At 39.3% G+C, this 72089-nt stretch overlaps 2 protein-coding genes and 1 pseudogene across 2 annotated transcripts; 1 reads left to right on the top strand and 2 right to left on the bottom strand.

Annotated features, from left to right (window-relative positions):
• Window positions 1–32730: 32730 nt before the first annotated feature.
• On the bottom strand, window positions 32731–32829 carry LOC142167722 (small nucleolar RNA R71; annotated as a pseudogene).
• A 736-nt stretch (window positions 32830–33565) lies between these two features.
• Window positions 33566–34324, top strand: LOC142167002 (uncharacterized). The gene is made up of 2 exons (XM_075227151.1): window positions 33566–33946; window positions 34127–34324. The coding sequence occupies exons 1-2, from the start codon at window positions 33566–33568 to the stop codon at window positions 34322–34324; spliced, it is 579 nt and encodes a 192-aa protein (XP_075083252.1).
• Window positions 34325–40794: 6470 nt separating this feature from the next.
• LOC107766578 (S-type anion channel SLAH4-like) lies at window positions 40795–44339 on the bottom strand. The gene is made up of 2 exons (XM_016585377.2): window positions 43334–44339; window positions 40795–41383 (listed from the first exon to the last, which is right to left on the bottom strand). The coding sequence occupies exons 1-2, from the start codon at window positions 44312–44314 to the stop codon at window positions 41102–41104; spliced, it is 1263 nt and encodes a 420-aa protein (XP_016440863.2). The 5' UTR covers window positions 44315–44339; the 3' UTR covers window positions 40795–41101.
• Between the last annotated feature and the right edge of the window lie 27750 nt (window positions 44340–72089).

Here is a 72089-nt window from a genome sequence, read left to right on the forward strand (position 1 = left end):
CTTAGAAATTATCTTTAGCTTGTTGTTATACTAAGTGAAACTAGTCATCTACAAAATTGTGGAAGACAACCTTCTCTTACAATTTGGTTAAATTATATTGATAGTATTGTAAAAAAATTTTGAACCTAAGGTCTATCAGTCTCTCTACCTCACACAACATAGGGATAAGGTTTGCGTACATCTCACGCTCCTCATACTTTACTTGTGAGATCATATTGGATATGTTATTATTGAATTACTGTAAAATTTATTTACGATATTAATATAAAATAAATTATATTTTTCACATTCTTTTTAGTTGTGTAATTAGTAAAAATATTGTCTCATTGGTTTTCAACCCACCACAAAGATGTAAAAACATGAAGAAACTTGGCGGCATATGACCTCGAATAACGAATGAGGAGAGGTTGAATAACGTCATAGATTCTATTCTATGGTACCTCGTAGAAAAGAGTTCTCAAAAACAGAGTTAAAATAACAATCAAATCCAAAAACTTTAATATTGTTATAAAATAAAGACAGCAAACACAAGTATAGACAGAAACTGATATATTATTCAAAATTCGAACTTATTTATATAATGAACTGAAATCTCCTCTATTTATAGAAGAAAGCAAGATGTTGTGTAAGTTGCTTCTGCAAGTTACTACTGTACCAAATATAGATAATCTTCTACCGGGGGTAATGTTTATCCATAACGAAGTACCAAAAGGATAAACTCATTGTACCAGATATAGATAATCTTCTATTGGGGTAATGTTTATCCATAACGGGGTACCGAAAGGATAAACTCATTGTACTATATATAGATAATCTTCTATCGGGTGTGATGTTGCTGCTTGTAAGCTGCTGCTCTAAACTGTTGTGCCAGATATAGATAATCTTCTATCATGGGTAATATTTATCCATAACGGAGTACCGAAAGGATAAGTTTCTTCAGGAGGCTTATTTTCAATAGAGTACTAAATAGATAAACATATTTACGGCGGAGTCTCATATGGATAAACTTCTTCAGGAAGCTTATTTACAACGGAGTACTAAATAAACATCCATAATATAATATATTTATAACACTCCCTTTCGGATATTCATTAAATGATAATGTGCCTCATTAAAACCTTACTAGGAAAAAACCCGTGGAAAAAAAATTCTGGTGAAGGAAAAAGAGTACACATATTTAGTAATACGCATAACTAGTTGTCTCATTAAAAAACCTTATAAGGAAAACTCTGTGGAAAAAACCTTAGTAAGGGAAAAAAAGTATAGCGCGTATTTTACTCCCCTGATAAAAACTTTGTTTCAAATATTTGAGTCTCCGCATTCCAATAAATTTGCCGGATTGTTACTTGAACGGATTTGTTGCACATCAATGTCACCATTTTTCTAAAGATCATGTGTGTAGAATAATTTTGGTGAAAGGTGTTTCATTCTATCTCCTTTTATAAATCTTCCCTTTAATTGGAATATGCATGCATCATTGTCTTCGTATAAAATTATGAATTTTTTATCACATTCCAAATCACATTTTTCTTGAATAAAATGAATCATTGATTTCAACCATACGCATTCCCTACTTGCTTCATGAATAGTTATTATCTCAGCATGATTTGAAGAAGTAGCAACAATAGATTGCTTTTTGGAGCGCCATGATATGACAGTACCTCCACATGTAAACACGTACTCGGTTTGAGATCGAGCTTTATGTGGATCAGATAAATAACATGCATCTGCATAACCAACAAGATCTGCACTACCTTTGTTAGAATAAAATAAACCCTTATCAAATGTTCCCTTTAAATATCACAATATATGCTTAATCCCATTCCAATGTCTCCGTATAGGAGAAGAGTTATATCTTGCTAGTAAATAAATAGAAAATGTTATGTCAGGCCTTGTAGCATTAGCAAGATACATAAGTGCACCAACTGCACTAAGATAAGGTATTTCGGGACCAAGGAGTTCCTCATCCTCTTCTGGAGGTCGGAACAAATACTTATTCACTTCAAGTGACCGAACAACCAGTGGTGAACTCAATGGGTGTGCTTTGTCCATGTAAAAGCATTTTAAGACCCTTTTGGTATAGGCAGATTGATGGATAAAGACCACGTCTGCTAAATGTTCAATTTGCATACCAAAATAAAGTTTTGTCTTTCCAAGATCTTTCATCTCAAATTCTTTCTTAAGATATTCAATTGCCTTTTGGAGTTCTTCTAGAGTTTCAATAAGATTTATGTCATCAACATAAACAGCAAGTATAACAAATTCAGATGCTATTTTCTTTATAAAAATACATGGACAAATAACATCATTTATATAACCATCTTTCAGCAAATATTCACTAAGGCGATTATACCACATACGCCCAAATTACTTTAAACCGTACAAAAAATATCTTTGTAATCTGATTGAATACGTTTCTCGAGATTTTAAATTTGTTTCAGGCATTTTAAATCCTTCAGGGATTTTCATATAAATTTCATTATCAAGTGAACCGTACAGATAAACTGTAACTACATCCATTAGATGTATTTCAAGCTTTTCATGTAGTGCTAAACTGATGAGATATAAAAATGTTATGGCATCCATAACAGGCAAATATGTTTTATCAAAATCGACTCCAGGTCGTTGTGAGAATCCTTGTACTACAAGGCGAGCTTTGTATCTTTTAATTTTATTTTTATCATTTTTTTTCGTACAAAAACCCATTTATGACCAACTGGTTTTATACCTGCAGGTGTTTGGGCTACTAGTCCAAAGACCTATCTTTTAGCAAGTGCGTTCAATTCTGATTGAATTGCCTCTTGCCATTTTGGCCAATCAGATCTTTGTCGACATTCTTCGATAGATCAGGGTTTAAGATCCTCATTATCTTGCATAATTTTATTTGCAACATCATATGCAAAAATATTATCCACCACTATTTCAGATCGATTTAAATTAATCCTTTCACCAGTAAAACTTATTAAAAGCTTCTCACTCACTTAAGTCTCGGGTTCATTAATTTCTTCAGGAATCTCAGAACTAATTAGATCTTGGGTCTCTTCAGGAGATCCCTTCGTAGTATCATTATTATTTGCTGATTTTCTTTTTTGAGGATTTCGATCCTTAGAACACAAAGGCCTACCACGCTTCAAGTGTGTTTTAGGTTCACTAGCTCTCATGCTAGTAGATGGTCCTGTTGGGACATCAATTTGGATAGGCACATTCTCTGCATGGATATGTGACTTAGTTGTCCTTTTCAAATCAGTAAACGTGTCTGGCATTTGATTTGCTATATTTTATAAATGAATGATCTTCTGGGCCTGCTGATTATATATAGGGGCACGTGGGTCAAAATGAGATAATGATGAAATTTTTCATACAATTTTTCTTTTGATTTTTTTTTCTCTCCCCCTAATTATGGAAAATTTGTTTCATCAAACCGACAATCTGCAAATCGAGCAGTAAATAAATCTCGCGTTAATGGTTCAAGATAGCGAATAATAGAAGTTGATTCAAACCCAACATATATTCTTAACCTTCTCTGTGGGCCCATCTTACTGCGTTGTGGTGGTGCTACTGGCACATATACAGCATATCCGAAAATTCGTATATGGATAATATCTGGTTCATGACCAAAACCTAATTGTGACAGAGAATATTTATTATATTGTGTAGGTCTGAGACGGATAAGTGATGCTGCATGCAAGATAGAATGCCCCCAAATAGTAGTGGGCAATTTTGTTTTCATAAGTAGTGGTCTTGCTATCAATTGCAGACGTTTAATAAATGACTCTGCAAGGCCATTTTGAGTATGAACATAAGCTACAAGATATTCAATTTTTATCCCAACTGATAGACAATAATCATCAAAAGCTTGAGATGAGAATTCTCCAGCATTATCAAGGAGAATAACCTTTATCGGATAATCTGGGAATTGTGCCCTTAATCGAATTATTTGGGCTAATAGCTTTGCAAACGCCCCTGTATCGAATTATTTGGGATAATAGCTTTGCAAACACGAGGTTTAGGCCTTCATGGCCTTTTACAATGCTGAATTTAAGAAAATGTCTTTTTTAGATCTCTTATGTATAAAAGAAAGATCTCTTATGTGTAAAAATAAATCTCTCATGTATAAAAAAAGAGATGGGGTCATAAAACTAAATACAAGTTTGTAATGGGCCATAAAACCAATTGACCCTTCAAACACCAGATTGCGAGATGATAGTAGACACACATAAGACCATCTTGAAGATGCATCTATTAGGACCATGAAATATCTAAACAGCCCACTTGTTGGGTGAATAGGTCCACATATATCCCCATGTATATGTTCTAAAAAGGCAGGGGATTCAATGCCAACCTTCATTGGTGATGGTCTAGTGATCATTTTGCCTTGATAACAAGTATCACAAGAAACTTCATTATTTGTAAGAATCTTCAGGTTCTTTAATGGATGTCCGCTCGAATTTTCAGTGATTCGTCTCATTATTATTGATCCAGGATGGCCCAAACGACCATGCCAAAGCACAAAATTTTTGAATCAGTAAACTTCTGGTTTACGATAGAGTGTGCTTCAACTTGTGATGACCCAAATAGTCATCTTATATTTTAGAACTTGAATTTGCGCTCTTAAGCCTTAAAAATCTCATTTTTATCCTCCTCGATTTGCGTGCGCAGTCCGGCATGTTTCCGAAAAACTTTTATGTTGAAAATTGATGAAAATAAGAATTTTTACCTTAAAAGATAATTTTAGTTGACTTCGGTCAACATTTTTGGTAAACGGGCTCGGATCCATGTTTTGACGGTCTCGATGGGTTCGTATTGAATTATAGGACCTGGGCGTATGCCCAGAATCGAATTCGGAGGTCCCTAGCTTGAGTTATGAATTTTTGATGAAAATTAAAAGTTTGAAAATTAATTATTTTTAATAATTGGTTGGTGTTTGGACTTGTTGATATCGGGTCCGTATTTTGGTTTCGGGGCCCGGTATAGGTCCAATATAATATTTAAGACTTTTCTGTGAAATTTGGTGAGAAACGGAGTTGATTTGATGTGATTCAGACGTCCAGTTGAGAAGTTAGAAATTTTAAAGTGTTCTTGAGAATTTCATTTGATTTGGTGCTAAATTCGTAGTTCTAGGTGTTATTTTGGCGATTTGATCACGCGAGTAAGTTTGTATGATGTTTTAAGACTTGTGTGTATATTTGGTTTAGAGCCCCGAGGGCTCGGGTGAGTTTCGGATAGGCCACAGGATGTTTTGGACATTGGAAAATCTGATTTTCTGCAGATTCTGGTGTTCTGGCATGTCCTTCTTCGCGTTCATGAAGGTCTTCTCGCGAACGCGAAGAGTAAACTAATGAGGCCAGAATTTTCTTCTTCGCGAATGCGAAGCGATGGGGGCATTACCCTTCGCGAACGCGTAGTGTTAGGCACTGGGGGAGGGGGGAATCAGCCTTTCCTTCATCGCGAACACGAGCAATGTCTCGCGAACGCGAAGGCCGGGGGTAGCCTACACGAACGCGAACACTGTCTTGCAAACGCGGCAGTGGCCTCGCGAACGTGATGCATACTGTCGCCCAGCACTTAAAACAGAATCCAACATGGGATTAAGCCATTTTTTCCACTTCTCACAAAACAAACGGGCTAGAGGCAATTTTCAAGATTTATTTTCTTCCCCAAAGTGTTGGTAAGTGATTCTAAACCATTTTCTTTTAATTATCCATTACATTTTATGAATTATCAACCTAAAATCTAGAGTTTTTATGGTAGAATTAGGGATTAGGGTAGAAACTAGGGATTTCGAAAATTTGGGGATTTAGACCTCAATTTGAGGTCAGATTCCAAAACCAATTACATATTCGGGCTCGGGGGTGAATGAGTAAATGGATTTTGGTCCGAACCTCGGATTTTGACCAAGCGGGCTAGGGGTCGATGTTTTTCGACATTTGGAGGAAAATTTGGAAAATTTAATTTATGCAATATAATTGATTCCTTTAGCAATATTTGATATTATTGAGTCATTTTTTGAATAGATACGAGTGGTTTGGAGGTGAATTCTAGAGGAAAAGCTGTGATTGAGAATTAAGTGGCCTTCGGAGCGAGGTAAGTGTTGTGTCTAACCTTAACTTGAGGGAATTAGGAACCGTAGACTATTTGCTATGTGAAATTCATTTGAGCGGCGTATATGGGAGGTGACGAGTACTTATACGCTGCCAATTTACCTATTTTCCATGTTTCTTCCGTTTTTCTTATATTGTCTCTTTCCTATGCCTAATTGCTACGTGTTTATACTGGTGTTGTTAAATTGATCGTTCTTATCATGTTTATGGATTTTCTAGTGATAATTGAGAATTTATTTTAAAGTTGAGATTGATATTGTGGAACCAAATATTGAAGTAAGGCTTGTACTTGTTATGCTATCTTCATGTTGTTATTTATGTATTGCATTATGGTAAGGGAGAGTGTTAATGCACGAAGGGTGATGTCGTGCCATATTGTGAGTGTTAATGCACGAAGGGTGATGTCGTGCCATATTGTGAGTGTTAATGTATGAAGGGTGATGATGTGTCATATTGTGAGTGTTAATGCACGAAGGGTGATGTCGTGCCATATTGTGAGTGTTAATGCACGAAAAGTGATGCCGTGCCATATTATGAGAGTTAATGCACGAAGGATAATGCCTTGCCATTTCTATTGATTTTATGGTGAGATTGAGAGTAAAAGCACTAAGGGTGATGCCGTGCATTTTTTCTTTACTGTATTCATGTTCCTGTTGATTCATAATATGTTGGTTGCTCCAGTTATCATTCTCTTGTGGTTCTTTATCTCGTATTTCCCCCAACATGTTTCCTCTCCCGATATCTCGTATCTAATTCTTCATTACTATTATTTGTATATACATTGTTAAACTGTACATGTTGATTTGTAGGTGCCTTGCCTTAGCCTTGTCACTACTTCGTCGAGGTTAGGCTCGACACTTACCAGTACATGGGGTCGGTTATACTGATACTTCACTCTACACTTTCTATGTAGATTTTGGTACCGGCTCGGGTTGATCGAGATTTTGCTATTGGACCGCTATCCGGAGACTCAAGGTAGATCTGTCGGCGTTCACAGACCTTGAATTCCCTGTCTATCTTTTCTATTCTACTGTTTCTTTCATTCATACAGTTGTATTTCTTTCAGACTATTACTGTAGTAAATTCTAGAATGGTCGTGAATTATGACTCCAGATCCGGGTGGTAGTAATTGATACAGTCTTTATATTATTCCGCATTTATTATATTTTATCTTAGCTAATTATTGTTATTTACTGAATGGAAATAAGGATTTGGTTTAATGATTCTCTAATATTGGCTTGCCTAGCAAGTGAAATGTTAGGCGCCATCACGGTCCCGACGGTGGGGATTCCGGGTTATGACAAGTTGATATCATAGCACTAGGTTGCCTAGGTCTCACGATTCACGAGCAAGCTTAGAAGAGTCTGGAGGATCGGTGCGGAGATGTGTGTGCTTATCTTTCAGAGGCTATGAAGTTTAGGAACAAACTTCACTTCTATTCTCCTCTGTCGTGCGATGTTGTTTTCTCAATACTGATTGAACTCTTCTACTCTTGTTCTCTCGCAGATGGCGAAAACACGTACCGCTTTCTCAGCTGAGCAGCAGCCAGAGCCTCCAGTGGCAGCTCCTAAGAGGGGCAGAGGTCGAGGTCGAGGCCGTTCCATAGGCCGAGGTAGAGGCAGGGCTCAGCCCAGAGCCCGAGCAGCAGCCCCGGTAGTGGAGCCTCAGATAGATCTTGACGAGGAGGTTCCAGCCCAGGATGTTCTTGCCGGACCAGCTCAGGTTCCTGAGGGGTTCATTGCCACCCCAGTACTTCAGGATGCTTTGGTCCGTTTGGTGGGTCTTATGGAGAGTGTGGCCCAGACTGGCGCATTTCCCATGGCACCAGCAGTCTCTCAGGATGGAGGAGGAGCCCAGACTCCTACTACTCCCGCTCCGGAGCATATAGCTCCCTAGTATCAGGCTCCAACAGCTCAGCCTGTCGGAGTAGTTCAGCCGGTTGTTGTGGCATAGGTCGGAGATGGGCCAGCTATGTCTTCTGAGGCTTTGTGGAGGATTGGACAGGTTTATCAAGCTCTTTCCTGTTCACTTCAGTGGTGCTCCTTCAGAGGATCCCCAGGAGTATCTTGACAGCTGTCACGAGGTTCTACGGAACATGGGTATAGTGGAGACCAATGGGGTCGATTTTGCTGCATTTCAGATGACTGGTTCCGCCAAGAAATGGTGGAGAGATTATTTGTTGACCATACCAGCTGGGTCGCCTGCTCTTACTTGGGACTAGTTCTCTCAGCTCTTCATAGAGAAGTTTCTGCCTATCACATTGAGAGAGGAGTGTCGCCGTCAGTTTGAGCGTCTCCAGCAGGGCAGTATGACTGTTACTTAGTATGAGACCCGTTTTGTGGATTTGGCCCGTCATGCTATTCTTCTGCTTCCCATCGAGAGAGAGAGAGAGAGAGAGAGAGAGAGAGAGAGGGTGAGGAGGTTTATTTATGGACTTGCTCAACCTATCAGATTGCAGATGGCTAAGGAGACTGGGAGTGAGATTTCTTTTCAGGAGGTTGCTAATGTCGCAAAACGAGTCGAGATGGTTCTTACTCAGGGAGGTCAGGGGGTCTGACAAGAGACCTCATTATTCCGGTGAGTTCAGAGGTGCCTCATCTAGAGGCAGGGGTACTTTTGGTAGAGGCCATCCTCCCAGGCCATTTCATTCAGCACTCCAGGCATCCCACGGTGCCTCAGGTGGTCGTGGCCCTCACATGAATTATTCCGACCAGCTAGCCTACAATGCACCACCAGCTCCTGTTAGTGCACCTCCACTCCAAAGTTATCAGGGTGGTCATTCAGGTCGACAAGGTCAGTTTCAGGGTCAACAGTCACAACAACCGAGGTTATGTTATACTTGTGGTGATCCGAGGCACATTGCTAGATTTTTCCCTCAAGCAACGGGCAGCTCACAGCATCAGAGTTCTCGTACCATATTTCCGGCACTAGTTGCTGCACCACGTGCTCAGCCAGCTAGAGGCAGGGGTCAGGCAGCCAGAGGTAGAGGCCAGACTATTAGAGGTGGAGGTCAGGCCGTTAGAGTTGGAGACCAGCCGGCTAGAGGTCGTCTCAGGGACGTAGTTCAGGGTGGTGGGGCCCAGACCCGATGTTATGCTTTGCTAGCCAGGCCTGAGGCTGAGTCATCTGATGTTGTTGTCACAGGTACTATTTCAGTTTGCAGTAGAGATACTTCAGTTCTATTTGATCCGGGGTCTACTTACTTTTATGTGTTATCCTATTTTGCTTCATATTTGGTTTTGCCCCGTGATTCTTTGAGTGCTCTTGTGTATGTGTCCACACCAGTAGGAAATGTTATTGTTGTAAATCGTGTTTATCATTCATGTGTGGTCACCATTGGGAGTCTTGAGACTCGTATAGATCTTCTATTCCTCGATATGGTTGATTTTGATATCATATTGGGTATGGATTGGATGTCACTGTATCATGCTATATTAGATTGTCACGCCAAAACGGTGACCTTAGCCTTGCAGGGGTTGCCTCGATTAGAGTGGAGAGGGATTCTTGGCTATTCTACCAGTAGGGTTATCTCTTATGTGAAGGCTCAGCATATGGTTGAGAAGGGGTGTCTAGCTTATTTGGCTTATGTCCGCGATTCTAACGCGGGGGTTCCTTCCATGGATTCAGTGCCAGTTGTTCGTGAGTTTTCAAATGTGTTTCCTGCAAACCTTTCGGGGATGCCACCCGACAGGGACATTGATTTCTGCATTAATTTGGCTCCGGGCACTCAGCCCATTTCCATTCCACCATACCGCATGGCCCTGCCAGAGTTGAAAGAATTGAAGGAACAATTACAAGATTTGCTTGATAAGGGCTTCATTAGACCTAGTGTCTCGCCCTGGGGTGCACCTGTGTTGTTTGTGAAGAAGAAAGATGGATCGATGAGGATATGTATAGATTATCGGCAGTTGAACAAAGTCACCATCAAGAACAAGTACCCATTTCCGAGGATTGATGATTTATTTAATCATCTTTAGGGTGCCCAGGTGTTTTCAAAGATTGATTTGAGATCTGGCTACCATCAGTTGAGGATTAGGGCATCCGATGTCCCTAAGACAGCTTTTCGGACTCGGTATGGGCATTATGAGTTTCTAGTTATGTCATTTGGATTGACAAATGTCCCAGCAGCATTTATGGATTTGATGAACCGGGTGTTCAAGCCCTACTTGGATTCCTTTGTGATTGTGTTTATTGATGATATCTTAGTCTACTCCCACAGCCAAGAGGAGCATGAGCAGCACCTTCGGATCATTCTTCAGACTCTGAGAGAGTTATATGCTAAGTTCTCAAAATGCGAGTTTTGGTTGAGTTCAGTTGCTTTCTTGGGTCACGTTGTATTAGCAGAGGGTATTAAGATGGATCCTAAGAAGATTGAGGCCGTTCAGAACTGGCTTAGACCCACATCATCTACAGAGATCCGTATTTTCCTGGGTTTAGCGGGCTATTACCGTCGATTTGTGGAGGGGTTTTCATCCATATCAGCCCAATTGACCAGGTTGACCCAGAAGGGTGCCCCATTCAGGTGGTCAGACGAGTGTGAGGCAAGCTTCCAGAAGCTCAAGACACCTTTGACTACAGCACCAGTATTGTTGTTACCCATAGGTTCAGGATCTTATACAATGTATTTTGACGCATCTCGTATTGGTCTGGGTGCGGTATTGATGCAGGGTGGCAAGCTTATTGCATATGCTTCACGGAAGCTGAAGGTTCACAAGAAGAATTACCATGTTCATGATCTAGAACTGGTAGCCATTGTTCATGCGCTGAAGATTTGGAGGCACTATCTTTACGGCGTGCCATGTGAGGTATTCACAGATCATCGGAGCTTGCAGTATTTGTTCAAGCAAAAGGAATTCAATTTGAGGCAGAGAAGGTGGTTGGAGCTATTGAAAGACTATGATATCACCATATTGTATCATCCCGGGAAGGCCAGTGTGGTGGCCGCTGATTTGAGTAGAACGTCAGCTAGTATGGGTAGCCTTGCTTATATTCCAGTTGGTGAGAGACTGCTTACATTGGATGTTCAGGCCCATGTCAATCAATTCGTAAGGTTGGATGTTTCTAAACCCAGCGGTGTTCTAGCTTGTACAGTTGCTCGGTCTTCTTTGTTTGAGTGTATCAGAGATCGGTAGTATGACGATCCTCATTTGCTTGTCCTTAAAGACACAGTGCGACACGGTGGTGCCAAGCAGATTACTATTGGAGATGACAGAGTTTTGAGGATGCAGGGTCGTATTTGTGTGCCTAATGTGGATAGACTTCAGAGTTGATTCTTGAGGAGGCCCACAGTTTCCGGTATTCTATTCATCCGGGCGCCGCCAAGATATATTAGGATTTGCGGCAGCATTATTGGTAGAGGAGGATGAAGAAAGACATAGTTGCATATGTATCTCGGTATCTAAATTGCCAGTAGGTAAAGTGTGAGCATCAGAGACCTGGTGGTTTGCTTCAGAAGATAGAGATTCCTAAGTGGAAGTGGGAGCGTATCACTATGGATTTCGTTGTTGGACTCCCACAGACTCAGAGGAAGTTCGATGCAGTTTGGGTCATTATGGACAGGCTGACCAAGTCAGCTCACGCGGGTTGAGTTGAGCACAGCGTTTCATCCTCAGACGGACTGACAGTCCGAGTGCACTATTCAGATCTTGGAGGATATGCTCCGCGCTTGTGTTACAGACTTAGGAGGATCGTGGGATCAGTTCTTTCCCCTTGCAGAGTTTGCCTACAACAACTACCAGTCGAGCATTCAGATAACTCCCTTTGAGGCATTATATGGTAGGCGGTGCCGGTCGCCAGTTGGGTAGTTCGAGCCAGGAGAGGCTCGGTTGTTGGGCACAGACTTAGTACAGGATGCCTTGGATAAGGTCAAGATTATTCAGGATCGACTTCGCACAGCTCAGTCCAGGCAGAAGAGTTATGCAGACCGCAGAGTTCGTGATGTTGCATTCATGGTCGGGGAGAGAGTGTTACTTCAGGTATCACCAATGAAGGGTGTAATGAGGTTCGGAAAGAAGGGCAAGTTGAGCCTTAAGTATATCAGACCTTTTGAGATTCTGGACAGAGTGGGAGAGGTGGCTTACAGGCTTGCGTTGCCACCTAGTTTAGTAGTTGTTCATCCGGTATTCCATGTGTCCATGCTTTGAAAGTATCACGGCGATCTTTCCCATGTGGTAGATTTCAACTCTGTCTTGTTGGATAAGGATTTGACTTACGAGGAGGAGCCGGTGGCTATTCTAGCCCGGCAAGTTCGCCAGTTGAGATCAAAGAGTTACTCTTCAGTTCGAGTGCAGTGGAGAGGTCATCCTGTTGAGGCAGCTACTTGGGAGTCCGAGTTCGATATGCGGAGTAGATATCCACACCCTTTCACTAGCTCAGGTACTTTTCTATGTCCGTTCGAGGACGAACGGTTGTTTTAGAGGTGGAGAATGTGATGACTCAAAAGGTCATCTTATATTTTAGAACTCGAATCTGCGCTCTTAAACCTTAAAAATCTCATTTTTACCCTCCTTGATTTGCATGTGCAGTCCGGGCATGTTTCCAAAAAACTTTTATGTTGAAAATTGATGAAAATAAGAATTTTTACCTTAAAAGTTTATTTTAGTTGACTTCGGTCAATATTTTTGATAAACGGGCCCGGATCCGTATTTTGATGGTCCCGTGGGTCCGTATTGAATTATGGGACCTGGGCGTATTCCCGGAATCAAATTCGGAGGTCCCTAGCTCGAGTTATGAATTTTTGATGAAAATTAAAAGTCTGAAAATTAATTATTTTTAAGAATTGGTTGGTGTTTGGCCTTATTGATACAGGGTCCGTATTTTGGTTCCGGAGCCCGGTATAGGTCCAATATAATATTTAAGACTTGTCTGTGAAATTTGGTGAGAAACAGAGTTGATTTGACATGATTCGGACGTCCAGTTGAGAAGTTAGAAATTTTAAAGTGTTCTTGAGAATTTCATTTGATTTGGTGCTAAATTCGTAGTTCTAGGTGTTATTTTGGCGATTTGATTGCGCGAGTAAGTTTGTATGATATTTTTAGACTTGTGTGCATGTTTGGTTTGAAGCCCCGAGGGCTTGGGTGAGTTTCGGATAGGCCACGGGATATTTTGGACTTTGGAAAATCTGGTTTTCTGCAGATTCTGGTGTTCTGGCATGTCCTTCTTCGCGTTCGCGAAGATCCTCTCGCGAACGCAAAGAGTAAACTGATGAGGCTGAAATTTTCTTCTTCGCGAACGCGAAGCGATGAGGGCATTACCCTTCGCGAACGCGACAAGCTCATCACGAACGCGTAGTGTTAGGCACTGGGGGGGAGGGGGGTCAGCCTTTCCTTCATCGCGAACGCGAGCAATGTCTCGCGAATGCGAAGCCCTGGGGGGGTAGCCTACGCGAATACAAACACTGTCTCACGAACGCGAAGGCTTGGCAGCCAATGCTCTTCGCGAACGCGATGCACACTGTCGCCCAACACTTAAAATAGAATCCAACATGGGATTAAACCATTTTTTCCACTTTTCACAAAACAAACGGGCTAAAGGCGATTTTCAAGATTTATTTTCTTCCCCAAAGTGTTGGTAAGTGATTTTAAACCATTTTATTTCAATTACCTATTACATTTTATGAATTATCAACCTAAAATCTAGAGTTTTCATGGTAGAATTAGGGGTTAGGGTAGAAACTAGGGATTTTGAAAATTTGGGAATTTAGACCTCAATTTGAGGTCGGATTTCAAAATCAATTACATATTCGGGCTCAGGAGTGAATGGGTAAATGGATTTTGGTCCGAACCTCGGGTTTTGACCAAGTGGGCCTGGGGTCCATTTTTTTTGACTTTTTGGAGGAAAATTTGGGAAATTTAATTTATGCAATATAATTGATTCCTTTAGCAATATTTGATATTATTGAGTCATTTTTTGAATAGATACGAGTGGTTTGAAGGCGAATTCTTGAGAAAAAGCTGTGATTGAGAATTAAGTGGCATTCAGAGCGAGGTAATTGTTGTGTCTAACCCTAACTTGAGGGAATTAGGAACATTAGACTATTTGGTATGTGAAATTCATGTGAGAGGCATATATGTGAGGTGACGAGTATTTATGTGCTGCCAATTTACTTATTTTTCATGTTTCTTCCGTTTTTCTTATATTGTCTCTTTCCTATGCCTAATTGCTACGTGTTTATACTGATGTTGTTAATTGATCATTCTTATCATGTTTACGGATTTTCTGGTGATAATTGAGAATTTATTTCAAAGTTGAGATTGATATTGTGGAACCAAATGTTGAAGTAAGGCTTGTACTTGTTATTCTATCTCCCTGTTGTTATTTATGTATTGTATTATGGTAAGGGAAAGTATTAATGTACGAAGGTTGATGCCGTGCCATATTGTGAGTGTTAATGCACGAAGGGTGAAGACGTGCCATGTTATGAGAGTTAATGCACGAAGGGTGATGCCGCGCCGTTTCTATTGATTTTATGGGGAGATTGAGAGTAAAAGAACGAAGGGTGATGCCGTGCATTTTTTCTTTGCTGTATTCGTGTTCCTGTTGATTCATAATATGTTGGTTGTTCCAGTTATCATTCTGTTGTAGTTCTTCATTACTGTTTTTTGTATATACATTGTTAAACTGTACAGGTTGATTTGTAGGTGCCTTGCCTTATCCTCACCACTACTTCGTCTAGGTTAGGCTCGACACTTACCAGTACATGGGGTCGGTTGTACTGATACTGCACCCTGCACTTTCTATGCAGATTTTGGTAACGGCTCGGTTTGATCGAGATTTTGCTATTGGACCGCTATCCGGAGACTCAAGGTAGATCTGTCGGCGTTCACAGACCTTGAATTCCCCGTCTATCTTTTCTGTTCTACTGTTTCTTTCATTTATACGGTTGTATTTTTTTCAGACTATTACTTATAGTAAATTCTAAAATGCTCGTGAATTGTGACTCCAGATCCGGATGGTAGTAATTTATACAGTCTTTATATTATTTCGTACTTATTATATTTTATCTTAGCTAATTATTGTTATTTACTTAATGGAAATAAGGATTTGATTTAACGATTCTCTAACGTTGGCTTGCCTAGCAAGTGAAATGTTAGGCGCCATCACGGTTGCGACAGTAGGGATTCCGGGTCGTGGCACAACTGTACTAATCTTTGAATAGTAGAAGCTAGAAGATAAAGTCGGTAACATTTCTACAATGTACTTCTGGCGAGAAACATTCTTTGTAATACAAAGATATTTCATATTCATTTCATCTATCGTCTCAATATGATACCCATTTCTGCGGATATCTATAAAACTCAACAAGTTTCTTCGGGACTTGGAGGAGAATAATGCATTGTCTATTATAAGTTTTGTTCCCTTAGACAGAAATATAGTGGCTCTTCCAGAGCCTTCAATCAAACTTATATTACTAGAAATTGTTGAAACATTTGCTTTTTCCTTATGCAAATAAGAAAAGTATTTCTGATCTTTTAATATGACATGAGTTGTTCCACTATCAATTACACAAATATCTTCATGATTGGTCTTTGATCCAAATATAATTTGAAGATTATCCATATTCTTCAAAATAACATAGACAAAATAAATATGATAGTAAACATCATTGTCAAAGCATAACTTTTATTTATGTACAACAATTACATAATCATAGTATCTACTACAAACAATAAAAATTAAAATATTTACATTTCTACAGATTCATCACCGATCACATGACTTGTTTCTCCTTCCGGGAGTGCAAAGTAATCAGCTACATCCAAATGCATGAAGTTTAAATTATCTTCAGAAATAAAATTTGCTTCAACATTTTTCTATCTTCTTCAGGGAGGCTTGATACAGCTCAACCAGGTGCTTTGACGTACGACATGTATGTGACCAATGCCCTTTTCCTCCACATCTATAGCATGCATTTTCTGCCTTTGCTGTTTGCACCGCTTCATGCTTTTGTTCCTTCCTTTTCTACTACTGGTGGTGAGGAGGGTTCTTTGGTGCATTATTATTACCGTGATTAGTATTTTTTTCCCCGACCACGACCATGAACAAGTCTGGGGCCACGTCCTCTTCCACGGTTATCTTGGTGGAAGTTCGTCTCATTCACTTCACGGAATGGACAAGAACCAGTAGGTCGGGTTTCATAATTTTTCATTAATAGCCCATTATGTTGCTCGACTACAAGAAGATGTGAGATAAGTTCAGAATACTTTTTGAATCCCATCTCTCGATATTGTTGCTGTAGGAGCATATTTTAGGCATGAAAAGTGGTGAAAGTTTTCTCCAACATATCATAATCAGTAATATTATCACCACATAATTTCAATTGAAAAATAATTCTGAACATAGCAGAATTATACTCACTGATAGATTTAAAATCTTGTAGCCTTATATGAGTCCAATCATAACGTGCATGTGGAAGAACGATCATTTTTAGGTGGTTATATCTATCTTTCAAATTATTCTACAGTATGACTGGATCTTTAGTGAGATATTTCATTTTCAAGTCTTCATCAAGGTGATGGCGTAGGAATATCATTGTTTTGGCACAGTCTTGGTTTGATGCTTGATTTTTGTCCTTGATGGTGTCTGCCAGACCCATCGCATCAAGATGAATTTCAGCATCAAGCACCCAAGACATTTAGCTTTTGCCTGATATATCCAGGGCTATAAATTCAAGTTTAGAAAGATTTGACATTATTCAAAAAAAGAAAGTTCGTACCTCTGTTACTTTTAAAGTATTTGCTCGAGATGGCAGAGTCTCATGTTGATAACGTGTTATAAAATAAAGACTGTAAAGTAAAGACAAGTGTAGAGAGAAACTAATATATATTTCAAACTTCAAACTTATGTACATAATGAACTGAAATCTCCTCTATTTATAGAAGAAAACAAGCTGCTTCTGCAAGCTGTTGTGTAAGCTGCTACTGTACCAGATATAGATAATCTTCTAGCGGGGGTAATGTTTATCCATAACGGAGTACCAGAAGGATAAACTCATTGTACCTGATATAGATAATCTTCTACCGGGGGTAATATTTATCCATAACAGTGTACCGAAAGGATAAGCTCATTATACCAGATATAGATAATCTTTTACCGGATGTAATATTTATTCATAACGGGGTACTGAAAGGATAAGCTCATTGTACCAGATATAGATAATCTTCTACCGGGGGTGATGTTTATCCATAACGGGATACCGAAAGAATAAGTTTCTTTAGGAGGCTTATTTCCAATAGAGTACTAAATAGATAAATATATTTACGGCGGAGTTTCATATAGATAAGCTTCTTAAGGAAGCTTATTTACAACGAAGATGAACATCCATAATATAATATATTTGTAATAAATATGATGGGTTACGCGCTAAATGTGCAATACTAATATCTATGAAAGCATAAATTGGCCCCAGTGAACGATATTAATTAAATGCTTGGTGGATATCATCGTTTTCATAATATATTAGGACTTAGGAGTAATAACGACCTTTTTAATGACCTTTTTGGGTTACGCGGTCATGATAGGTTAATTTTCAAACTAAACCCAATTACCTTATTTGTATAGTGTATAATTTAATCCATGCACAAGGCATTTGTTATATGAAAAGGGGTTAGGTGTAAATGACCTCGACCACTACTACTAAACAAAACAAAATTGGGAATCTATGGCGAAACGCTAGAACTATTCTAATGACAAACCAACTACTAAACATGGACATTTAATAAAACTGGTCTCACAATAAAATTACTCAGATTGACTATGAAAGCATCGCAATGACGATTAGATAACTAAAAGGGACAGAACACAAACCAACGGTTTAACAATAATCCCTAAAAAGTTATACTACTAAAGCCTAGAACTGTATCTACTACAAGGAATTTGGAAATATTAACGTTGTTCATTCTCACAAGTCTTTTCAGGTAGCCATGAAAAGACCAGTCTCATATTCTTTTGCAACCTATTTTGGTATTAGATTCATTTGGTTTAGGAGATTTTGCCTGAACCCATGTGGTCTCTATTGACTAGTGGATCATTGTTTCCTTCTTATTCTTTTTTTCCTGAATTAATAACGTAAAGTTTCAAGATGTGCAACTCTTTTGTAAAACGAGTACATGTCTCGTCGTAAATTCTTGTTACCAAAATTTTGATTAAATCATGAAATTGCTTACTATCATAACTCATAATATTGTTAGATAAGTTATCAAAAGGTCAAAAAGAAAAAGAAAATTTCTAATCCAATTTCATACAACCGTTTACTTCCCTAACATAATGCATGTTTCTATTAAGTTTGAGTTTAATTTCTGCGCATTAACATCTTAAATTTTTTTATACTATTAGGCCAACTAAAATATAATTATATGTAAGTCAAAAAGTGAGATTAGTAATATAAAAAATTAGACAAATTACTTGTACAACAAATAATATTATTGACAATGCATAATAAATTTTATATTATTAATGTATATAAATTTAACGACATGTGTTTATGTTTTTACCCTCTGGCTAATGCTAGGCCTTGTGTTTTTGTGAATCAAAGAGGGACAACTGCATTGAGCAATGAGTCATGTTTTTGTGAATCAAAGAGGAAGAACTAATTACTTTGTATAAATAGAAGCAGACCTTGACTTTTTACTAATTTGTGTTAACGAGAGAACAAAAATTGACTAACCATTCAAAACTTGTATTCTCTCCGTCCAAGTTTATTTGTCTACGGTACTAAAAATAAATGACCATTTTTACTTATTAAGTTCGAAAAATCAGTAAATAATTTATTATTTTATATTTATTTTACCCTTCTTATTAAATATATATAGAGTAGTACTTATTTCCAATATATTTTTCAACATATATTTAATAGGGGTGATATATTAAAATTATCATGTTATTTATTATTTTTTAAGGGTATGGCAAATCAATAGTAGACAAGTAAATTGGGAGGGAAGGAGTAACATGTAATGTTGGATCATAATTCATAACTATTAGGGACTTTTTTGCATGTATATATACAAGATTTTAAACTTATTTACCCGATTTTGTCTAAGTTTTCATATTTACAGGAAGTAACAAAAGTTTTTTTACAAAATATATACAAATTCGGTCAAAATCTTATAATTTATCTACAACTTAAAATACACATTTTTTGTACAGAATCTGGTCAAAAACTACAATTTACATACAATTTATATACAAGTTATATACAATTATATAAGTTCTAGATATTTTATATATTGTTTCTACACTCGACATACAAAAGATATATAATTTGTTTATGTCTTCTTTTTCGAGTTTCAAACTGAAATTTCAACCAAAACCACCTCGAATCTTCCCCAAATTGTCTCAAAATTGAGATATAAACTCCAACGAATATTCCCAATCATTCGCAACAATACACAATCCAAGCAAAAAATAATTTCATAAAATTTGATTTTCGAATTCAAACTTCGACGCTTTTTAATAGCTATCAATGGAGTTTTTAATCGATTAACATAGTTTCCAATTCAATCTAGTCGCTTCTAATTAATACTATTTTGTCTATTGGTTAAAAAAAGCTAAAAGAACGACAACTAAAATAATTCTTCTCATCAGAGTTAATTTTTTTCTTATTTACTCCCTCGTTTTCATAGTATATGAAGCAAGAACTTTGCTAGGTACTAATCTTCTCTCTCTTTTTCACTTAACATTAGTATCATTTCTTCAGTTAATCCACATGAAGATATTAATATAAGAGTACTGATAGAGAATGTGTGTGTGTGTGTGTGTGTGAGAGAGAGAGAGAGACAGAGAGAGAGATCAAAGAGAGAGAGCGAAGAGGGAATTCCCTACTCAATTCTTAATATAAAGGGATACTCATTAATACTAATTTGTATATAATTGATAAATTGTATATCAACTTGTAATTAAGTTAAAACCTAAACAGTGAGGGTAAATAAGTTTCTAATATAGTATATATAGGTTAAAATCCCTAACTATTATTATGCTCGTTTTATGTGATTTTTCCATTTGCCAATCTAGCTCGTTTACCACTCCTGCTTTTGGCATAAAATAGCAAATGATAGGAGGCAAAATTTTGAATTGATTTAAATGTACTTTAAAACAATATTATGAATAATAAAGAATCATGATAGTTATAAAGCGGCTGAACAATGCCTTCATTTCTACTAGTAGAAAACAAAATAGGTAAATTAACTTAAATAGCTGCCCACTCAATTATTTAAACTAAAAATATATACCAACTAGGAAAAAGTAAATACTGAATCCAACTAGCTATTTGTGTATAGATCCCAATATACTTAAGCACTAATTCAATTGAAGAACTTTCTTCATCTTGTCCTCTCAATAAATCATAGTAATTACTTAAGCCCAAGCACTTCCTAAACTTGCTTATAACAGCTTAATAGGGGGTTAGATTGGTCTTTCCAACATACTATATGCATACTCCACTATGCAATTTCGAGGCCTATTTTCTCCTTTTCTTTTTTTGAAGAAATATTTTCCTTAGCTAAATTAAAATTTTCCTTCTCTTCAAAGTTCGGCAATTTATTTGCACAATGCTCTTCTCACCTTGTTGTGTTTATTAACTGCTCTAGTAAATTAGTGAAGAGATCTATTTGATTCTAAGCCTGAATTTAAAATCTTATTCGGATACCTCAATTGAATTAAGAGAATTTAATAATACATATTCATCAGTTGGTTAGTCAACAAGATGAGAAATTGAACATAGGAGAATACTATTTAAATCCAATCCATGTGGATATGATACTATCTTTAACTAGCGAGCACAATTTAAGTGTGTGTTTTTCGTTCGTCAAATTTTGGCGTCGTTGCCGGGGATTGGCAATTAATAGTGTTGGAAATAGTTTGTAGTGCTAATTCAGGAATTTATTTTTATTTTTGTTCTTCACGGGTTTCTCCTCCGTGTGCAGGCAACAGGTTAAGTCCGTGGTGTATGCCACAATCTTTTTGTAGAGAAGTAATATACTACAAACCGGAATTGAAAAACACCTGCGGCAACTGAGAAAGGAGAAAGAGTTTACCGTAAGGTTCTTGGGACAACCTTCAACCCAAAAACACATGGCTAATAACGATAACAATGAGGTAAAGGCAGCTACAAGGATAGCAGTTGAGGCAGCCCATAGAGCTACTGAGGAAACTGTTGAAGATAATAGGGGTCGAAGATTTAATCTAAATCGCCCCTTGATTGAAGACCAGTTCGAGAATGCGCTACCAAGGCCTGGTAAAGCATTGGGTGACTATGCCAGACCAGTCTACAATTAAGGATTGTCAAGTGTTAGAACACCTCCAATTGCAGTCAATAATTTCGAGTTGAAGCAAGGTTGGCTTCAAATCATTCAAAGCAGCTGCATTTTCAGAGGGAAGATTGTAATGACCCGGCCGGTCATTTAAGAGGTGTAGCCTCGTTCCCCTATTTACTACCCATTTTGTACTTTACAACTGTTATGTGACTTAATAGGGTAGTCAGTTCGGGTCCGGAAAGATTTCAAAATTAATTGAGATACTTAGTCTCAAGGTTGAAAGTTTAAGTTGAAAAAGTTGACCGGATGTTGACTCATGTGAAAATGACCGCGGAATAGAATTTTGATGATTACAATAGCTCTTTATGGTAATTTTAGACTTAGGAGCGTGTCCGGATAATTATTTGGAAGTCTGTAGTTAAATTAGGCTTAAAATGGCTAAAATAGAAATTTAAGTTTGGAAGTTTGAACGGGGAGTTGACTTTTTCATATCGGGGTCAGATTTAGATTCTGAAAATTTTAATAGGTCTCTTGTGTCATTTATGACTTGTGTGCAAAATTTGAGGTCAATGGGACTTGATTTAATAGGTTTCGGTATCAAATGTAAAAGTTGAACATTCCTAAGTTTCTTTAAGCTTGAATTGGGGTATGATTCATGGTTTTAGCATTGTTTGATATGTTTAAAGTTTCGACTAAGTTCGTATAATATTTTAGTACTTGTTGGTGTATTTGGCTGCGGGTGAGTTTCGGATGATTAACGGAAAGAATTTTAGATTTGGAACCTTGTTGGAAATTTTCTAGTGCAGTATTTAGTTTCCTTCATCGCGTTCGCGAAGAGGGACTGGAGGCAGAAAAAATTTTACTCTTCGCGTTCGCGAAGAGGGCACCGCATTCACGAAGGGTAATAGGTAGTGATCATCGCGAACGCGTGGGCGTGCTCGCATTCGCGTAAAAGGGAGAGTCGTGGCTGGGCACCAGACGATAAGGCTTCGCGTTTGTGAAGGACAAGTTTGGCAAAGCATCGCGTTCACGAAGAGTAATTTTGGGCAACACAATTTTGTTCTTCGCAAATGCGAGGCAAGGGCCGCGTTCGCCAAAAAGATACCACCGGACAGAAAGTTTAAGTTGTGAAATTTTCCATTTTTACCGATTTGGAGCTCGAGGAGAGGCGATTCTCTGGAGATTTTCAAGTAAAACATTAGGGTAAGTGTTCGTAACTCAATTTTGGTTAAAGTACCCAAATCTATGGTAGTTTTTAATATTTAATTGGTGGATTAAGTTGAAAACATTGTGAAAATCCCTAAGTTTAGATTGAAGATTTGAGGGTCGAGTTGATGTCGGAATTTAGTAATTTTGGTGTGGTTGGACTCGTGTAATTTTTTTGGGTTTCAATACGTGGTCCCCACAGGTGATTTTTGAGTTAAATTTCGGATTTTGTTGGAAAATTAGTATTTTCATATGGAATAAATTCCAATAATTTGTATTGATTGAATCGAATTAATTGTGACTAGATACGAGGCTTTCTGAGGCCAATTCACGAGGCAAAAGCATAGCAGAGTAAAGAATTAACTAGTTCTAGGTAAGTGACTTGTCTAACCTTGTGTGGGAGAAATTCCCCCTAGGATTGCACCTCATATGATAATTGTGATGTGTTGAAAGTCATGTATGTGAGGTGACGAGTGTGTACACGGGATAAATGTGGAAAACTCTACTTTTAAATTGTGTAGATCTCTGTTATACATTAATTAAATTATTTTATCCGGTTATATTCATCATCATTGATCTATTTTTATATTTTAAATTTGCCTGACATTTTTTCTGCTAATTGCTTTACCTGTTTAGTTAAAACTTTGTTTCTTTTATTTTGTGCTCATTATTTGAAAGTTGAGTTTCTTAATTGAATTATTATTAATATGAAGTATTTGACATTTAAAAATTTGGTATTGAGGCAAGGTGTTAAATTTGTGAAATATTATTTTGTTGAGTTATTCACTTCCGATTATGTTGTGAGATTTTGTATTCATTGTGATTGAGCCGTGAGCTCCTTATTGTAGAAATAATGTTGCTATTGATTTATTTTGACAAGTTGAAATATTTGTGCACTTGAGGTGCAAATTGTGATATATAGCGAGATATTGATACGCATGTGGTGGTATAAGGTCTGGGTGTTGAAACGCATGCGGTGAGATAAGGGTGGCTTGATACGCGTGGCTAGTAGGGGAACTATTAGAAGTCATGCGGTGTGATAAGGGTGGCTAAAACGCGGGATGCTATTTCGGAAGAAATATTTTCTTTAAAATTAAATGTGAAGGCTACCGCAGTAATATAAGAAAATGAGATATTGTGAATTTATTTATGATTTGGGACTACAAAGCGGTACCTCGGGAGTGCCCTTGTTGATATTTCTTTATGGCTGCATTTGCCTTTGGTTATTTTGTGATTTTTCTTAAAGTTATAAATTATTGTTTTCCTTCCACAAGGTATTATTTGCCCTTATTCTATGTAGTTAAATTGTGACACACTACATACTTGATTCATTCCCATTGTCATTTTATTATTATTATTATATTGTTAAACTTTTCACCTTGTCTTTTATTATTTCCAGTAGGGCCTGACCTGACCTCGTCACTACTCTACCGAGGTTAGGCTTGGCACTTACACGGTACCGCTGTGGTGTACTCGTACTATGCTTTTGCATATCGTTTTGTGCAGATCCAAGTACTTCCTATCAGACCAGGCATCAGTGAACTAGCCATACGCGGAGACTTCAAGGTGTATCTGCCAGCGTCCGAAAACCTCGGAGTCCCCTTCTATCCTTATTATATTATTTTCCTTAATCTCTTTAGACTCTGATGTATAGACACACTCAGAATAAATTCTTAGAAGCTTGTGACTTATTTCTACCTAGTTTTGGGAGTTATAATTTGTTTAATTTGCAGTACTTATTTATTTTAGCTATTAAGGATTGGATTTCAGATTTATATTTAGTTATTCCGCAAATTGTTAGGCTTACCTAGTCTTAGAGACTAGGTGCCATTACGACATCTTACGAATGGAATTTGGGGTCGTGACAAAGTGGTATCAGAGTTCTAGGTTCATAGGTGTTATGAGTCACAAGCTGGTTTAGTAGAGTCTCGTGGATCGGTACGGAGACGTATGTACTTATCTTCGGGGGGATATGGAACTGTTAGGAAAATGGTCACTTCTTTGATTCCTTATCGTGCACATTTGTTGACTTCGAAATTCTAAACAATTGTTTTTCTATTCTCTCACAGATGGTGAGGACACACTCAACTGGATCCGATGATCAGACACCCTTGCCCTCTGTGGGAGCCGCAAAAGGCCGGGGCCGGGGTAGAGGTCGAGCCAGAGGATGAGGAAGACCACGTGGTGCAGCCAGAGCACCTGCACGAGCTGCTACAGAGGAGCCACAAGTAGCTCTAGTTGGAGAACAGGCACCTGAGACGTCTGTTACTACCCCTGCACTTCAGGAGACTCTTGCCCAAGTTTTGAGCATGTTTGGCACTCTAGCTCAGGCAGGGTTGATTCCACTTGCTCCTGCCACATCTCAGGCGGGGGGAGCAGCACAGACTCCCACCGCCCCTACCCTAGAGCCACATGCCCAGGTTGACCATACCCTAGAGGTTATGCCAGTGCAGCCAGTTGTCCCAATTCGGCACGAGGCTAGGGTAACAATTTCAGAGGGGGAGCAGCTCAGGCTCGAGAGGTACAAGAAGTACCACCTCCCACTTTCAGAGGTTTGGTTTCAGAGGATGCTCAGGGTTTTCTTGAGGAATGTCACTGTATCCTCCGTACTATAGGTATTGTGGATTCTAGTGGGATTTCTTTCACGGCATTCCAGCTTAGAGGAGCAGCCTACCAGTGGTGGCGGGCATACGAGTTGTATAGTGTGGCTGAGGCAGCTTCATTCACTTGAACTCAATTTTCAGATATGTTCTTGAAGGAATATGTTCCTTAGAGCCTCAGAGATACATGGCGCGCAGAGTTTGAATAGTTGCGCCAGGGTTCTATGACAATGTCAAAGTATGCGATCTGATTCATTGATTTCTCTAGACATGCACCAGCCTTGGTTGCTACTGTTCGAGAGCGGGTTCATCGATTTATTGAGGGGCCCCACCCTAGTTTCAGATTCAGTATGGACCGAGAGCTGGAGATGGACATCGCATACCAACATGTAATGTCAATTGCTAGGAGATTGGAGGGTATGCGGATTCGGGAGAGAGAAGAGAGGGAATCTAAGAGACCCGAGATTATGGCAAATATAACAGTTCACGTGCCCCAACTGCAGCCCGTCATGGTAGAGGCTATGTGAGTCGTACTATACATTCAGCACTTCCAGCTTCAAACAGTATTCCGACTACTCCAAGACCTCAGGTTCCATATTATGCACCGCCAGTGTCTATTGTACCTCATGTACGGGGTGCTTTCAGCGGGCAGTCCAGTCGATCAAGCCCTAGCTAGTCCAAGCAGCCACGTCCTCCGAGGTCTTGTTTTGAGTGTGGTGACACTCGTCATATAATGAGGAATTGCCCCAGATTTAGGAGGAGTGCACCTCCACAAATATCACAGGCCCCTCAGGCTTCTCAAGCCATAACTACTGCACAAGTTGCTACTCCACCTGCACAGTGAGCTAGAGGTGGAGGTCGGACAGGTAGAGGTCTCCCTAGAGGGGGAGGCCAGGCCAGATATTATGCCCTTCCTGCTAGGACGGAGGCAGTTGCATCCGATTCTGTTATCACATGTATTGTTCCGGTCTGTCATAGAGATGCATCAGTCTTATTTGATCTAGGCTCCACTTATTCTTATGTGTCCTCTTATTTTGCCTCATATTTAGGCGTATCCCGTGATTCTTTGAATTCTTTGGTTTATGTATCTACACCCGTGGGTGAATCTATTATTGTTGACCACGTATATCAGCCGTGTTTGATTGTTATCAATGGTTTTAAGACCATGGCTGATTTATTATTACTCAGTATGGTGGATTTCGATATTATTTTGGGCATGGACTGGTTGTCACCCTATCACGCTATCCTTGATTGTTACGCCAAGATAGTGACGTTGGCTATGCCAAGTCTACCGTGGCTAGAGTGGAGAGGTACCCTTGGATTATGTTCCTAGCAGGGTTGTTTCATTTCTTAAGGCTCAACGAATGGATGAGAAGGGGTGTGATACGTATCTGGCCTATGTGAGAGATGTTAGTGTTGGTACCCCTACCGTGGAGTCAGTTCCTATAGTAAGGGATTTTCCTGATGTATTTCCAGCGGATCTTCCCGGTATGCCACGCGACAGGGATATTGAATTTGGCATTGATTTGTTACCGGGCATTCCACCCATTTCTATTCCACCATATCGTATGGCCCCAACAGAATTGAAAGAATTAAAAGAGTAGTTACAGGAGCTGCTTGATTAGGTTTTTGTTCGGCCCAGTGTATCGCCTTGGGGTGCTCCTATCTTATTTGTGAAGAATAAGGATGGTTCTATGCGGATGTGTATTGATTACCGCCAGTTAAACTAGATTACAGTGAAGAACATGTACCCATTGCCATGTATTGATGACCTATTTGATCAACTTCAGGGTGCCAGTGTTCTCTAAGATCGACTTGCGTTCAGGCTATCATCAGTTAAAGATTCGGGAGCTAGATATCCCGAAAATTGCTTTCAGGACTCGGTATGGTCATTACGAGTTCCTTGTGATGTATTTTGGGTTGACCAACGCCCCAGCAGCATTCATGTACTTGATGAACAGTGTATTTCAGTCCTATCTTGATTCTTTCGTCATTGTGTTTATCGACAACATTCTAGTGTATTCCCAGAGTCGGGAAAATCATGAGCAACACCTGAGGATTGTACTGCAGACTTTGAGAGAGAAGAAGTTATATGCAAAATTTTCAAAGAGTGAATTTTGGCTTGATTCAGTAAAAATTTTGGGTCATGTGGTAACAAACAAGGGGATCCAGGTAGATCCGAAGAAAATTGAAGCAGTGCAGAGTTGGCCCAAACCGTCATCAGTTACTGATATCCGGAGTTTCCTTAGTTTGGCAGGGTATTATCGCTGATTTGTAGAGGGTTTCTCTTCTATTTCTGCACATATGACTAAATTGACCCAGAAGGGTGCTCCGTTCAGATGGACCGAGGAATGTGAGGAGAGCTTTTAAAAGCTCAAGACAACTTTGACTACAACCTCAGTATTGGTGTTGCCTACAGGTTCAGGGTCTTATACTGTATATTGTGATGTGTCGTGTATTGGTCTCGGTGCAGTGTTGATGCAAGATGGTAGGGTGATTTCCTATACATCCAGACAGTTAAAGGTACATGAGAAGAATTATCATGTCTACGACTTAGAGTTAGCAGCTATTGTTCATGCCTTGAAAATTTAGTGGCATTATTTGTACGGTATCCATTTTGAGGTCTACACCGATCATCGGAGTCTACAACATCTATTTATGATATTACCATTCTCTATCACCCCGGGAAGGCCAATGTAGTGGCTGATTCCTTGAGTTATAAGGCGGAACGTTTGGTCAACTTAGCATATTTAACGGTAGCGGAGAGGCCATTAGCCTTAGATGTTCAAGCCTTGGCCAACTAGTTAGTCAGATTGTATGTTTCCGAGCCGAGCTGAGTTTTGGCTTATGTGGTTTCTCAGTCTTCTCTTTATAATAGTATCATAGCGCGTCAGTATGAGGACCCCCATCTACTTGTCCTTAAGGACACAGTTCAGCACGGTGATTCTAAGAAAGTCATTATTGGAGATGACGGTGTATTACGGATGCATGACAGGCTATATATGCCCAATGTAGATGGTTTGCGTGATTTGATTCTCCAGGAGGCTCACAGTTTGCGGTACTCCATTCATCCGGGTGCTACAAAGATGTATCAGGACTTGAGACAACACTAGTGGTGGTAGCGGATGAAGAAAGACATAGTGGAATATGTAGCTCGGTGCCTAAATTATCAACAAGTGAAGTATGAGCATCAGCGACCAGGTGGATTTCTTCAGAAGTTAGAGATTCTATAATGGAAATGGGAGCGGATCACTATGGATTTTGTTGTTGGACTCCCACGAACTCGGAAGAAGTTCGATGTAGTTTGGGTGATTATGGATAGATTGACCAAGTCAGCTCATTTCATTCATGTGGTTACTACTCACTCTTCGGAGCAGCTGGCTCAGGTTTACATTCACGAGATTGTCTGGCTTCATGGCGTACCAGTATCTATCATCTCTGACTGAGGTACGCAGTTTACATCAAGGTTCTGGAGGGCCGTATAGCGTAAGTTGGGTACTCGGGTAGAGTTGAGTACAACATTTCACCCTCAGATGGATGGATAGTCAGAGTGCACTATCCAGATATTGGAGGATATGCTTTGTGTGTGTTTGACAGATTTTGGGGGTGCTTGGGACCAATTATTACCACTCGCGGAGTTTGTTTACAACAATAGTTATTAGTCGAGCATTCATATGGCACCGTATGAGGCCTTATATGGTAGGCGGTGCCGGTCTCTAGTGGGTTGGTTCGAGCCGGGCGAAGCTAGGCTATTGGGTACGGACTTGGTTCGAGATACTTTGGAAAAGGTTAAATTGATTCAGGATCGACTTCGTACATCCCAATCTAGACATAAGAGTTATGTGTATCGGAAGGTTCGTGATGTTGCATTCATAGTTGGTGAGCGGGTCTTGCTACGGTTTCGCCCATGAAGGGTGTTATGAGATTTGGTAAGAAGGGCAAGTTGAGCCCTAGATATATTGGACCTTTTGAGATATTTGAAAGGATTGGAGAGGTGGCTTACAGACTTGCACTACCACCTAGTCTCATTATAGTTCATCAAGTGTTCTATGTTTCCATGCTCCGAAAGTATCACGGTGATCCGTCTCATGTGTTAGACTTCAATTCAGTCTAGTTGGATAAGGATATGTCATATGTTGAGGAGCCAGTGGCCATTTTGGACAGACAAGTTAGAAAGTTGAGATCGAAGAGAATTGCTTCAGTAAAAGTATAGTGGAGGGGCTATCCAGTTGAGGAGGTAACTTGGGAGACCGAGCATGACATGCGCAGCTATTATCCTCATCTTTTCACCACTTCAGGTATAATTCTAAACTCGTTCGAGGACGAACGTTTGTTTAAGAGGGGGAGGATGTAACGACCCGGCCGGTCGTTTTAAGAGTTGTATCCCCGTTCCCCTATTTACTGCTCATTCTATATTTTATAACTGTTATGTGACTTACTGGGTAGTCGGTTCGGGTCCGAAGTGATTTCGAAAAGAATTGAGACACTTAGTCTCAAGGTTGAAAGCTTAAGTTGAAAAGGTTGACCGGATGTTGACTCATGTGAAAACGACCCCGGAATAAAATTTAATGATTACAATAGATCTGTATGGTGATTTTGGACTTAGGAGTGTGTCCGGATAATTATTTGGAAGTCCGTAATTAAATTAGGCTTGAAATGGCTAAAATAGAAATTTAAGTTTGGAAGTTTGACCGGGGAGTTGACTTTTTGATATCGGGGCCAGAATCCGATTCTGGAAATTTTAATAGGTACATTATGTCTTTTATGACTTGTGTACAAAATTTGAGGTCAATCGAACTTGATTTGATAGGTTTCGGCATCGAATGTAGAAGTTGAAAATTCTTAAGTTTCATTAAGCTTGAATTGGGGTATGATTCGTGGTTTTAGCATTGTTTGATGTGATTTGAGGTTTCAACTAAGTTCGTATGATATTTTCGGACTTGTTGGTGTATTTGATTGAGGTCCCGTGGGCTTCGGGTGGGTTTCAGATGGCTAACGGAAAGAATTTTGGATTTGGAACGTTGCTGGAAATTTTCTGGTGCAGTATCTGGTTTCCTTCATCGCGTTCGCGAGCGGGGTCTCGCGTTCGCGAAGAGGGACTTGAGGCAGGCAAAATTTTACTCTTCATGTTCGCGAAGGGTAATGGGCAATGATCAATGCGAACGCGTGGGCATTCTCGCGTTCGCTTAGAAGGGCAAGGTCTGGCTGGGCACCGGGTGATAAGGCTTCGCGTTCGCAAAGGCCAAGTTTGGCAAAGTATCGCATTCGCGAGACTGCCCTGGCGTTCGCGAAGAGTAATTTTGGGCAGCATAATTTTGTGCTTCGCGAATGCGAGGCAAGGGTCGCGTTCGCGAAGAAGAAACCACTAAACAGAAAGATTAAGTTTCATTTTCCATTTTTACCGATTTGGAGCTCGGGGAGAGGCGATATTTGGGAGATTTTCAAGAAAAACATCGGGGTAAGTGTTCTTAACTCAATTTTGGTTAAAGTACCCGAATCTATGATAGTTTGTAACATTTAATTGGTTGATAAAGTTGAAAAATTTGTAAAATTCCCTAAGTTTAGATTGAAGATTTGAGGACCGAGTTGATGTCGGAATTTAGTGATTTTGGTATGGTTGGACTCGTGGTTGAATGAGTGTTCATATTTTATAACTTTTTTTGGGTTCCGAGACGTGTGCCCCACAGGCGATTTTTGAGTTAAATTTCGGATTTTATTGAAAAATTAGTATTTTCATATGGAATAAATTCCAATAATTTGTATTGATTGAATCGAATTAATTGTGACTAGATACGAGGCTTTCTGAGGCCAATTCACGAGGCAAAAGCATAGCAGAGTAAAGAATTAACCAGTTCTATATAAGTGACTTTTCTAACCTTGTGTGGGGGAAATTTTCCCTAGGATTGTACCTCATATGATAATTGCGATGTGTTGAAAGTCATGTATGCGAGGTGACGAGTGTGTACACGGGATAAATGTGGAAAACTCTAATTTTAAATTGTGTAGATCTCTGTTATACATTAATTAAATTATTTTATCCGGTTATATTCATCATCATTGATCTATTTTTATACTTTAAATTTGCCTGACATTTTTCCTGCTAATTGCTTTACCTGTTTAGTTAAAACTTTGTTTCTTTTATTCTGTGCTCATTACTTGAAAGTTGAATTTATTAATTGAATTATTATTAATATGAAGTATTTGACATTTAAAATTTTGGTATTGAAGCAAGGTGTTAAATTTATGAAATATTATTTTGTTGAGTTATTCACTTCCGAATATGTTGTGAGATTTTGTATTCATTGTAATTGAGTCGTGACCTCCTTATTGTGGAAATAATGTTATTGTTGATTTATTTTGGTAAGTTGAAATATTTGTGCACTTGAGGTGCAAATTATGATATATTGTGATATTGATACGCATGCGGTGGTACAAGGTCTAGGTGTTGAAACGCATGCGGTGAGATAAGGGTGGCTTGATACGCGGGGCTAGTAGGTGAACTACTAGAAGTCCTGCGGTGTGATAAAGGTGCCTAAAATGCAGGATGCTATTTCGGGAAAATAGTTTCTTTAAAATTAAATGTGAAGGCTCCCGCGGTGATATAAGAAAATGAAATATTGTGAATTTATTTATGATTTGGGACTACGAGGCAGTACCTCGGGAGTGCCCTTGTTGATATTTCTTTATAGTTGCATTTTCCTTTGGTTATTTTGTGATTTTCCTTTAAAGTTATAAATTTCAGTTTTCCTTCCACTGGGTATTATTTGCCCTTATTCTGTGTAGTTAAATTGTGACATACTACTTACTTGAGTCATTCCCATTGTCATTTTATTATTATTATATTGTTAAACTTTTCACCTTGTCTTTCATTATTTTCAGTAGGGCCTGACCTGACCTCATCACTACTCTACCGAGGTTAAGCTTGGCACTTACTGGGTACCGATGTGGTGTACTCATACTACGCTTCTGCACATCGTTTTGTGCAGATCCAGGTACTTTCTATCAGTCCAGGCATCAGTGAACTAGCCGTACGCAGAGACTTCAAGGTATATCTGCTAGCGTCCGCAGACCTCGGAGTCCCCTTCTATCCTTATTATGTTGTTTTCCTTATTCTCTTTAGACTCTGATGTATAGAGACACTTAGAATAAATTCTTGGAAGCTTGTGACTTATCTCTACCGGGTTTTGGGAATTGTAATTTGTTTAATTTGCAGTACTTATTTAATTCAGCTGTTAAGGATTGAATTTCATATTTATATTTAGTTATTCTGTAAATTGTTAGGCTTACCTAGTCTTAGAGACTAGATGTCATCACGACATCCTACGGGGGGAATTTGTGGTCGTGACAAAAATGAACGAAGATCCAAACACACATCTGATGGACTTAGAAGAGATTATGAACATTTTTTAATATAATGAGGTGACACAAGATGCAGTGTATTTAAGGGCATTCCCTTTTTCACTTAAAGATGATGCGAAGTAGTGGCTTCGAAGCTTGCCAAATGGATCAATTAGAACATGGAAGGAAATGACCAGAAAATTTCTTGATAGATATTTCTCCTCACCCAAGACGGGCAAGTTTAGAAAATAAATCCATAACTTCTACCAGAAAGAGAATGAAACTATTTTTGAAGTATGGGAGAAGTTTAAGGAGATAGTTAGAAGGTGTCAACATAGAGGAATTGAACTTTGGATGCAACTCCAGGATTTTTGGGATGGATTGACACTGGTCTCGCGTAGAACTTTGAGCAATGCAGTTGGAGGCCCTTTTATGAAGAAGACTCCAGAGGAGATAGTTACAATTCTTGATGAATTATCCGAAGATGCCAATCAGTGGCCCTCTGAGAGTATGGAAAGAAGAAAATCAACTGGTGTTCACCAAGTTGATGTTACTACATCTGCGCAAGTACAACTTGATGTTATGGCTAAAGAAATACGGAAGCTAACTGTAGCTTCGATACAAAATGTACACCACACAGCATGTCATATATGTAGAAGAGGACACCCCACCCATGAGTGTCAAGCTTCAACTGAGGAAGTGAATGTTGTAGGAAACTATAATGCAATGGGTCAGAGGCACCCCTGCTTTTTATGGAGTTCACCTGGGGTACTGCAAATGCATGGCAACAAAACAACCTTAGATTCCAAGAACAAGGAGCTACAAGTTTTCAAAATAGCAGAGGCAGCAGAATCACTCTCCACTGTCGAATTAATCTAGCATGGAAGATCTTATGAAGACCTTTATTATCAAGACAGATGAGAGTCTTGATGCCCATGATGCAGTGATCAAAGAATTTAGTACATCTTTTCGAAGACTGGAAAAATAGGTTAGGCACTTAGCTACTCTAATGTCAGAGAGAGCTCCAGGAACACTTCTCGCTGTTACTGAGAGAAATCTATAAGAAATAGTGATGGTTGTAACTCTGAGAAGTGGGCAAGTGTTGAAAGATCCCACCACGATCCAAAATGAGGTGAACTTTGAAAAAGAAAGTGAGAAGAAGTTGAAGGGTGATGTTGACAAAAAGAATAAAGGCCCTATGAAAACTGAGAAAAAGAAGGAAGAAAATTCAATAAGGGCGGAACATGATGAGAGCAAGCATATGTCTGCGCTTCCTTTTACCCAAAATTTAAGTCGAGAAAAGCTGGACAAACAGTTTGAGAGATTTCTAGATGTGCTGAAACAGGTTCATGTAAACCTACCATTCACAGAAATGCTCTCACAAATGTCGGCTTATGCCAAGTTCTTGAAGGAGATTCTGACAAAGAATAGAAAAATAGAAGAGATCTCAGTGGTCAATCTCAAAGAGCATTGCAACGCAATTTTCCAAAAGAAACTCCCACAAAAGTGTGGAGATCTAGGGAGTTTTATCATACCTTGCTCTTTAGGCACTACTAATTTTGATAAGTCTCTATATGATTATGGTGCCTCAATTAATTTAATGCCTCTATCTATTTACATAAAACTGGAAAAGGAGATTGGAGAGATAAGGTCTACACCAATATCTTTACAGCTGACAGACCAAACGACTCTAATACCCGAGGGAATAGTTGAAGATGTCTTAGTTCGAGTAAATAAGTTTGTATTTCCTGTGGATTTCATAATGGTTAATATGAAAGAGAACAAGGAGATCCCCCCTCATCATAGGAAGGCCATTCCTAGCAACGGGTAGAGCAATATTAGATATACATGAGAGAAAACTCATGCTTAGAGTGGGCGAGGAGACTGTGGTTTTTGATATTATTGTAGAAACGAGAGTAAAAAGGGAGAAGCTAGCTGCTAGTGTTGTGTGGAAAGTGAAGGGCGAGAAAGAGAAGACTGCGGCGAGCGAAAAAGATAAGTGTGGGGTGTACCCCAAAAAGGCTAAGAAGAAGTTGTCCATGTGGATGTGTGCACTAGTTCGGGAGAGAAGAATGGAGCCCGACTTCGACTCAGACCCCGACTAGAGATTCAAGGAAGTTTCCTCTACCTTATGCATTTTAATTGTGTGTCATGGGGATATGCCACAACTTTTAGTGTGGGCTGGGGGATATATTTGTATGTATGTATGTTGTGTGTATATTAGTCTTAGTTTTGTATGTTAGTTTGTAGTAGTTTGATAGAAAAAAATGGAAAACCATAAAAAATTTAAAATTTTTGATTTTTCCCGACGATAGATATCATTCGACAAGTTTTTTGAGCGATTAAAGTCGAAGGAAAAAGACAAAAAAAAATTCTTTTGTTAGGTAGTGTATAAATTCCCCATTGATTTTTCTTTGTGCCGCGGTTCTTTTCCAAGGGTTTTGTTTGAACCTGGTGTAGTTAGTTTTTGATTTTGTAGAATAGTAGGAAACCTTGTGCTATGATTTGAAATGAAAGCAATATCTTTTGACTCTATCATGCCTTGAGAATAGTATGTGCTTTAGTTGTGATGCTTAGGCTCAGTTTCTGACTCTTGTATAAGCACCTTAAATTGTATGACCTTAACTTTGCCTAACTGCGTTAACTAGAGTGTCTTGATGAGTCTAATCCGGAGTGAGTTATGTGCCATGAGTGTGTAAGGTTTGTGTATTCTGTGCATTGTATTTGATGTCTAGAACTTGCCCCGTGTGTTTGCAAAGCAAAATAGTAGTTTTGTTCAGTCTTGAAAGTGATTTAGGCATTTCTTTGTTGAGCCAGATATATGTGTTTACCCACCAAATTATTATGTATGTTAGTTAACCCCATTTGAGCCTATAATCTTATTTCTTTGGCAACCACATTACAAGTCTTACCCACTTGTTTGAATTGACCATCTATTTGAACCATTTACCTCTCGTGAGCACTTAAAATTGTATGAACTTTGTAAAAGTTAAAGTGTGGGGTGGTTGATTTGGATTTTGAGTGGAAATATTGAAATAAGGAGAAATGTGCATTGTTGTGAAAAAGTATAAGCCACTTGAATTGAAAAAGAAGATGAAAAAAATAGTTTATATTTATTGATTATGGTAACTCTTGATGTATTTGTGCTTAAAGAATTTGGATGTTGACATATACGGATATGAAGGTGGAATTATGATTTGACATATGTATGGGGTTTAAAGATTAAGTATATGTATTAAAAGTACTTAGGGAGGTGTAGTTACTCTTATATCTAAATGTATCTTAACCATCCCGCAGCCTACATTACAACCAATTATAGTCCTACTTGATCCTTGACTGAATAAGCTCGATTAGTAGAGTAGTACACTACAGGCAAGCCTATGGTGGATCTTTTATGGCATATGAATATTATTCTGAGAGTGAGTGAATTCTTTCTATCTTGAATTCCTAATTATTCTTAACTTTTATTGTGTATGGAACTACTCTCTATTGTTGGGTGAGGGCACTTGATTAATGAAGGAAAGGTAATATCATTGACCTCTGTGTTAGAGTAAGTGAGCAGGTTGTAAAAAATGTGTGGTGATTTTGAGTCAAATCTTGAACCGAGAATATTACGGTGTTATGCTTAATCTGTTATATTATTCTTGGTATGATAAGTTAGGAGAGTTGTTTAAAAAGGTCGTGTCTATATGAAGTATAGTTTGATTGCTCGAGGACGAGCAATGGTTTAAGTGTGGGGTGTTGATGGTAGGCTATAATCTCGTGTTTTAGTCGCTTATTGTGCTCTAATTCACTGCACTTTACTTATGTTGAGCTTTAATTAGGCGAGTTTTGCACTTATTGTGTGTTTTATGCCCTGTAGGAGTGATTCCGAGCTATGTAGATGTTGTGTCATGAATTCATGCTATTTTGGAGCTTTGACGTCTGAGTAAAAGCCCAAGGGTTAAGTAAGGATCGTGTTCGGGAATCAACGGATGATAATGCACTTTAAGAACGTAACGAAGAATCGAGTAGGCATACTGTGCACTGTCCAGTAAAATGCACATAACTTTTCGCTCACAAATCCTTTTGGGCTCCACAATATATCGTTGGAAATTAAAAGGGCTATAACTTTCATGTTTTATGTTTTACCAAATTCCCAACTTACCACCCAGGTGCGCGACCAAGTGCGCGATCGCGCACTTGGGCGCTCACTTGGGGTAGAACAATGTGCAAAGTGTGCGACCAAGTGCGCGATCGTGCACCTGGGCGCGCACTTGGGGTATAAAAATATGTAAAATGTGCGACCAGGTGCGCGACCGCACATGTCCTGTCCGGGAAAAGTCCTATTTTACTAAGAAAATGGTAGTTTTGTCCGGGATTTGTTTTGGGGGCGGATTAAATACCCCAAAACACCATTTTTGACATACCTTAAATCTAGGGAAGCTTAGGAGAAGATGGATAAGCAAGAGCACAAGGATTTCATCCTTCCTTCCTCACTCAAATCCGGGTTTGGATTGTATTTATGTTTTCCTCTATTTTTATTTCATTTGTGAGGAACTTCTCCATGTCTATAGAGTAGAACCTTTTGGGTTTTGATGGATTTAGTGTATTGATGGTTGTTTGTGAATTATAACTCTATGTTTATGTATTTGAATTATTTTTGGAAGATTTAATTATTACATCTATGCTCACTTGTTCTTGTAATCGAAAAAGGCAAAACTTGTAATATATTTGCACTATATTGTTGGTTGAGTTCATAGATTCTTCTAAGTAATCGAAATAGGCTATTTGAATCCTTGATTAAACCTAGTTAGGAGGATAATCAAAAGAGGTTCTCCTAAAGACCAATCCATTACGAATTCTTGCATATCTTCACCGAGCTTAAATTTATTCATATTGTGAGGTTGAGACTTAATCGAGAGATGAGTTTCTACTAAACAATTGTACTGATAATTAAGTGAATTTGAGAGAATCACTTGAACATTAAAAGTGAATTATCTAGAGTTAGATCCCGAACAATTATCTTGCACCTATCCTATCAACCCATATTTTCTCCCATTGATAACTCCCTTGCTTACATATGTTGTGATTGTCATTAGTCATTAGTTAAATTTTGTTATTAATCATATAAATCTCAACTGTTGATCCTCCTAGATAGTTATCTATCTATAAACTACGAGAATAATATTTAAATCCAATCCCTGTGGATACGATATCATACTATACTATCTTTGACTAGCGAATACAATTTAAGTGAGTGTTTTGGTGCCGTTGACCTCCAACTGACCAAGCCAGGAAAAGTCCTCCAACACGGCCATGTCCATGCCATCAAAGAACGTATTGAGGGCATCATCTGGGCCCGACACAGTCTTGTTTGATTTCTCTTGCCTGTTTGGACCTCTTCGAGCATGGACTCAGTATAGGATGGCGTCTCTACAATGTCGATGACACCAGCTACCTTCTTCAGAACGAGAGCGGCTTCTCGAGGGGACCACAACCTCTGTCTCTCCCTCTAGTTACCGATCTAGAGGGGGATCGACATCGTACTCACTTTTCTCGGTCGCAACCTGCTCCTCCTCGTTGAGGGTCGACTCATGAGCAATAAACTTTAGGTCATCATCCTCGGGGTAATCTCTGAGCCGGTAGAGGGAATCAAAATCCGGTACCCTGGACTTGGTGCTCCTTTTGTTTTTTCAGATCCAGGTGACCACCCTTTTCTTCCTCACCTCAGCATCCGGGGAACCCGAGGACATCCTTTTCTTTTTTTTTATCCTCCTTTGCAGTGGCCCCGAGCTGCCCCAAAGTGGAGGGTTTAGCAAGTGTAGATGGATCCTTGTCCTTATTTAATAGCCTGAGCTCGATGGTCTTGGGCAAATATGTGAGAAAGAAGAAGACTTAGCGAGCTATAAGTCAGATGTATGGATGTCATCATTCGGAAAGTGCCTCACTATGGGAACGGACCTCCTACTTGCCCTTCGAGAGCTTGCGCCATGTGCGTTCGGAATAGGGCATCTATTTACAAATTTCCTCGATCCACTCCTTGAAATGGGGGATTGCATTAGAAACCCGGGCAACCTCTGCACAATGACAAACACATGCAATTAGAAAGAGAATAAAAAGGAACGCAAAATACCCAAGAAGGAAAACACTTACGGGATGCATTCCACTTTTCTGGGAACGGTAGAAATTCGGAGGGGATGAGGTCTTCGGTCTTCACCCAAATGAACCTTCCCTACCAACCTCGATCTAGATCCTCATCGATGCTCGAGAATGGATCTTTGCTTTATCGGCGAACAAGCTTGATCACCCCCCCCTCGAAATATTCGAGGATTATATAGACGAAGCAGATGGTCGAGGGTAAACCGAGGTGCTTCGATGTTGTTTACAAAGTGTCGAAGGAGGATTACGATCTTGTAAAAGGACGGGTGAATCTGTCCAAGGCAGACCTCAAACCTTTTACAGAAGTCGAGGACTATGGGGTCCATCGGGGCGAGCGTGAAGGGGTAAGTCTACCCCTCCACGTAAGTGGTGATGTCTTCGTTGGGCCTGGGAATGACCACCTCCTTGCCCTCCTAGTTATAGTCTACATGGATTATGGGTAGTGTTTTCTTAGTAACAGAGCATATGTACTTCCATACTCCTTCGCCTCGGTCATGTTGATTGGAAGCCTTCTCCACGTTAAAGTCACTCCCATTGAAGCAGCCCCCGGGTACGAAGCTCTTCAAGGGAGGCTCATGGGCCACCTAGGGAATGGCTACATCGGCATATGTGGCCGGGTTAGAAGACGAAGGGGTAGTTTTTTGAGGCACGAATTTGAAAGTTTTTGCCATTAAGTTCTGGGAATATGAAGATTTGAGGAAAATCTATGAAGGTTTGAAGATGGGATGAAGATGTGAAAGTCTAGGTTGAAGATTCAAAGAAAATCTATGAAGACCTGAAGATGGGATGGAGATATTAAGGTCTAAGGAGCAATGTGTGAAAATTTGCAGAAGTCAAAGGCAAGTAGAAAATTCGAGGGTAAATTCAAGAGTGCTGGAATCGAAAAAATGGGGAAGTAAAACGGGGGGGCATGGCTTTTATTGAGGAGAACAGTCAATGCGCGACGTTTCGCATTCGAATGCAGTCGACCGACGACTGACACATATCCGAAGTTAGAGCAACGCGACTGATGGGACATTTCGTTGACCCAGCAACCCAGTTGTAACGTATGAGGGAAGGAACCGGGGATCATTTATCGCTTCCCATCGTTTCAATAAACCTATTCTCCGGAAAAATAGGGGACTATATGTATGCGGGTAAAATCAGTGGCAATGTCTAGCCGGATTCCCTGATGAGAGAACGAAGGGGGAGCCCGAGCCCAATTTTTGCAGCCAAGGTCAAAGACTCTTCGTATCAAGACTCAAGAAGGGTGAACGGTATATCCGACATTGGGCATGGGAAAGCGACGTGCTCGGTTTGAGTGTAAGTTCTAGACATCAGGAGACACATTGAACGGTTATGTATGACGGATAGAGGGCTGTGACACCTGCCCTCACCGGATATCATGGCGGGAATCTTGCTCGATGTCGATTATGGATCAACGATTATTGGAAAAAGGAGATTTTTACCTTTTTTATACTTTTACTAGGGTTGAAACTCCCCCAACTATATAAAGGGGAAGTTTTCCTTTAGTCTGACACATTGTAATAAGCAATTCAAGGCAATAAAAGTTTATTTTTATCTTCTAGCTATTGTTAAGAACTTTGCTCACTTATTCTGTTCTACATTCACGACTAGGCTCGAACCGAGAGCCCAATCGAGGACGAAGTCGTTGTTCATTCTAAGATCAAGCTTAATCATAACATTGTGACTGGTTTGTTTGTTTATTTTGCTTTTAATTCATTTATCTATTATTCTTAATTATTCGTGTTGAATTAAGCTACACATCTTTAAAATCGTGTATAAATTTAATTGTTACTTAATTTTGGGTAAACAAGTACATTTGATACTCTTACCCATCAAACCTCTTTTATGTTTTAGCTGAGTTATTATTTGTTTACTATCTGCCTCGTTCAACAATGTTACAGCTAATATCTGCAACAAACAAATTAGGTCCGTTCAACAGAGCAAAAGAACATAAATAACTAAAAATATCAAACTCAGTTACCTAATAGTTGGCTATAGCGACAGTGATTTGTTATTTATCTTTAGACAGAAGTTGGTTCACTGAAAACATGGACATATCTCATACGTCACACATATGTTAATTAATTGATTAATTGAATATAATTAATAAGAAGATCGCTAGATCTTAGACAAAGATGAGAACTAACCAAAAAATAAAATACAATATGAACTTTATTAAAATCACTATAAAGTAATACATGGGAACCTAAATAATATTTGCATACAAGTATAACCTGACAACTATAGACTAGTTATAGCAAGTAGACAATGTAATGACTGCTAGCTACCAGCCATAAGCTTATACAATTAATATAAAATATAGGATAGACTCATAGAAAGACTCCTGCTGCCCTGTGCCAGAGACCATTAAACTCAGTAACAGTCTGATAGCGAATGGGACGCGTTTACCGTCTTTTACCTACTTTACTGTATTAATTTAAAATTTTGAATACGTCTCTGATCAAATAATTCGAGAAGACTGTTTGGGTAGCTTGGAAGTGAGAGAAGGATCTTCATCTGGTAAGAGCATTTTAGAGTAGAGAGCAGTAGATAACAAGAGGGCAATAATGACAAGAACAGATAGAGATGAAAGAATGAGCATTATGGTATGTGACACTTTTCCTTTGACCTCTTTTGCATATCTTGTGGAAGCCAAAGCTAATAGTGTTACTGGATATGAGTATGCCCACCATGCTACGTTGAATTTTCTCATTGATTTCTTGAAGAGAGTTGGCCTGCATATCTAAAAATTCAAAGAAGCAAAAAAACAACAAAATTAGTCAATTTCCTAATTGGAAGATTGAAGGATTATACTCTATATAGATGTCTTTCAACCGTTTAAACTAAAAATAATCGGAAAATATATAATATATATGTATAAGACGTGTGAAAATATGTATATTTAGTGTATAATTTATGTATAGACTAAAAAATATAATTAAAATATTCGTCTGGTTATTTGTATAAAAATTCCAAAAAAGAGATTATTGAAAAAAAAAAAAAGGAAGAGAAATTATGGGCTGGTCGATCTAGTAGAGTGACAAGTGAGAGTCGTCTTGATCACGGCATGTACGGCTCGTACAAGAAGACAATACTTAAATAGCAGCCAATAACATGAATATTTTATATATATAAAGACAAAAATATTGAAAGAAACATGAATAGCAAGCTAATTCTATCATAAAATAATAGGATGTAGCGAAAGAATATTAAATTCTACACTACACATACGTAGACTTGAAGACAAAGTGGTTGTGAAGTCAATTTCACCTATTCCACATGAAACGTAACAGAAAATTCCAAAACTTATAGAGGAAATCTTGAAATAATAGGGGAAAAAAAAGAAGATAAAGTCGATATTCATCAACTTTTCAAGATTATTGTAAGTGGAGGATGACTCTTCTAATCTTATATTTAATTATATATTGGTAATGTAAAAAAATATAATGTCAGTGTGTTGACGTGAGGCGATTTAGTTTTGATAATCGACAAAGGAACACATGCATGAATCAGGTCTATGGACAGTGTACATAAGTGACGGACAGAATCAAGAAAATGGCATGCACATGAAAGGGATAAGTATAAGTGATTATATCTGATATTCCCTGAACGGAAAGGTTGCTTGATAAAGAGCATGACTCCTTACTTGAAGAGAACTCTATCCAAGATAAGGAAAGAGTTAGAACTTGATGATGACTAGAACTCTTCCACAGGAAGAGTAAAGCATTAAAACTCTAGTTAATCCTTATTCTACTAACTCTATAAATATCAGTTGTCTTCTCTTTTACAGGTGACGCACAAACGCTGAAGTTAAACGTGAGTTGAGAGCAAAATAGCAAGGCATTTTGCAAGCAATTCCTGTGTGATTCAAGCGTGCGAACCTATAGAAGAACCAGTTCCAAATGTCTGTCTTTTATTCTAGTTTCATTGTAGTAGGGCTTTTGAGTTGTTCCTTTCAGCTTTATCTAGAAGCAATTGTACTAGGTACTTTGAGTGTAGTATTCAAGTTAGAGTTAACTTGAAGTTGTCGCAACAGCTAGAGGCTGGTTGCCAAAAAGGTTAGAGGTAATCCTTAGGTTTACAAAGAGTTTTGTAAATGTTGTTTTTGGCTCAAAGATTTAGTGAAGTGTTGGGAAAAATCCTACTGGATAGTAGAATCACCCCCAGTGCACGCAAAATTTGAACACCACACAAATCACTCTCCCCTCTTATGTGGTATTGAAATATAAAACATCATGTTGTAATTTAACATAGTATAACATGTTTTATGCTATATTTTTAAGTAATTTAGTTTCACTAATTTAGAGTTTAACTTTTACCTTCCGAAAAAATTTTGCACTATCAAGTCATTTATATGATAACTAAAAATACTTTTATTCATAATAGGTAAGATTTAACTGTTATGTACGTGCCAAAAAATTATTGTATTTATCATGTTGTATCAGCTAATCTATTTTTTTTTAGGACCAAATTCCTTCAAGTTACTTTTTACATATTTTGACAATATAAAAACAATTTTGTGCTGTCGATCTAAAGAAGTTACGTACATTTTAATTACTCTTGCGGGAAAAATGCGCTTATTTTGAAACCTAAGCGCTAGAGTCAAGACCCCAGTTAAACCCGTACCTAAATACTTCCAAAAAGATTAAAAAGAACACTAATTTCGAAGCCAGATTTTTAAATGCAACGTTACCAGTGTCGTAAAGAGGAAGAGCGAGAGAAAGAAAAGCATCTTTGAAGCAGTGTCAAAGCTTCCAGTAATTGATGCCCAAGCCAAGCTAGCCATACTTGGAGCTGCAAAAAACAAGAAGAAAACTGGTCGCAACATAGCCGGAAGCCGATCACTTCCTGATAATCTCTGATATAACGTCACAAAAAGCACCAAATAATGAACCATCCCCAATGAAAATAAGCAAACAGAAACCTCTTGCCAGCCCATTTTAGCCGCGGCTCGAGCCCCGACTAAGTTCCCAATGACCGATAAATTGCTGGTCGGATTAGCCGCGGCTGTTAAAAGTCTCTTCCCCTTAGTAAACCATTGTCCATAAATTTTCACATCCAAAACTATGACCGGAACTGCAAAAACCCACCAAAGAGCTTTAAAACCAACGTGTTTTGGTGCTATAAAAGGGTGGGATTCAAGTAATATAAGCCAAGAAATCCAAGGGGCAAAAAGGTAATTGACTCCAACGTGGTGCAAGAACTCTCCCTTAACCAAATTAAATCGAAAGAAGCACTTCAAGAGGTAGAGTAAAGAAAGAAAAACTAGAACCAATAGTGCAAATGACCATAGGAAAATTAGAACGGGACGATAGATCATTTGAGGCACGTGATGTAAGAATTTTGTTTCATTATTTGTTGGGTCAAGTAGTGTTTTCCATAATAAAGTTTCCCAACATAAAGATAGGCTTATTCTGAAATAGCCTGCATGTATCCTTTTTAGCATTAAGGATAACATGAATCTTAGTCCAATGAAAGCGAGAAGACCATAGTCATGGTCTTCTTGCTTTCCTGAAGAGGAAGATCGAGGCAACTCGATCATGTCTTCTCGCTTTCCAGAAGAGGAAGATCGAGGCAACTCGATCATAATATTGGTATCTGGTATTATAGTGTTTTGATTTTTCGTCTCTGTATTAGGTGTGTGAAAATCATCTAATGCAGGAGTGATTCTCATATTTGTAGGAGTTATGGAGTTTAATCTCCCGGTGAGAGATTTTTATAGCGGAGAGGGTGAGAATGGGACAAATGAAGAAGGATTAAAGAATGTGCAAATTGGGTTAGATGCGAAACGGAGACAAAAGAATTAATTAAAAGAATACCAAATCAAAAATTTCGCCTAATTCGTTGGAAGATGCCTGCAACCAGGTACAAATAGTGACAATTATATTTGAGTGGCAAGATTTATGTTGACTAAAAGAAAAGTGGTAAGAATATGAGTTTGCTTTCTATGCCAATGGTAAAAATCTTTTGCGTTGTTAGATTATTAAAAAAACGTAACTTTTTATAATAAAATTTAACTTATATATACGAACAATTGAATTTTTTTTACATAACTGACTGGTATATGTTTCAACATGTAGTAGCAGGTAATCATCGGCGGACCATGATTTGAAGGCGGCGAGGGCACATGAGCAAATTGCTCAACCAGTGGCCCTATCGAACTTTTGATCTTAAGGGTTTCAAGCAAAATATATGATTATTTTTAACATATATACACTTATATATTCAAAAACTTTGCCGAAGTTAATGGGGTCTGATACCCTTCTTCAAGCACTGGTTCGACTCTTTAGGTAACTAATGTGTTTTAACTTGTTATAGCTGGTTAAAATAATTTACATATTTTAACATATTATAACAGATAATATACCCTGTAAAAGATCTATTATGGATGATCGCCTATAATAACATTTAGGTGACTTTATACTGTAAAAGAGCTATTACACTATATGTGTATAGAAGTTGAATTTTTCATAATTGTAAAGTGATTTGATAATCTTGAAAAGAAGATAATTAGAATGCTATAATCAGTTAATTAGTAGTTGTACTATATACAGTAATAATGTAAAAAAAATTAGATTATCAATATATATAAATCCAATCCTGAGATCTATATATTCGAAACATGCTTATGATTTTGCATGAACATGTAATGCATCACGCAACCTTCGAGCTACTTCGTGAAATGTTGTTAGCTAAGAGTGCTAGCAGTACAAATTAATTTAATATGCATTATCTTATTCATGAAAGCGAAATATATATATCTTTGCGGAAAACATCTTGCAAGTAAATATTTTAATATTCCCTCCGTAATGTTAGTTTTGCTTTTTGAAAATCAAATATATCGTAATCGTCCTCAACATTTATGGTTTTTTAAAGTTCAACTTGCGCGCTACTAAAAAAAAAGGGAGAAAAATTGACTACCTAAACCGACCGATGTTGGTCGGTAATTGATAAAAATCATTCAAAAATTGACCGATTCATGGCGGTATGTAATCGTATGGTCGATAGAGCCAACCGGGATCAGTATTGTGGCAGGATACTGTTATGAACCCGAATTCACGATACAAAGTAAACGAGGGAAAGGATAGGTTTAATTCATAAACTCAAAGAGTCAATCATTACAATAATAGAAACTAGAACTAAGAAGGAGATTCAGAGAAGAAGGATAGAGAGAGCCGAGGGAGAACATAAAGAGATAGTCAGAGGAAGAAGCCAGAAGAACGGAGACGAGAGAGAAATAGAATTCTCAACAATAGGCATAATCCCAAAATCACTGACTTCTACTCTTTTTAATAGAATAGTTCTTGGGCTTACTACTCAAGCCGGATCCCAAATTAGTCTGACCATATTGCTTGTTCTCGGCCCAATAGCTATTTGTATGTTGATATCCTTATTGGGTTGTGGTTGATTCATAACAATATTCTCGTCCTCAATAAGATCCTTGTCCCCAAAAGGTTCAAGTCAAGAATAGTGATACTCACGAGCTCCCAACCAACTATATGAATACTAAGGCGTTCTTTGTGCCTAGAGGAAAATATAGGATCCAGTGCACGTTCAGTGAACCAATCTAAACCTTGTCCTTTGTGGCTCTCAGACATTAGCAGTGTTATCAACTTGAGCAGTGTTATCAACTTGAGTGCCATCATAACCTGCCCTGCATATCGACAAGATCTTGCTTGTCTTCTTCGCGAAGCAGTTAGCGAAGAGCAAAATGAGTGAACCAAGGCAAACTTTCCAGAAGCAAATCCCCACAAAAGCACCCCATGTAATGTGATCAGCAACCCATCAATTTGCCTCAAGCACCTTAGTATCCTTTCTTTAGTAACCTTTAGATCCTTCAGGATATGTTCTTTTGAGTAGTGGATAGCAAGGATGGTATTGTACAACACTTCTTTTGGAACTAGCCCTTTGTGAGATATGTTTGTCAACACACACTCAACTTCATCATATTACGTAAATTTCAGCGGAATAAGTATCCTATACATGACAGTTCTTGAAATTTTACCATTTAATCTAATTGTTTCCTTCAAAATGAGTCTCTCGTCTAGATTATCATTCTTACAAAGCCCATGAATGAGGGTAGTATAAGAGACAATAGGATGACATGTACTTGTAATTGAACTTACTCTCAGGTATTGTGTAGTTTCCACATAAAAGCCATGCGAAAGCTCTACTAGGCTTGAATCCCCATTGACCTTCTTCACACAAAGCTTATCAACCACCTCGACCACATACCTGGAAGCAATACGTGCGCTAATGTGTAGAATGAATAAGGATGTTTGGCTAGCTCGTTGTTTATCATTAGCACTAGGATGTCGTTGCCCTATCTTGTTCATGGTTGAAGAACAACTATTCAAGTCTAGTGCAAATATAAAATTAATAGAATATCCAAAAGTATTACAGAAGATATGTGGGGAACCAAACGTTTGGTTTGAGGTGGCCACAAGATCTGCAATGGTGGACGATGACCTCAAAGTTCAGCTGGTACCCATGTCAAGGCATTTGTTGATGAGTATAAGCCAAAACAAGAAAAATCTGCCACTTGTGAATCAACATTGTCACCTTTAATTGCGCTCACCGGTATATCACTAATCTCTAAATCAAAATTTATATTTTCAATTATTTCACTGATATAGAAATTCACACACCATTGTCGTCCGGGATCCCACACTTTAATCATAGAGTAAGAAGATACAAATGAACAAAAATTTCCAGTAGTGACTAGCAGTAGTAATGCCTTACTCTTCGGAGTCCGAAAATTCTCCTTATGTATTATGGAAACTAGTGCACCACCAGTCCATGGATTGCGGTCCCCCAATGCGAAAGTTCCAACAACTTGTTCAACTAGGGATACTACAGGCTCTCGGCCACCACAAGGAAATGGACAAGCAAGTCGAATAGATCTCGCACTGGAAGGTGAGACTACCAACTCACTGGTATCAAGAGAAAGCAGACATGATTCTATGATACCATCACCATCCACATAAAGTTTATCGTCCATCAAAATTATCTTCTTACTACCATAAGGTAAAATAGCATAGCCATTTAAGAGTATGCAACTAAAAAAATACAAGTCGAAAATCACATAATGATGGTTGCTTAATTATTAATGCGAACTCTTCATCCCATGCTGGTTTTTCATAACCAACAAACAGAATTTCGTCAGGAACATATCGCGCAATATTTGAGACCTCGCTAGCCATCATGAACTTCTTATCAAAAAAATTCCACAAACATGGACGCATATGAATGTGAAGCGATATGACATTTTCAAATGGATGTGCAACTTTAGCAGGGCTCGCAATCTCTTTCGGCACTATATCATCTCCGCTAGCAAAAGGTACCAAAAAATTGGTTGCGGCATCAGTTGGAGAGATATAGTTCTTGTCAATGGTTCGTTTGGGATTTTTATCAAGATACACGACATCAAAGGACTCAATACCAAATTTAGTTTCACCAAACAGCTCCCAATAATATAAATTTGCAAATAAATAACTCAATTATTTTCTAATTGCTTTAAATAATGTAGGTGCATATGATAGAGAACTTAAATGAATATGCAGAAGAGATGCACACCCTGAAGAAATGATAAATTCCTGCCCTGTGTCAAACCACTTGGCTACATAACTAGAATTTGACAATCCAATATCCCTTGCATCCGTAGCCCAACTACTAGAGTGTTGTACCAATGAAAGTACTTGACTGGAAAATGCTAACGTGTCTGCCAACGGTCAATTGATTCCAGTAGTTATCACGATCCTAGTTTTAACCTTATACTCACGTACAGCAAAAGAAATCATAAATGAATTCGTATCGACAATTTGACTAGGCAACCGACATGTATCTTTTTGGAAATTTTCAGCAAGCACCATGTCTTCCTCTGAGTCGCCATAATCCAAATCAGAGTCATCAGTAAGTACCTTGGAGCAGCAGTTATGCGGAATTTTGTCGAACACTTGGCCTTCCTCTATGAATTCCTCTTTCTCAGTCAACGGTATATTATCATCTTTGAGCTACTGTAGTATTTCCCTGTTAGTTTCAGCTGTTGTTGTTTCATCTTGGGCGGTGTCCAGCATTTCCTTGAACACCTTGTATGCCACGTTGATGTTATTGTTGTTCGAGTGCTTATTCCAATACTGAGGCGAGGGTGAAGTGCTAATGTTGCACCATGATTGTCACCACCTGAAATTCTCGCCTTCGGACCGTGATGGCGCCTAACATTTCACTTGCTAGGCAAGCCAACGTTAGAATAATATTATCCATTTTAAAATAATTTTTAAAATTTATTAATAACAAAGAATTAAATGCGAAAGTAAAGTCTGAAATGTAGTGAATAATCCATAAAATAACGGTGTCTAAATATCATCCCAGAGTTGGTGTCACAAGTGCACGAGCTTCTAGAATAATACAAATAAAGGTTTGAATAAAGTAAAGCTATCTCGAAACAAACACAAAGCTAAAGTAAAGAAGATGGGGAACTTCAGAACTGCGGACGCCGTGCAATTATACCTCAACTCTCCTCTGGTAGCTGAAATCCGACCAAGTCTATGGTGCGTCGCTGGGACGAACTTCGAAATCTGCACAAGGAGTGCAGAATGTAGTATCAGTATAACCAACCCCATGTACCGGTAAATGTTGAGCCTAACCTCGACGAAGTAGTGACGAGACTAGGGCGGGTCACTTACATTAACCTGTACGCAATATTAGTAACAACAATAAATAATAGAAATAAACCAGGTAACTCATTTATAATAGTTGAAGCCAACCCAACAGTCATAACTAATTATTATTTCAACCAATTTCCGTTGCAGCGTGAATACCTCTCCCACAATATATTCATTTTCAATCCTCCAATATAATTATTTTAATCAAGTATATATATAGACTTTTAGATAAGTCTGTTGCGGCGTGCAATCCGATCCCCCAATATGGACTTTTAATAAGTTTATTATGGCGTGTAATCCGATCCCCCAATATGGACTTTTTAATAAGTCTATTACGGCATGCAATTCGATCCCCCAATATAGACTTTTTAATAAGTCTATTGCGGCGTGAAATCCAATCCCCCATTATATATATATTTCGTGCAACCCGTTCCCCCAGTATAACTTTAAACAACTCTTAAATGTAATAAAAATTACTCCACGTCCAATGACAAACTATTAAACATCAAGGTACACAATAATTATAATTTATTTATGAACAAACAATGACAATTAGCAATTAATTATGAATATCGTGGAGAAAATAAGCAATTTAATATTTAGTATGCTAAATATCAAATAACAATTAAGACACATAAATCATATAACATGTAACAATTATTGCAGGATTTCAAGAATTAATATTTGACAAAGAATAAGAGAGATACAATTATTATAAAAATTAATTCATGATTTAAAATGATTTATGATTTTTCAAGTAATTATGCAAATAATTAATTTGACGACGTATAGACACTCGTCGCCTCGCTTATACGTCGTTCACATGCATTTCATATAACAAATAGTTTAAGGGTTCTATTCCCTCAAGTCAAGGTTAACCACGACACTTACCTCGCTTTGTAAATTTTAATAAATTATTCGACCACAATTTTTCCTTTTGAATTTGTCTCCAAAAGCGTCAAATCTATTCGCAAACAATTCGATATACTCAATACGAATCATAGAAATTTATTCCATATGAATTTATTAATTTTCCGGATAAAAATCCAAAATTTATTAAAATATTTGACATTAGGACCCACGTCTCAAATCCCGAAAAAATTGGTGAAATCCGACCACCCGTTCCGCTACGAGTTCAACCATACAAAAATTATCCAATTCCGATGTCAAATGGACCTTCAAATCTTAAATTTTTATTTTTGGATTTCTTTCATAAATTCACGGATTCATGATGTAAATGAGTATGGAATCATGAAATATAATCAATATAGGATAAGGAACACTTACCCCAATATTTTTCCATGAAAATCGCCCAGGAATCGCCTTACCCGAGCTCATAAATTAGAAATGGTTGAAAATGGGTCGAAATCCCATTTTTAGAACTTAAGTTTTGTTTTTCATATTTTTACTCATCGCGATCGCGGAAATTCGTTCGCGATCGCGTAGAACAACTTTTGCCCAGGTTCATTTTACTCTTCGCGATCGCGAAGCATATTTTGGCTGCCCAGCTTTTTGCTCTACGCGAACGCGTAAGGGCTTATGCGAATGCGAAGCACAGCTTCTCAGCCTTTCACGATCGTGAATGACCTTGTGCGATCGTATAGCACAAACTTTGTGCTTCAGCTTCTGCCTCATTCCTTCTATGCGAACGCGACCTCAGTCATGCGTTCGCGAAGCATAGCCTCATTCAAGTACGCAATCGCGTCCCTTCCTTTGTGATCGCATAGAACAACATATCCCTGCCCCAAATAAGCTTACGCGATCGCGGATGGACCTATGTGATCGCGTATAAGGAAACCAGAAGAAGGTAGCAGCAGATATCAGCAATCTCACCAAGGCTAAAAATGATCTGTTAACCATCCGACATTACCCCGAGCCCTCGGGGCTCCAAATCAAACATGCACCCAAGTCCTAAAATATCATACGAACTTGCTCGCGCGATCAAATCGCAAAAATAACACCTAGAACTACGAATGAGCACCAAATCAAATGAAATTTCAAGAAAATTTTAAAACTTATATTTTCACAATCGGACGTCCGAATCACGTCAAATCAAGTCAGTTTTTCGCAAAATTCGCCAGACAAGTCATAAATATTATAGTGGACTTATACCAGGCTCCGAAACCAAAAATACGGACCCGGTGTCAATAAATCCAACATCAGTAAATTCTTAAAAATCATTAAGCTTTCAAACTTTTAATTTTTTATCAAAATTCTATATCTCGTGCTAGGGACCTCGGGATTCGATTTTGGGCATACGCCCAAGTCCCAAATCACGATACGGACCTGCCGGAATTGTTAAAATACTGATCCGAGTCTGTTTGCTCAAAATGTTGACCAAAGTCAACTCAATTGAGTTTTAAAGTTTTATTTCATATTTTAATCCATTTTTCACACAAAACCTTTCCGAAAATTTTTTATGGACTACGCACGCAAGTCGAGGAGTGATAAATAGTGCTTTTCGAGGTCTTAGAATACAGAATTACTTATTAAATTTAAAGATGACACTTTGGGTCATCACATTCTCCACCTCTAAAACACATGTTCGTCCTCGAACGGAGTTAGAAAAAGTACCTGAATTGGAGAAAAGGTGTGGATATTTACTCTGCATGTCCGACTCGGACTCCCAGGTAGATGCCTCTACCGGCTGACCTCTCAATTGCACCCAAACTGAAGGATAACTTTTAGACCTCAACTGTCGGACCTGCCGAGCTAGAATAGCCACCGGCTCCTCCTCGTAAGTCAAATCTTTGTCCAATTGGACTGAGCTGAAATCTAAAACATGGGACGGATCACCATGATATTTTCGGAGCATAGACACATGGAACACCGGATGAACCACTGATAAACTAGGTGGTAATGCAAGTATGTAGGCTACTTCGCCCACCCTTTCAAGAATTTCAAAGGGTCCAATATACTTGGGGCTCAACTTGCCCTTCTTTTCGAACCTCATTACACCTTTCATAAGTGAAACCCGGAGTAATATTCTTTCTCCAACCATGAATGCAATATCACAAACTTTACGGTCGGCATAACTCTTTTTCCTAGACTGAGTTGTACGAAGTCGATCCTGAATAACTTTGACCTTATCCAAAGCATCATGTACCAAATCGGTACCCAACAACCGAGCCTCTCCCGGTTCAAACCAACCAATTGGCGATGGGCATCGCCTTCCATATAATGCCTCATATGGAGCCATCTAAATGCTCGACTGGTAGCTATTATTATAAGCAAACTCAGCAAGTGGCAAGAATTGATCCCAAGAACCTCCAAAGTCTATAACACAAGCATGAAGCATATCTTCCAATATCTGAATGGTGTGCTTTGACTGTATGTCTATCTGTGGATGAAATATTGTACTCAACTCAACCCGCGTGCCTAACTCACGTTGTACAACCCTCCAGAAGTGTAAGGTAAACTGCGTACCTCGATCTAAAATAATAGACACGGGCACACCGTGAAGGCGGACAATCTCACGAATGTAAATTTTAGCTAACCTTTCTGAAGAATAGGTAACTGCCACTGGAATGAAATGTGCTGACTTGGTCAACCTGTCCACAATGACCCAAACTGCGTCAAATTTTCTCTGAGTCCGTGGGAGCCCAACAACAAAATCCATAGTGATACGCTCCCACTTCCACTCAGGAATTTCTAACTTCTGAAGTAAACCACTATTGCAGCCAAACGCACACGCAAGTATACGTGGTCGTCAAGTAATAAAGTGACTAAAAGTCGGATGTCGAACCCACGAGGACTTGTGATTAACTATTAACTAAATTAGACTATCCTAATTATCTAAACAAGAATTAAATCTAAAAATATTTTATTCTAAACTAATTAAATAAGAAAAATATAAATAATAAACTTTGAACAGAGAGAGAGCAGATTTTAATGATATCAATGTAAGGAAAACGATCTAGGGTTATGGGCTATTTAACAATCCTATTGTATTCTTCAATTGAATTGACCGACTAATTTATCTAGCTTATTGGTTGACAGGGTTAATGCTCATAAGAATCTGTCGAGTTCTTACTCGCCTATTCAAGCTAACCTAACGCCTATATGTCTATGGAGTTAGAATCAACAAGAACGCATTTATAATTCCTGTAAATCAACCAAGCAAGGCAATTAGGTATATGTCTATCCTAACTACGAATCCGTCCCCCGATGCCCGAGTTCAAGAACTTGCCCTACTCAATCCTATATGCAATGTAGAATTCCCACTTTCGAGTTCAATTCTAGATTCGTAGATAATATTCAATTGGTGATCAAGCAATTAAATAATTAAGTGCAAGATTGAATAAATAAACTAATATGATAAATCAAGAAGTCAAAATCAATATCCGAATAACAATAGTCATGAAAGAACCACAACCCTAGAACGTGAAGTTTAGCTCCATATAGACATGGTAGCCAAACAACAAATCATATAAAGAAACATAAAAATTACTAAGTTTGGTGGGAGAAAGATGGAACTTGATGAATTCCGGCCTCCACAGCTTTGTCGTGGCTTTTTTTCCCTTCCCAATATGTTAGATAACCTAAAAGAGGCGTTTTTAGCTTATATATTGCGTACAAAAGTCGTGGGCCAAAGCTCTCCTATTCCTAGTCCAAATCGGCTTCAGGGATTGATGCTAAGGTGGATGCGACGCATCCACCTTGTCCTCCATTTCAATTTTTGCCTGCGAAGGTGGATGCGACGCATCCAGCCTTCTCTTCTACTTCCCAGTTTCGCACGCGATGGCGAACGCTATGGCCCAACTTCACTGCTAAGGTTGCATGCAGGATGATGTTTTCCTAGGTTGGATGCGACGCATCCAACCCTTCTTCCTCTGGCTAAACCACCTTTTCTTCATATTTTACACTCCGAACACCTTAAATCGTCACACATAACTTAATTAGTCATCAAACCAATAATTACACCATGTTGGGCATTTTAAAGATTAAATAACATCAAGAAGTGGTTAAAACATGGGTAAAGTAACATCAACACATATCGAAATATGCCAAACATCACTACCCCACACTTAAACCTTTGTTCGTCCTCGAACAAACCATCACTATAGTAAACAAAATAAAATTAAGCTCTTATCATTCAAAGCACACTACATCTATGACCATGGTTATTTGCTACAATTAGGCTCTAGACTATGCATCAACACACTTCCCTTTTCTTATGCCCTTCTTTAAACATATTCGAACAAAGACAACATGCTCACAACAATCCTAACCTCAAAAACCGACTCAATGTCACAATGCACTCATGGCTTGAACAACCAACATCATAGAGAAGTCTAATAACGTTACCTATCCCTCGTGAAACCATGTGCCCTCACAACAAAAGCAGAGAGAGTAAAATCAATCCACACATTCGAATCTCATGCTCACAAAGAAAATCGCTCACTCTCACAAAAGAAGTCACATGCATGTAGTTGGTACCATAGGCTTGCCCTTAATGTAAATCTCTACTAATGTAAGCTCGCTCGATCTAAACTCAATTAGGACTTTTTCATGGTTGTAATGTGGGCTAAGGGACGGGTAGGATATATTTAAGGAATAGTGACTCACCCTCCTAAGCACTTTAACACATCATCAAATAACTTAAGCGCGAATTCTTCAACACCCTTTCAATTTCACCAATAATATCACTCCAAACAATATTTCCTCTTTCTTTAAGCACTACTTTAATTCATACCCACTAGCAAGAACAAGACAACAATTTATTCATTTATATTTTTCTTTCTTTTTTTTTTCTTTCAATTTCGCTAGTGGTGTATTATTTTACAACATAAGTGCACCCTTCTTTCTTTCATTGGTTCCACTCAAAAGTCACCCCACACTTAGTCCCTTCTTACTTCTTTTAGCGCTCATCTAACAATTAAAGTGCTTTAAGAGGTAAAAGGATCAAAACAATGTCAATTAAGAATAAAAAGGGTATAGGCTTGTAATGTGGGTACCAAATAAAAGGTCTACAGGCTCAAAAGGGTTAACTAGGGATAGATTTTATTTGTGATAAGCAATAAGCTCAAAAAGATCAAAGAAAGCCTAAAATCATTTTTCAAACCGAGCATCACCTAAAATTTCGCTTCAACTCACATACCGGGCAAGTTCTAGACACAAGTATACTACATGGACTACACAAAACCTTACCACACATGGCACATGACTCATTAAGGACGGTCACATTCCGACTCTCAAACAATGCAAGTATTCACGGAGCAACGAGATATTAAGCATTAAGCGCAAAGTGAACACAAGTCAAGAAAATGAGAAATAGGCGCCACAAAACATGCTATCCATTTTAACAAGGCATCATCAATAATTTCAGAGTGAGAAGGGAAGTACATATGTAAAAGCCTAAATATGCCATTATCAACCAAGTCAAGGTCACCTAGGTTCATCATTCTTCCTCCTTTTATTCCCTACATTCCTACTCTACTCTAAAAAGAAAACAAAATTACCCGGTTCAAACTACATCCCATGGAAAAGAACCGAGGCACAAAGAAAAACCACAGGGGATTATTACTATCTACAAAGATACTATATATATATATATATATATATTTTTTTTTTTATTTTTTTTAATAATGATAAACTGATAGTTACTCCATATAGATGAATTTACTGCTATTTTATGCCATTAATCCAGTGAATATTTTAGTACATTCATCCATACATCAAAACATGAATCACCCCCACCCCACACTTAGGACTGTGCGTTGTCCCCAACGCACACAAACAAGGTAAAGTAGGGTGAGAAGAACTCCCTCAAGTCAAGGTGGAGGGCTCATCCGCAGTCTGTGGAGGAGCATCTGCATCCATAACATTCCTATCATCAACAACTGGTGCTGATTCTGTATCAGGTGTTACAGCGACCTCAGTAGGCCTGTTGAGTGGAGCCTCAGTGACTATGGGAGGAACAGGAGTGGATGGTCCGGCAGTGGATGATGCAATCAGCTGGGAGATGTCTGTACCTGCACATTGAACCAGAGCTCTGAGGAGTAATGATATCTCCTTCATCATCGTGGCCTGCTCGGTCTGAACTCGGCTTAGATCCGCACGAGTCTGTCTCAACTCATCCCTGGTGGCACTCAACTCGACACGAGTCGCTATCAGCTCAGCCCTGTTCTCTTGCATATCTGCTTGCATTTGCTCAAATAATTGTTGAATGGTGAGCTTAGAAGACCTTCCCTTGTTTGGCTCTAGAACATGAGTGACATCATATGGTCCTGGAGCTTTAGCCTCAATGTCGTCATTCTCCTTATCCCATAGTACTCCCATCTCTGTTAAAAAAGCCGTTAGGGTATTAGCAAAGAACAGCCTCCACTTGTAATTCATCCTGGTTCGCTGCATTTGATCATGCATGATGGCTCCAAAGTTGAGTGGTATCCCCTCTAATAAAGCATATAATACGAGTGCGCGGTAACGAGGGACATCAGTTTTATGTTGGCATGGCAGCAGGCGGTTACAAATGAAATTTAGAGCCACACGTGCTAACGCACTCATGAATTCCTTGGCTATAGAGTGGTACTCCATACTCCCATGCTTCCATTCTGCATCCTTCCTGGTAGGGCATAGGACAGACTTAATGTGTGCATAATCTGGTGTTTTGCATATGGAGTCAAACCTGTCTGTAAGTGTGCGTGGCACCCTTAAGAAGTTATTCAGAGCTTCAGCTGACACATTAATATCTACCCCTCTTACTCGCACAATGTTTCCCCTTGCGTGACGCCAATTGGCGTAAAGCTCTCTAACAATGGTGAGGTTGGCTTTGCCGTGACCTTTCAAGATGGGTCCCCATTTTTGCACCTCTCGAATTGACTTTAGAAACTCTGAGTACTTTGTCTTAAGTGGTCCGATGTTTATCGGCTTTTCCGGAATATACTTCTTTGAAACCAGTATCTTCTTATAGGCTCGGAATGCCTTCTCATTAACAAAGTATTTCTCCCAATCAACTCGGTCTATGGGTTCACCCTCATCTTCATCACTCATGTTGACATGTAGGTGGTCATTGTCCGAATCGGAATCGGATTCAGATTCTGTAGTAATCTTCTCCTTCCCTTTATCAGTCGGATCACTCATTTTCGAAGCTTTTCTTTGGTATGTCACAGGCTCTCTTATCTCTATTCCTTTGCTTGGTGTAATACCCTTCTTCACTGTCCTCCTGACTAATGTTTCCTCCTCCTCTTGCTCTGAATCATCACTTAACTGCCTAGGCAGCAGTTCCATTTCCTTCTCCGTCCGCTTCCTTTTTTTCTGTGGATTTGGACCGCCCGCTGCCCTTCCGGTAGGCTTTTTGGGCGGTTGCTTGTTACCATCTTTGTCTTGTTGCTTGGATGGTTTACTCACTGCTGTCATTTTACGAATCTAAGTACCTGCAATGCAAAGAATTCAACAATTAGCAGATGAAACAGCGAAGTTCAGCTTGAAAGCAATTGCAACAGCTTGCAGACTTCAATTTATTCGTAAAGTCATGCCATTCACTACTTCATGGAATTGTAGCTCATGACTTTCAGCAAGTATGTGATAACTCTCTTCAAAAATTCAATTTCACATAGCCCCTCACTCGACCCCACACTTATTCTCAAGCATACACCAATGTTGCTCGGTTACTCAGACTTCACCGACGCCTAAATTTTCCTCAGGGACAATTCGTCGAACATGTGGTATGCAACAAGTGTGCCTAGTTCATTCTATCAGTTGAGCAATGCAACTACCCTCCCAAAGTTTGACGAGATGAAGGGAATTATAGTTTATCGTCTCGCAACCATTACAACGACCAAGAACGACAGAGGGAGGGAGGGAAGAGAGAAGAATTAGGAGAGAAGCCAACGGAAGAACGAAGAGGATGATGCGTACCTGTCGCGTTTGTATGCGTTACAATTTCGATTAAAGAAATCTGTTCTGCGTTCGTAGGCGTCGCAAAAAGAGACGAGTGGATGCGTCGCAAGAAGAGTTTTTAACGAATTCGTTATCTTAAGATGTGTTAAAATATATAGTACTTACCTGTGCGTGCGAGCTTTGACGCGACGCATCCCCTTGTCTTCCTTCAAAAAATTTTCGGACGCGACACGGACGCGATAGGCAGACTTCACTGCCTTGAGCAATTGGCCCGTCAAAAATTTTTTTGCTGAGGGGGATGCGACGCATCCGCCTCGTTTTCTCATATCTGGGGAACTTTTTTTTTTTTTTTTTTTTAAGATCTATGTCCTACAAAAAAATAAAAATAAAAATAAAAATAAACTAACTAACTTGGGTGGCCTCCCAAGAAGCGCCTGATTTAACGTCGCGGCACGACGCAACATGTTCTTCATGCCTCCACTAAATCCATTGTGGTCTTGTGACGTGCAATGTCACCACCCCAATAGTGTTTTACTCTTTGGCCATTTACCAAGAATGTCGTATTGGACCCCTTATCACACAATTCTATCGCACCATGAGGTTTCACACTAACCACTTCAAACGGACCCGACCATCGAGATTTAAGCTTTCCTGGAAAAAGCTTTAGCCTTGAATTAAACAGTAGAATTTCTTGACCTGGTTCAAACTCACGATGTTGGATATGCTTATCATGCCATCTTTTGGTCTTCTCTTTATACAATTTGGCATTTTCATACGCATGCAATCGAAACTCATCAAGCTCGTTGAGTTGTAGCAATCTCTTCTCACCGGCCAAGTCCATCTCCATATTTAGCTTTTTAATCGCCCAATATGCTTTGTGTTCAAGCTCGACGGGCAGATGGCAGGCCTTCCCATAAACCAACCTGTACGGAGAAGTGCCTATTGGGGTCTTGTACGCAGTGCGATATGCCCATAATGCGTCATCCAGCTTCCCGGCCCAGTCCTTTCTATTCATACTTACTGTCTTTTCCAAAATCTGCTTGACCTCTCTGTTGGAAACTTCTACTTGACCACTCGTTTGGGGATGATAGGCAGTGGAAACTTTGTGCTTGACTCCGTATTTTGCAAGAATATTATTCAGCAGTTTGTTACAAAAGTGAGTTCCCCCATCGCTTATCAACACTCTTGGGGTCCCAAAACGTGTGAAGATGTGCTTCTTTACAAAGCCTACCACAACCTTTGCGTCGTTAGTAGGAAGAGCAATGGCCTCTACCCACTTAGAAACATAGTCGACCGCCACCAAGATGTATCTGTGCCCGTTAGAATATGGGAATGGTCCCATAAAATCAATCCCCCAAACATCAAAAAGTTCTACCGCCAGAATATTTTGCAAGGGCATCTCGTGCTTCCTCGTGATAGTTCCAGTTCTTTGGCATCTATCACAATTTTTAACGAAGGCATGTGCATCCTTAAACAATTTTGGCCAATAAAAACCTGATTGTAGCACTTTTTGGGCGGTTCTATCCCCGCCGTGATGACCTCCATATGGTGACGCATGGCAGTCATGTAGTATAGCCTTCATCTCTTCCTCAGGAACACACCTTCTCACCAACTGATCTGCACACTGCCTATATAGGAATGGCTCATCCCACACGTAGAACCTTACATCATGTAGGAATCTTCTTCTATTGTCAGCTGTCCATTCTAGTGGCGTCACCCCACTTGCGATAAAATTCACATAATCTGCATACCATGGGGCTTCACCTGAGGTGATTGCTAATATTTGCTCATCCGGAAATGTTTCTTTAATTGACCCTCCTTCAGCTACATGGTCCCGACTTTCTAATCTGGACAAATGATCGGCCACTTGATTTTCTGTCCCTTTTCGATCTCGGATCTCTAAGTCAAATTCTTGCAAGAGGAGGACCCAACGAATCAGCCTCGGCTTGGCGTCTTTCTTTTCAAATAGGTATCTGATAGCTGAATGATCTGTGTAGACGATGACTTTGGTTCCCACTAGATAGGATCTGAACTTGTCAAACGCCCACACCACTGCAAGCAACTCCTTTTCAGTCACTGTATAATTCATCTGAGCTGGATTCATAGTTTTGCTTGCATAATAAATGGAGTGAAAGATTTTATCCCTCCTTTGCCCCAACACCGCTCCAATTGCTATGTCACTTGCATCGCACATCAACTCAAATGGTTGTGCCCAATCGGGGCCAATGATAATTGGTGCAGTCACCAATCTTCCCTTCAGCTCCTCAAATGCTTTCAGACATGCATTATCAAACTTGAAGGTAACATCTTTCTCTAGAAGCCTGCACAAAGGGGAAGAAATTTTCGAAAAATCTTTAATAAAACGACGATAAAAACCTGCATGACCCAAGAAACTGCGAATGCCTTTGATGGATGTCGGCGGGGGCAATTTTTCAATCGTCTCCACCTTTGCTTTATCCATCTGTAGACCATCTTTTGAAACCTTGTGCCCCAAAACTATACCTTCACGTACCATGAAATGGCACTTTTCCCAGTTTAGCACCAAGTTCGTCTCTTCACACCTAGCTAGCACTTTATCAAGGTTCATCAAACAACTATCAAAAGAACATCCAAACACAGAAAAATCGTCCATGAATACTTCTACAAATCTTTCAACCATGTCAGTGAAAATAGCCATCATACACCTTTGAAAAGTCGCAGGTGCATTACAAAGACCGAAGGGCATTCTCTTGAACGCATACGTGCCATAAGGACATGTAAATGTAGTTTTCTCTTGGTCTTCTGGGGCTATAGCAATCTGATTATACCCTGAATAACCGTCCAGGAAACAGTAGTATTCCTGGCCAGCTAATCTATCAAGCATTTGGTCAATAAAAGGAAGGGGAAAGTGGTCTTTCCGGGTGGCATTGTTCAGTTTTCTGTAATCTATGCAAATTCTCCATCCAGTGACAGTTCTTGTAGGAATTAAGTCATTATTTTCATTAACTAATACGGTTATCCCCCCTTTCTTCGGCACACATTGAACGGGGCTTACCCATTTACTATCAGAGATTGGAAATACAATACCTGCATCAAGCCACTTAATCACTTCTTTTCTTACCACTTCTTTCATGATTGGATTTAGTCGGCGTTGGTGTTCTACACTTGGCTTGTGTCCGTCCTCCATGAGGATTTTGTGCACGCAGAAAGCTGGACTAATGCCTTTAATGTCAGACATTGTCCACCCAATTGCTCGCTTGTGCTCACGTAGCACCCTTAATAGCTTTTCTTCCTGTAATTTAGACAAGTGAGAAGAAATAATAACAGGTAAAGTGTCAGAACTTCCCAAATAAGCATATTGAAGGTGAGGGGGTAGGGGTTTAAGTTCCAAATTTGGAGCTTTTTCAATTGACGGCTTTGGTGGGGGGGCCACTTGGCCTATTCAGGGGCTCAAACGGGATTATTCCTTGCATGTAACCACATGATGTATCTAGGATATGCATCATCTCCTCAACCTCATCATCCATCTCCAAGCTATCAAACATCATGATTGCTTTTTCTAAACAGTCGTCTAGATATACACTCGTGTCAAGAAGTTTCTCATCCACCTCCACCACAGATATCATAGAGAGCTCCTCATAGTGGCGGGGAAGTTGGATTGCTTTGTAGACATTGAAGACTGCTTCCTTGTTATCCACTCTCATAATCATTTTCCCTTCTCTCACTTTAATTATTGCATCGCCAGTAGCCAAGAGAGGTCGTCCCAATATGATTGGAACTTGTTCATCAGCCTCGAAGTCTAGAATAATGAAGTCAGCTGGGAAGATGAATTTTCCAATTTGCAGCAGCACATCTTCAATCACTCCTTCGGGGTAGGCTATGGACCTATCAGCTAATTGCAACATCACGGTGGTTGGTCTCGGAGCTCCCAGACCTAATTGCTTAAACAAGGATAAAGGCATCAGATTTATGCTTGCACCCAAATCACACAGAGCACGTCCCATGTCAATATTACCGATTTGTACTGGAATGGTGAAGCTGCCAGGATCCTTAAGCTTTTGGGGAAGCTTGTTTTGGACCCTTGATGTGCACTCCTCAGTAAGTGCAACCGTCTCGAACTCAGTCAATTTCCTCTTATGAGCCACTATGTCTTTTATGTACTTAGCGTACTTTGGAATTTCACGAAGTACATCCACTAATGGAATATTTAATTGAACCTGACTCAACATGGAGAGAAATTTGTTGAACATGCGATCGTCATTCCTTTTCTGCAATCTTTGGGGGAAAGGTGGTGGTGGCCTTGTAACCTCCATTCGCTCTGAACTTGCATCATCTTCCTTTGACTCTTGTGTTGCCTTAGGTGTCAACTCCCCCCAGGTATAGGTTTTTCTTTTATCTTCCTTGGCACTTCCTCTAGTTCCCTCCCGTTTCTAAGTGTAACTGCATTAATTTGAGGGTTCTTCTCTGTATCACTGGGAAGTGAGCCTATAGGTCTAGTATTTTGGTTTGCTGCTAACTGCCCCATTTGCCTCTCAAGATTTCTGAAATCGGTCCTGAGCTGTTGATTGTCTAGCAACAACTTTTTCAGTAAGTCATTCGTACTTTCTTCCATTTGTTGGGGTGGCTTCTGAGGTTGAGTAAAATTCCCTTGAGGCCTATACTGATTCTGTTGACTTCCGCCCCATGAGAAGTTAGGATGATTCCTCCACTTTGGGTTGTAAGTGTTCCCATATTGCGCATGTTGATTCATAGGACCTCTGTTTTGTTGCCCCACATAGTATATAGATTCAGGATTCGTGGGGCACATGTCAATCATATGACTGTCTCCGCATAGTTCGCAACAAATAGACATCTGCTGTACATGTTGCATTTGTTGTGTTGTCATTCTATTCATCTGATTTGCCAATTTTGCTATATCGGCTCTCATGGCGGAAAAGTCATCAAGCTCAATCAAACCGGCGGCCTTCTGTTTAATTCCCCTTCGTGAATCCCCCTCTCCTTGCCAATTATGGTCATTAGCAGTGAAATTATTTAGCAAGAGTTGTATTTCACTATACGGTCTTGCCATGCAACTACCCCCACAAGCTGAGTCAAGATTCATCTTTGATGCTTCATCTAACCCATCAACAAAAGTGTGACCCAATACCTCATCAGTTTGACAATGATGCGGGCAGTCTCTGAGTAGCTTCTTGTATCTTTCCCAAGCTTGACGAAGTGTCTCGCCATCCCGTTGTTGGAACCCAAGAATTTGGCTCCTCAGCGACTTTGTCTTCTTAGTTGGGAAAAACTTGATCAGGAATTTCCTTGCTAGATCATCCCAAGTGTGGATAGAGTTCGCGGGCTCCTTTTGCAACCATTCTTTAGCTTCCCCCAACAGTGAAAAAGGGAATAGTGTCAGCCTGACATAGTCCTTGGAGACGTTCGGATAATTGTAAGTGTCCGTGATTTCCAAGAAGTTCTGAATATGCCTCTGCGGGTCCTCATGAGATAGACCCACATATTGTCCTGTGGACTGAATCAGCTGTACCATGTACTGTTTGAGTTCAAAATGCCCAGTGATATCAGGCTTCACAATAGCCTGAGTCATATTCGCAAGATTGGGCCTTGCGGCTTCAATTACCGGACGCTCTTCATTGCCTGCCATATCTATTGGCTGTGGTTGGACTGCGATGTCCAACTCTCTTTCTATTCTCGTTCTAGCTTCGTGTTCCCTTCTCACTCTATGTAGTGTTCGTTCGATTTCTGGATCAAGAGGAATGAGGTTGTTTGCACTTCTACTCCTCTGCATTCGAGAGAAGACCCTGCGTTGACACAAACCAGGCAAACTGAAAATTAAAACTTGAAAACAAATATCTAATAAAAGCTTAACTTAGTCACGTAGCTAATTTCTAAGTCCCCGGCAACGGCGCCAAAAACTTGTTGCAGCCAAACGCACACGCAAGTATACGTGGTCGTCAAGTAATAAAGTGACTAAAAGTCGGATGTCGAACCCACGAGGACTTGTGATTAACTATTAACTAAATTAGACTATCCTAATTATCTAAACAAGAATTAAATCTAAAAATATTTTATTCTAAACTAATTAAATAAGAAAAATATAAATAATAAACTTTGAACAGAGAGAGAGCAGATTTTAATGATATCAATGTAATGAAAACGATCTAGGGTTATGGGCTATCTAACAATCCTATTGTATTCTTCAATTGAATTGACCGACTAATTTATCTAGCTTATTGGTTGACAGGGTTAATGCTCATAAGAATCTGTCGAGTTCTTACTCGCCTATTCAAGCTAACCTAATGCCTATATGTCTATGGAGTTAGAATCAACAAGAACGCATTTATAATTCCTGTAAATCAACCAAGCAAGGCAATTAGGTATATGTCTATCCTAACTACGAATCCGTCCCCCGATGCCCGAGTTCAAGAACTTGCCCTACTCAATCCTATATGCAATGTAGAATTCCCACTTTCGAGTTCAATTCTAGATTCGTAGATAATATTCAATTGGTGATCAAGCAATTAAATAATTAAGTGCAAGATTGAATAAATAAACTAATATGATAAATCAAGAAGTCAAAATCAATATCCGAATAACAATAGTCATGAAAGAACCACAACCCTAGAACGTGAAGTTTAGCTCCATATAGACATGGTAGCCAAACAACAAATCATATAAAGAAACATAAAAATTACTAAGTTTGGTGGGAGAAAGATGGAACTTGATGAATTCCGGCCTCCACAGCTTTGTCGTGGCTTTTTTTCCCTTCCCAATATGTTAGATAACCTAAAAGAGGCGTTTTTAGCTTATATAGAGCGTACAAAAGTCGTGGGCCAAAGCTCTCCTATTCCTAGTCCAAATCGGCTTCAGGGATTGATGCTAAGGTGGATGCGACGCATCCACCTTGTCCTCCATTTCAATTTTTGCCTGCGAAGGTGGATGCGACGCATCCAGCCTTCTCTTCTACTTCCCAGTTTCGCACGCGATGGCGAACGCTATGGCCCAACTTCACTGCTAAGGTTGCATGCAGGATGATGTTTTCCTAGGTTGGATGCGACGCATCCAACCCTTCTTCCTCTGGCTAAACCACCTTTTCTTCATATTTTGCACTCCGAACACCTTAAATCGTCACACATAACTTAATTAGTCATCAAACCAATAATTACACCATGTTGGGCATTTTAAAGATTAAATAACATCAAGAAGTGGTTAAAACATGGGTAAAGTAACATCAACACATATCGAAATATGCCAAACATCAACCACCATGTCTCTGATGCTCGTACTTAACTTGTTGACAATTCAGACACCGAGCTACATATGTAACTATATCCTTTTTCATTCTCCTCCACCAATAATGTTGCCACAAATCTTGATACATTTTGGCGGTACCTGGATGAATAGAATACCTGGAACTGTGGGCCTCTTCCAGAATTAATTCACAAAGTCCATCCATATTAGGCACACAAATACGACCCTGCATTCATAGAACTCCATCTTCCCCTATAACAACCTGTTCGGCATCACTGTGTTGCACTGTGTCCTTAAGGACAAGTAAATGAGTATCATTATGTTGTCTCTCTCTGATGCGCTCATATAAAGAAGACCGAGCGACTGTGCAAGCTAGAACCCGACTGGGTTCTAAAATATCTAACCTCACGAACTGATTAGCCAAAGTCTGAACATCTGCAGCTAACAACCTCTCACCAACCAGAATATACGCAAGGCTGCCCATACTCACAGCCTTTCTACTCAAATTCGGCCACCACATTGGGCTTTTCGGGGTGATACAAAATGGTGATATCATAGTCTTTCAACAACTCCAACCATATTCTCTGCGTCAAATTAAGATCCTTTTATTTGAGCAGATATTGAAGGCTACGATGATCAGTAAATACCTCACACGGGACACCGTAGAGGTAATGCCTCCAAATCTTCAGCGCATGAACAAGGGCTGCCAATTCTAAGTCATGAACATGATAATTCTTCTCGTGAACTTTCAACAGCCGCGACACATTAATACTGTACCAAGCCCAATGTGAGATGCGTCACAATATACCGTATACGATCCTGAACCTGTGGGTAATACCAACATTGGCGTCGTAGTCAAAGCAATCTTGAGCTTCTGAAAGCTCAACTCATACTCGTCTGACCATCTGAATGGGATACCTTTCTGGGTCAGTCTGGTCAATGGGTTTGCTATAGATGAAAACCCTTCCACGAACCGACGATAGTAACCTGCCAAACCTAGGAAACTCCGGATCTCTGTAACTGAAGTAGGTCTAGGCCAATTTTGAACAGCCTCTATCTTCTTAGGATCCACCTTTATGCCTTCTGCCGATACAACATGCCCCAAAAAGGTAACTGAGTCTAACCAAAATTCACATTTTGAAAATTTGGTATATAACTGATTATTCTTCAAAGTCTGAATCACACTCCGAAGATGCTGATCTTGTTCCTCTCAACTGCTGGAGTAAATCAAGATATCATCAATGAATACAAACACAAAAGAATCCAAATAGCGCTTCAACACTCGATTCATCAAATCCATAAATATTGTTGGGGCATTTGTCAACCCAAATGATATTACTAGGAATTCGTAATGCCCATACCGAGTCCGAAAAGTTATCTTAGGGACATCAAATGCACTAATCTTTAATTGATGGTAACCAGACCTTTAATCAATCTTCGAAAATACCTTAGCATCCTGAAGCTGATCAAATAGGTCATCAATTCTTGGAAACGGATATTTGTTTTTGATAGTGGCCTTGTTCAACTGTCGATACTCTATACACATCCGCATAGATCCATCTTTCTTCTTTACAAATAATACTGGTGCACCCCAGGGCGAGACACTAGGTTTAATGAATCATGATCAAGCAAGTCTTGTAACTGCTCCTTCAATTCTTTCAACTCCGGCGGGGCCATACGGTATGGTGGAATCGAAATGAGCTGAGTGCCCGTAGCTAAATCAATACAGAAGTCAATATCCCTGTCGGGTGGAATCCCCGGTAAATCTGCAGGAAACACTTCTGGAAATTCACGAACAACTGGTACTGAGTCCATAGAAGGAACATCTGGATTAGGATCGCGAATATAAGACAAATAGGCTAGACACCATTTCTCTATCATACGCCGAGCTTTCATATACGGAAATAACCCTGCTGGCAGAATGACCATGAGTTCCTTTCCACTCTAACCGGGATAACCCTAGCATGGCTAGGGTCACTCTCTTGGCATGACAATCCAATATAGCATGATAAGGTGACAGCCAAATCATACCCAAGATGACATCAAAATCTACCATATCAAGAAGTAGAAGATTCACACTAGTCTCAAGACTACCAATAGTAACCACACACGAACGATAGACATGATATACTATGACAGAGTCTCCCACCGGTGTAGATACACACACAGAAACACTTAGAGAATCACAAGGCACAACCAAATATGAAGCAAAATAGGAGGAGACATAGGAATAAGTAGATCCTGGATCAAATAGAACTGAAGCATCTCTATGGCAAACTGGAATAATACTTGTGATCACAGCATCAGATGACTCGGCCTCAGGCCTAACTGGAAAAGCATAAAATCGGGGCTGAGCCCCACCACTCTGAATTGCATCTCTGGGACAGCCTCTAACTGGATGGCCTCCACCTCTAACGATCTGACCTCCACCTCTAGTGGCCTGACCTCCACCTCTAATGGCCTGACCTCTACCTCTAGCTGTCTGACCCCTACCTCTAGCTGCCTGAGCAGGCGGTGAAGCAACCGGTGCCAGTATGATAGCACGAGAATCCTACCGAGATCTGTTATTCGCCAACCTAGGGCAATACCTCCTGATGTGACCAATGTTCCCACACTCATAACACCCATCCTGATGTCGTGGCTTCTGAAGCTGACCCAAATGGGCAGGATAACCGTTGTAGTAACTCTGGAGTGGTGGTGCACTGATAGGAGCTGAATGTGCACTGAATGTTGGCTGCCCATAATAAGGCATAATAGGACCGTGACTCCCTAAAGCACCATGAGATGCATGAAAGGCTAAATAAAACAGTCTGGGAGGATGAACCCTACCAAAATTACCCCTTCTCTGGACGAGGCACCACTGAAACCACCGAACTGACGAGGCCTCTTATCAGACCTCTATCCTCTTTCCTGTGCAAGAACCATCTCGATCCTCTTCGCGACATTAGCAGCCGCCTGAAAAGAAATCTCACTTCCGGTCTCCTTAGCCATCTGAAGCCTGATAGGGTGAGTGAGTCCCTCAATAAACCTCCTCACTCTCTCTCCCTCAGTAGGTAGTAAAAGGAGAGCATGGCGAGCCAAATGAACAAAACAGGACTCATACTGAGTAATAGTCATACTGCCCTGTTGTAGACGCTCAAATTGCTTGCGAAAATCCTCTCTCAGCGTGATAGGAAGGAACTTCTCCAGAAATAGCTGAGATAACTGCTCCCAGGTAAGTGCAGGCGATCCAACTGGTCTGGCCAATATATAATCTCTCCACCGCCTCTTGGCGGAACCTGTCATCTGAAATGCAGAAAAATCAACCCCATTGGTCTCAACTATATCCATGTTTCACAGCACTTCGTGGCAGCGTTCAGGATAATCCTGTGGGTCCTCAGAAGGTGTGCCACTGAAGTGAACTGGAAAGAGCTTAGTAAACTTATCCAGTCTCAATAAAGCCTCAAAAGACATCGCGGGCCTATCACCGGTCTGTGCCGCAACAACTAGTTGAACTACCCCAACTGGCGGGGCTGCTGGAGCCTGATTCTGGGGAGCCATCTGCTCCAGAGCGGGAGTAGTGGGAGTTTGTGCTCCTCCCCCAGCCTGTGAGACGGCTGGTGCCACCGGAAATGTACCATTCGGGGCTACGCCCTCTATAAGACTTATTAAATGGACTAGAGCGTCCTGAAGTACTAGAGTGGCTATGAATCCTTCCGGGACCTGAACTGGTCCAACTAGTACATTCTGAATTGGAACCTCCTCCTGAAGGTCCACCTGAGGTTCTACAACAGGTGCAGCTGCTCGAGCTCTGGACTGAGCTCTACCTCGGCCTCGACCTCTACCCCTGGCCATAGTTGCCACTGGGGGCTCTAGTCCCTGTCCATCGGAAGATGTATTACGTGTTCTCACTATCTGCGAGAGAAATAAGAGTAGAATGGTTCACTCATCGATGATAAAATAAATTCGCACGACAGAATAAGAAAGAAGTGATATTGTTCCTAAACTTCATAGCCTCTGAGAGATAAGTACAGACGTCTCCGTACCGATCCTTCAGACCCTAGTAAGCTTGCTCGTGACTCGTGAGACCTATGTAACCTAGTACTCTGTTACCAACTTTCACGACCCGAAATTCCCACCTTCGGACCGTGATGGCGCCTAATATTTCACTTGCTAGGCAAGCCAACGTTACAATAATATTATCCATTTTATAATAATTTATAAAATTTATTAATAACAAAGAATTAAATGCGAAAGTAAATTCTGAAATGTAATGAATTAATCCATAAAATAACGGTGTCTAAATACCAATCCAGAATTGGTGTCATAAGTGCACGAGCTTCTAGAATAATACAAATAAAGGTCTGAATAAAATAAAGTTGTCTGGAAACAAACACACGGCTAAAGTAAAGTAGACGGGGACTTTAGGAGTACGGACGCCGTGCAGTTATACCTCAAGTCTCCTCTGGTAGCTGAAATCCGAGCAAGTCTATGGTGCGCCGCTGGGACCAACTCCGAAATCTGCACAAGGAGTGCAGAGTGTAGTATCAGTACAACCGAACTAACCTCTGTGGAGTAGTGACGAGGAACAGTCAAGACACCCATTGGTCTAATAAACTGAACGGATATAAATACACAAACAACAGAAGTATGATGTCTATATAAAGACTAAGCAATATGGCTCACAGTACAGTAATGGTAATCGGGAAGAAAACAACAAGTATCAGCGGAATATCATGAAAATGACACAGAAAGGTGAATGGAAAATAACCTAAGTCCGGAATCACAAATACAGCAAGGACAAATAATAACTCAGCAACTACAACCACTTTTATATCAGGTTTTAGTCAGCAACTCCACGAGGTACCGAACCTTGGGCAAATCACAACTTACGGGTCTCAATACCTGAACTCTAACACTTGGCCTCATGTGCCCTCATAACCACACTGACGACTCATGTGCCAATAGAGTCATTCTCCCATAGAAGGCAGGTAAACAAGGGTGAGCATCTATGCTCAACAATATCAAGAACACCTCTTATCCGATAAGAGTACTTAACTATGTGTATGCTTGTGCAAGTGTACTACCATAGTCCATATCAGCAATTAAGCATAAGGAAAAAAAAGAACGGACATCACGTAGAATATTTTCACACAGCTTTCACAAGATAAAGCTCACACAAGTACGTATACCACTATACAAATATCAACAACAAGAATGCCCCCAGGCCACAAATCATCACAAATCAACCCCTGACACATCCCACCTTGTCTCGCCACATGTGCAATAATAAAGTAAACACACACACACACACACACACACACACACACACACACACACACACACACACACACACACACACACACACACACACACACACACACACACACACACACACACATATATATATATATATATATATATATATATATATATATATATATATATATATATATATATATATATATATATAACCTTGTCATGCCGTATGTGCAAATATCAATAGTAACAATAGCACGGCAGAAACCTCGTGCAACCCCATAACTATAACTGCACGGTAGAAACCTCGTGTATCACCACAACAAATAACAAATATAACAACAACAATGGTAATAATACAAAGTATGACAAGTAAATCAACTCAAGAACTTTTAAATCACAAGAAAATGTAGAACCAATTCACAAGGAATAACCACAGTCTGGAATGCTAGGCGTAAAGAGAATATCTCAACAAAAGGGAGAAACTAATGTGTAGCAAAGATCCCACAATATACACTTCAACAACAGGGAAGCTAACACGAATCAAATAATGCCAAAATAAAACAAATCGACTAAGATATAGGATATCTAAACTTCTTCTAAGGTTGAGGAAATTACGAAGGATATTCAACAATTCAATTAAGGATAAGCAACGAAAAAATAATCATAACCTCAATTAAGACTGAACAATTATAGGATGAAATAATATAAATTCCAAATAAAGATAAGCAGTTATGAAAAGATAGCATGGCTATAAAAGAGATAACAGTTTCAATTAAGGCACATATGAATCAAGTAACAATAATAGTGAATCATGAAGCAATTGATTCTAATTAAGCAGGTATATGTGAATCTAGTAATTAAGATATATAATCATAACAAGAACAACTGCATATTCAATGAATACAAGGACCTAAAAACCCTAAAAGGCCAACTTCCCACAATTAATTCCATGCACGCACTCGTCACATCGTGTACACGGACTACAATCAACATAGAAGACTCAAATCCTAAGGGGAAGGCCCCCACACAAGGTTAGACAAGATACTTACCTCGAACCAATCTCAAACAGTCCGTAAGAATGCCCTTTCCTCAATTATCCGACTCTGAATGGTCCAAATCTAACCAAACACAATTGCATATCAGAATACAAAGATAATAGACTCATCTAATTAATGAAATCAATATTTTAACAAAAATTCTGAAATTCGCCCTAAAAAGTCAACACGGGACCACGTCTCAGAATCGGATAAAAATCACAAAATATGAATACCCATTCACTCACGAGTCCAACCACATAAGAATTACTCAAATCCGACCACAAATCCCCCTTTCAAAACTCGTAATCTTTATTGAAGAAGTTCTTCCAATTTTTTCCAATATCAACCCCAAAAATCCGAAATTAAATGGAGAAAATAACTATAGATTAATGGAATATAACCAAAAATGAGTTAGGAATCATTACCCCAAAGCTTC

The sequence above is a fragment of the Nicotiana tabacum genome, chromosome 12 (assembly GCF_000715075.1).
Source record: "Nicotiana tabacum cultivar K326 chromosome 12, ASM71507v2, whole genome shotgun sequence".
In the NCBI taxonomy this organism is placed as follows: domain Eukaryota; kingdom Viridiplantae; phylum Streptophyta; class Magnoliopsida; order Solanales; family Solanaceae; genus Nicotiana; species Nicotiana tabacum.

Coding starts and splice junctions, on each gene's coding strand:
- LOC142167002 (XM_075227151.1), top strand. CDS start 33,566: ATGGTTGTAACTCTGAGAAGTGGGCAAGTGTTGAAAGATCCCACCACG. Junction 33,947..34,126: donor AAATAGAAGAGATCTCAGTG/GTCAATCTCAAA, acceptor AAACTGGAAAAG/GAGATTGGAGAGATAAGGTC.
- LOC107766578 (XM_016585377.2), bottom strand. CDS start 44,314: ATGAGAATCACTCCTGCATTAGATGATTTTCACACACCTAATACAGAG. Junction 41,384..43,333: donor TCTTCCTCTTTACGACACTG/GTAACGTTGCAT, acceptor TTGAATTTTTAG/ATATGCAGGCCAACTCTCTT.